Here is a 56,038-nt window from a genome sequence, read left to right as displayed (position 1 = left end):
TATTGTATTATCTATTTATGGTGGCAGAGGTGCTTCAGGGGACTATAATAAGAAGAAAAATATTAAATATCTTTATGGTGATTTTACCCTGTGTGCAGTGTGTCTGTCTGTTGGCAACAGCAACCTCTAGCATCTTACAAATTATATATATATATATATATATATTAGTGCTGGGCATCGATTAAAATTTGTAATCATGATTAATTGCACACAATCACATCCATCACACAACCCACTATATCCTAACTATAGGGTCATGGTGGTCTGCTGGAGCCAATCCCAGCCAATGCAGGGCACAAGGCAGGAAACAAACCCCTGGCAGGGTGCCAGCCTACCTCAGGGCGCACACACACACACATCACAATTTAGGATCGCCACTGCACCTAACCTGCATGTCTGTAGGAGGAAACCCACAAAGAGAACATGCAAACTCCACACAGGGAGGACCCGGGAAGTGAACCCAGGTCTCCTAACTGCGAGGCAGCAACACTACCCACTGCGCCATCGTGCCGCCCTACAACAATCACATTATGTGCAATATTCAATAATGAACTCAAAAGGAGTGTATTGCATGCATTTGCTTTGCAAACACTTTAAACAAATAAGGTGCTTTTAAACAGCAATATTCACTTTACATAGTAGCAGTTAAAATATTTCTTGTAAATCTCAACTTAAACATTAATGTCATCAAATCAAATATAAACCCAAAGCTATTTGCCACTGCCAGGGCATTAACATTTTATCTAGTTTGTTCCCCTCAGAGTCCAGAGCCACAATCACAACATTATAACAGACAACTTCCGAGCATTCATTTTAATGGTCCTGGTTTTTTTTTTAAGATTTGTTCCCCTGAATTTCTTCATCGTTCCTCTGAATTGTTTCATTTCTTTCCTTAAATGGCACCCAAACAGAAATGAAATGTGAAGTGAGTGAGCCAACAGAAGACCAACTAACTCAGGGCCTCAAACTCCAATCAATTTCACTCCAACCAGTTGCTTAATTAGGTGCCGAGTCTCATCGTTAATTAAACCCCTTTAATTCCTTGGCTTATTGCTGCTCTTCTTGTGCAACAGCAGACATTTCTGAAATTGTGGATTTTCTCTTTTCTAAGAGGACTCATTTTGTATTTCATTATTGTTTGGCTGCTAATTAAGAAAAAAGAAACAATTAAGAGGTCTCAGTCTCCAAGCACAAGTCAATGAAAATGAATTCAAAAGAAGTTCATTAGCGGCAAAAAACAGGTCTCTCTATTATATAAAAACATCCTGGGACGAGACAAGACTTTTTTCCAAGAGACTTTTTTCAAGTCCTGTGAGACGAGACTTTGGCCGTGAGATTTTTTCAAGTCCTGCCCTCCTCTCCACCATTACCGGTTCACGGCCCACGCCCGCGGCCCTCTCACCTCTCATTGGTATGAATGCTTTTGTCAGACACAGTTTCTGCTCTCTCGACTCTTATAAATTTTTACGTTTTCCTCACTTTAAGTTCCCAATAAAAGAAGAGTTATTATATCCAAATCTTATTGAAGAATTTAATCCTGAAGGGTTATCAGCAGAAGAAATTAGCACATGGGCAATCCTAGCAATGGAAATCGATTAAGTCAAACAAATTAACACCGAAAATGCTGATTGGTTACACAGCAAATTGATTACATGCGGATCAATTAGACTATACTGAAACAGTTCGTGGTCATCGTGCGGTAGATGAAAACATCAACTTACAATATCCCTACACCTACACCTACAACACCTTCCGGTCTTCCACCGGCCGAATTACTGTTTAGAGAAGGACGTATCGTAATGTTATTGTGTAATTATTGTGCAATAGGACGAGATTAATTGTATTGAAAATTGGTCGAATAATTGTGACATGTAAAATTTTAACAGGCGACAAGAAAGGTAATGTAGTACATCTTCAGGGGATAACATGAGACACCAAAGGAGGTCTCGATATGCCATTCATATTTAAATATTAACAGTCACCCATTAAGAAAAGGGTCAGAATGAAAACCTGCAGCCACTGTGGCCCTCCAGGACCGGAGTTGGAGACCCCTGGTCTAAAGGCTATTCTATTATCACACAAAGCTAACATTAAGAATATTCCATTACCATTAAGTTATGGTGTGTGTGGGGTTGTGTGAAACTATCAGCATATAGCCAGCAGCCATACCACATACACTTTAGAAGTACTTGGAAAAAGCTTGGGTTGTTGCTGGAAGTAGTGCTGATGAGGCAGCAGGGGGCGCTTACCTTGTGGTCTGAGTGTGGATCCCAATGCCCCAGTGCACTGTACTGTAAAAATGGTGCTGTCCTTTGGATGAGAGGTCCTGATTCTCAGTGGTAATAAAAGATCCCTGGGCATCCTTCGTATACAGTTGGTCGTACCCCGATGACCTGGATAAAGTGCCCACCACGGCCTAGTCATTCTTGCCCCCTAATCGTCCCCGTCACTAATTGGCTATCTCTATCACCACTTCATCACTCAATAGCTAATGTGTGGTGAGCATACTGGCGCAAAAATGGCCGTCGTTGCATCAACTAGGAGGATGGTGCACATTAGTGGTGGATGAAGTGGCTCCTGACTCTCTGAAGCATTTTGAGTAGTGAGTGAAGTGGGTTCACCAACAAAATGTGTGATAGACATACAGTGATGTGAAAAACTATTTGCCCCCTTTCTGATTTCTTATTCTTATTCACAAAATGTTTCTGAACATCAAACACATTTAACCATTAGTCAAATATAACACAAGTAAACACAAAATGCAGTTTTTAAATGATGGTTTTTATTATTATGGGAGAAAAAAAATCCAAACCTACATGGCCCTGTGTGAAAAGTAATTGCCCCCTGAACCTAATAACTGGTTGGGCCACCCTTAGCAGCAATAACTGCAATCAAGCGTTTGCGATAACTTGCAATGAGTCTTTTACAGCGCTCTGGAGGAATTTTGGCCCACTCATCTTTGCAGAATTGTTGTAATTCAGCTTTATTTGAGGGTTTTCTAGCATGAACCGCCTTTTTAAGGTCATGCCATAGCATCTCAATTGATTCAGGTCAGGACTTTGACTAGGCCACTCCAAAGTCTTCATTTTGTTTTTCTTCAGCCATTCAAAGGTGGATTTGCTGGTGTGTTTTGGGTCATTGTCCTGTTGCAGCACCCAAGATCGCTTCAGCTTGAGTTGACGAACAGATGGCGGACATTCTCCTTCAGGATTTTTGGTAGACAGTAGAATTCATGGTTCCATCTATCACAGCAAGCCTTCCAGGTCCTGAAGCAGCAAAACAACCCCAGACCATCACACTACCACCACCATATTTTACTGTTGGTATGATGTTCTTTTCTGAAATGCTGTGTTCCTTTTATGCCAGATGTAACAGGACATTTGCCTTCCAAAAAGTTCAACTTTTGTCTCATCAGTCCACAAGGTATTTTCCCAAAAGTCTTGGCAATCATTGAGATGTTTCTTAGCAAAATTGAGACGAGCCCTAATGTTCTTTTTGCTTAACAGTGGTTTGCGTCTTGGAAATCTGCCATGCAGGCTGTTTTGCCCAGTCTCTTTCTTATGGTGGAGTCGTGAACACTGACCTTAATTGAGGCAAGTGAGGCCTGCAGTTCTTTAGACGTTGTCCTGGGGTCTTTTGTGACCTCTCGGATGAGTCGTCTCTGCGCTTGGGGTAATTTTGGTTGGCCGGCCACTCCTGGGAAGGTTCACCACTGTTCCATGTTTTTGCCATTTGTGGATAATGGCTCTCACTGTGGTTCGCTGGAGTCCCAAAGCTTTAGAAATGGCTTTATAACCTTTACCAGACTGATAGATCTCAATGACTTCTGTTCTCATTTGTTCCTGAATTTCTTTGGATCTTGGCATGATGTCTAGCTTTTGAGGTGCTTTTGGTCTACTTCTCTGTGTCAGGCAGCTCCTATTTAAGTGATTTCTTGATTGAAACAGGTGTGGCAGTAATCAGGCCTGGGGGGGGGGCTACGGAAATTGAACTCAGGTGTGATACACCACAGTTAGGTTATTTTTAACAAGGGGCAATTACTTTTCACACAGGGCCATGTAGGTTTGGATTTTTTCTCCCTAAATAATAAAAACCATCATTTAAAAACTGCATTTTGTGTTTACTTGTGTTATATTTGACTAATGGTTAAATGTGTTTGATGATCAGAAACATTTTGTGTGACAAACATGCAAAAGAATATGAAATCAGGAAGGGGGCAAAGAGTTTTTCACACCACTGTATGCGCCCCGACAAAACCGCGACGGACAAATGAGCGCCGACAAAATCGCCACGAGAAAATCGCGAGAGATGCCAAGAGAGTGGGACGTGTATACGTGCGCATTATGTACACATTATGTGCTAGGTTATAACTGTTATAACTGCTGATGGCATGCCGCGAACAAATAACTCAGTCGAGGATTGGCATAACGCGTCGTATACAAAGCGGAATTACCAGCAGTCAGGCAGCCAGCAAGTCTAAATACGCTCAACTATCAAGACGTCTTGCTGCAATTCTTCCTACATATGCAGGGCGTGATCTTAAGGACAATCTGCGTGCCGTGCTGATGGCATGCCGCGTCTCATAATATTGACTTCTAAAATAAACATTGTTATATATGCTGTAAACTAGTAATTCATATTTAATGAAACTTTCGCGTTTTAATCGGCGCTATTTTGTCGGCGCGCATATGTCTATCGCGCAAATGTCGGGTCACAAGTAAAGTGCTATGTAAATGTAAAAAATTGTTATTAATGTTAAACCAACAATACTTTATATTCAATTTCAAATTAAGCAACAACTAAGATACATCAACCATTAACATTCGCTTACAGGAATTGTTTCTTTCATTAATATTTCACAATGAGAGGTAAAATGTTAAACTATGACGCTCAAACTCTGATCTTGGAGCTGTCAGGATTTTAATAGCCAGCAGAGGGCGCACCTGGACAGCTGCAGGACCTTCCAAAGTCCTAATAACAGTAGAACAGAGGCAGCCTTAGGGGTATGCATGGCCTATAGTGCTGACCAACCCCACGCTGGGCCGGTTACGTCAAACGCTGTTAGCGGTATGTGTGGACTGTATAAACCTGCATGTGAATTTAATAAAAAATAATGTTAACATGCACGGGATTTTCTCATTACAGTATTCTGCTACATTTTTGCAAGAAAACACGCTGACTTTATAAAAATACTAGCAGGAGTACCCGGCATTGCCCGGGAATGTATAACCGGCGAATATCAAAACAGTTTTTTGATTCACATTTTATTGTAAGTTCCTTCACTCTGGATTCTGTCTGCTGTGGCGTTTCAGACGCCCTTGAAATAGACTTTCTTCTGGCATGTGAAGTGGACTTTCCAATTCTACGTCTTTTTTTGGTGGCATGGGTATATTAGCGAAAAGCAGGACAATCGTAATGTGTTACATGGTAGTACGTACGGAATAAGCACCACAGTGAGATGAATTTACCTTATTTACAATACGTCGGAAAGCGAACAAATAACACCAGTCAGTCAGAAAGAGCAACACTGAAATCGTACTGTGAATCTGAAAGCAAGGAAATAGCACCACAAATATGGAAACCAGTGAGAAAGAGTAGCACTGAAACTGTACTGGGAAAAATGGCGGGGAGCGGTGCTCTGTTTCTCAGGAGCGTTTGTGTTGAACCGTGATGCCATCTAACGGACGTTGGCGATGGTAACTACAGAGTGAAGTGACATACAACCGGTGCTGCGTGTGGGGAAAATGGTGCAAGAAGGATGCTGTCTTTTTAAGGTGAGTGTCTGTTCAAACATGCTGTGATATAACGGAAGTTGGCGAATGACACACAGCACTATCAGTGCATGTGGGAGTGTGACGTGCGGAATAGCGGCTGTGTCAGCCAGTCATGCGCACTGGGTCGTTCACGTTTTACATCAATAGCACAGTTCCCCTTCACCGATCAAAGCGTTCGGCCTTCTCATACTTGGACGCTTGTGCCATCTTTTGGCAATTTAAAGAAACATGGGTAAAGAGCGACGCACAGAGACCAAACGTGCCGCTAGATGGCGCCGCCGTGAATGTATGTTGCAACGCGTGTGCCGAACGTTGTGTCGGTGAAAAGGCGCCCTGCGCTTCACCACGAACATTTTCCCCATCCAAACATACCCCATGACCTCCTCCTAGTCCAGGGGTCCTCAATCCCAGTCCTGGAGAGCCGCAGTGGCTGCAGGTTTTTGTTCTGACCTGGTTGCTTAATTAGAAAGCAATTCTTGCCAATAAAGCACTAACAAGCTATGAAATTAAATTAACTCTGCTATGTCAGGTCATTCTCATATCCTAGATTTTCTTTCCCTTTCTATCATGCAAATGATTTGAAGGCTAAAATGGACGAGTAATTCTCAGTCCTTCACTTTTTTTCTCTTCATTTTTCTTCCAAGTATTTAATTAAACCCAATAGTGCAGATAAATACACACAGGTGTAAATGTAAATAAGCTAAATGGAGAAATGCTGCTCTCTCTTGTCATTTGCATGTTATTGATAATAAGGAGCAATTAAAATAGCTGTTTAAGACAAAATTAAGCAATAAGGGCTCAAAATCACTAAAGTGAAGCAGAAGTGTTACTTTAGCAATAAGTGCTTTTTATTAAGCAACTGGGTTGGAGCAAAAACCTGCAGCCACTGCGGCTCTCCAGGACCGTGATTGAGGACCCCTGTCCTAGTCACAAAGGAGCCCCATCCCCAGTTTGGTGGCGATCGGACTATTAGATAACAATATAATCTATTAAAAAGTGCAATTCATAATTCATGACAATACCATGACAGTGCAAAATGTGATGATGTGGTGTCATCCAGAAATTAGCAGGGTCTCTTCTAGAAAAGTACCCAAATTGCAAGTATCCTCTGAGTGTTGACATACAGAACGTTGAACATGTTTATGGCCTACAAATAAAATGTGAGTTTCAGTGTTTCGACAGGAAGTGTGAAATAAACGTTGCTGTATCGTCATGAAATATCTTACCGGTTTCCAGGTTTAGAGACAAAAATCCACTTTTCTTGCCTTCCAAGTGGAAAAGTTGTTGATGACATCTTAATAGTCTAACCTGGATCTTCAGTGTCTTTTTCTATTGATAGGAGAAGCCAATCCATCAACTAATGGCCTATATCTATTTTAGGAAGGGATCATACTGGTGACCCTTTTCAGGCAATGAAGGCGGACTATGGAATGTTTCCAAAGACGTACATGTATGGAATTTGACCTTGAAGAAGGATTTTAAAAGGTTTTTCTTTTAGAAGATAACTTGGCAAATCCGCTCGAACAGGACATGTGGACCTCAAAAGCGGGCCCCACTTGTCACCCCCCAAATGCCTCTCTTGCAAAACAACATCAAGCCCTGCTAATAGAATGAGTTGATTGTCCAGAGCCAAAGTAAAAAATCATCAATAGATTAGACTATTGAGTAGCTGCTAAAATGAAAGACCCTGGCATTGTCTGAGCTCGCCACCATTGTCACAACCTTACCACCTGTGCTTCAGAACCAGTCAACCATGTGAAGCTAAGCATGTTCAGGCCCAGCCAGTATTTGGATGGAAGACCATCTAGAAAAAGCTTGGGTTGTTACTGTAAGAGATGCTGGTGAGGCCAACAGGGGGCCATTTCCCAATTACCACAGTACAGTGATGGGGACAAAATGGCACCCAATGAGACACAAAAACTGATAGTCCTGACTCTCTGAGGTGATAAGAGGTCCCTGGATATCCTTCATAAAGAGTAGGGTGTATCCCAATATCCTGGCTAAATTGCCTACCACGGTCTGGTCATTCTGACCCCCTAATCATCCCTGGTCTCTAATTGGCTATCTATCTCTCACCCCTTCACCACCTAATAGCTAATGTGTGGTGATTGTACTGGCACAAAAATGGCTGCCATCACATCATCCAGGTGGATGCCTCACATTAGTGGTGGTTAAAGTGGCTCCCCACCCACTATTGTAAACAGCTTTGAGTAGTGAGAAAAGTGTTCTCTACATGTTTTTTATTTATTATTGTAATTATGAGTTTCATTATTATTATGGTTTCATGCCAAGAAAGAGCACCGCAGATGCAAAGTTTGCTCTGAGAATGTCGATGGAGAAGTAGAGAAAAAGGCCAGAAGGAGTTGCATTGCGTCTTTGTGGACCTGAAGAAAGCAAATGACAGGGCGCCTCGAGAGGAGCTGTGGTATTGTATGAGGAAGTCGGGAGTGGCAGAGAAGTACCTAAGAGTGGTACAGGATATATACGAGGGAAGTGTGACCGTGTTGAGGTCTGTGGTAGGAGTGATGGAGGTGGGATTACATCAGGGATCGACTCTGAGCCATTTCTTATTTGCAATGGTGATGGACAGGTTGACAGATGAGATTAGACAGGAGTCCCTGTGGACTGTGATCTGTAGCAATAGTAGGGAGCAGGTTGAGGAGACCCTGGAGAGATGGAGATCTGGTCTAGAGAGGAGAGGAATGAAGGTCAGCAGGAACAAGACAGAATGCATGTGTGTAAATGACGGGGAGGTCGGTGGAATGGTGAGGAGGGGTGGAGTGGATGGAGAAGAGTGTCAGGAGTGATTTGTGACAGACGGGTATTAGCAAGAGTGAAAGAGAAGGTCTACAGGATGGCAGTGAGACCAGCTATGTTAAATGGGTTGGAGACGGTGGCACTGACCAGAAAGCAGGAGACAGAGCTGGAGGTGGCAGAGTTAAAGATGTTAAGATTTTCATTGGGTGTGACAAGGATGGATAGGATTAGATATGAGGACATTAGAGGGTGAGCTCAAGTTGGACGGTTGGGAGACAAAGTCAGAGAGGTGAAATTGCATTGGTTTGGACATGTGCAGAGGAGAGATGAGGAGTATAAAGAGAGAAGGATAGAGCTACCAGGCAAGAGGAGAAGAGGAAGGCCTAAGATAAGGTTTATGGATGTGGTGAGAGAGGACATGAAGATGATGGGTGTAGCAGAGCAAGATGGAGAGGACAGGAAGATATGGAACAAGATGATCCGCTGTGACAACCCCTAACAGGAGCAGTCGAAAGAAGAAGAATTATTATTATTATGAGTCTGGGACGTTTACATGCTGCCTAAAGAAGGGGCCTGAGTTGCCCTGAGATCTTGCGTATTGTAATCTTTCAAGTTAGCCAAAAAAAGGTGTAATTTTGCTTGACTTCTTGTGAGTCTGAGAAGGAATTTAGGACTAGGAGCACAGGTTAAAAGTCATAATGTGCTGAACAATAAAACACAGAATAAAATGAAATATCAAAACAACCTAAAATACAAGGACAATATAAAAGTCACCCACGGATGGCTTAGCTACAGGAATGCCTGTCTTAAGTGGACACTTGAACAATCTGACAGATTCTACTGGTCTCGACATCAGTGTCCCATAACTTTGGAGCAATGGACTGGATTCTCCACATGGTTTAAGTTCGGTACGAGGAACTGAAAGGAGATCTAACTGAGCAGATCTCAGAGCATGGACTTGTGGTGTAACACTGAAGGAGGTCCGTGGTATATCGGGGAGCTTGACCATGTACTGAATTTTGAACTGGATTCTAATTTTCACTGAAATTGAGAAACTCTGTGAAAGGCCTAGATCTTACAACCTTGCTGTTCACAGGTGCTCATGCAGCTAAACAGGTAGCCTGATGGTGGAAAAGCAGAATAAAAATAATAAATTTTATTTATAAAGCACCTTTCCCATGTTCACGGCATTTCACAGGCAAGTCTCATCCTTTTATATAATTTGATACTATCCATATGTATGGTGTTCGCGTCAACACCTCGACTCAATACAAGTTAGAACCATGCAATGGGACTCTGCCTCTGTAGTTAGAACATAACGTGACAAACGCGGACGCAGTATTGCATGATTGGCTAAGAATGTCTGAATGCTTCAGTGACGCCGCTGGACGGCCCAGTATAGTAAGCCGGTGTTGGTTCGAGCAGATAACAGTAAGTTTGGTTGGTTTGAACGTTGGTTTAGTTGGGCGTACTTTCCAGGACTAACATCATCGACTGACTTAAACCCTTCAACAGCTCCGGAACCGTAAGTAATTTAGAACGTATCGCCATTTGCTTGGTACGTCGAAATCAATCTTTGGGCAGTTCGCTTTTGGCATCCACCCTTCTGATATTTATTGGCAAACTGAGTAATGATGGCTGGGTATTAACAACAGCCATTGTTTAAATTTTAGCCGATTTCAGATCTTAAATGACCACGGCAATAAAATTATCACTCTCACTCTGATTAGAGTAGTATAATATGGTTTGTTTTGAAAATTTGTTTGAAAAATCAAATGAGGTGCGCCAAAGAGCTGTGTTCATGTCTCACTGCCCCGTTTAAACAGGCAGCTCTTCATTACAGGTTTATTTTAAGCACAAATCAGTGCCATGATAACAAAATCATTTCAAGGACTTAACAAAACAAATAATTCTTTGCAGAGAAAGTATGGATTTCACAAATGTAGAATTTGTAGCCTGATTCGATCGGGCTCCCAGTCGCTAGTAAAGAAATAGGATTATGTAACACTGGATACAGATGCTTCCTGAATAGAACATTAAAACAGATAGATACAGGATATACAAAGGCGTTAAACAGAATAAAAGACAATAAAATACTAAATTCAATTCTAAACGAAAAGCCTGAACAAATAATATCATTTGTAATATAACACAAACACACACTAATTACCCTGAGCATCTGCACAGAGAGGTAAACTGAAAGAGGAGGCAGAAGGTCAGGTTACGTTCAAAGCCTTCCTGAACAGATGAGATTTCAGTTGTTTTTTAAAAGAATGAATGGAGTCGGCTGATCTCATTCATTTTGGGAGGTCATTCCAAAGTCAGGGCGCTATATACAGCTGACGGCCCTGCTGTCAACCACAGAGTGCAGGTTAGTGTGGGGATGGCCACAATCAGAGGACCTTAGTGGGCAAACAGGAGTAGAGTGATGGAGAAGGTCACTTATGAGACTTTGTGCAGAGGGTGCAGACCTATAAATACCTGGGAGTGCAGCTGGATGATAAATTGGACTGGACTGCCAATACTGATGTTCTGTGCAAGAGAGGACAGAGCCGACTATACTTCCTAAGAAGACTGGCGTCCTTCAACATCTGCAATAAGATGCTCGCAGACATTTGTGGCGAGCGCCCTCTTCTACACGGTGGTGTGCTGGAGAGACAGCATAAAGAAGAGGGACGCCTCAGGCCTGGACAAACTTGTTAGGAAGTCAGGCTCTATTGTAGGAATGAAGCTGGACAGTCTGACATCTGTGGTGGAGCGACGGGCGCTGAGCAGACTCCTGTCAATCATGGAGAATCCACTGCATCCACTGAACAGGATCATCTCCAGACAGAGGAGCAGCTTCAGCGACAGACTGCTGTCACCGTCCTGCTGCACTGACAGACTGAGGAGACCCCACGCTATGCGACTCTTCAATTGTAAACCCTAATATTATTCAAACTTATTATCTGTTTTTACATGCATTTTTATTACTCTTTAATATTTTTTTTTGTATCAGTATACTGCTGCTGGATTGTATGAATTTCCCCTTGGGATTAATAAAGTATCTATCTATCTATCTATCTATGTAGTCTGGCGTGAGGCCATTTAAAGCTTTGTAGGTTAATAATAGAATAATAGAGGCGAATCGGGATGGGTGTGATGTGCTCGCTGTTGCTGGTTCATGTAGTTTTGAATCAACTGGAGAAGTGGTATAAGATTAGAGGGGGCACCTGCCAGTAGGGAGTTACAATAATCGATGCGGGATGTGATAAAAGCATCAGGGGGTTAAGTGTCTCTGCATTAGAAAAGGAGAGGAAGGAGCGAACACGGGTTATGTGATGAAGGTTGTAAGATGCCGTCACCCCTTTAACCCCAACAGACAGATACACTGGACACAGGGTTAAAGCACTCTGAAGTATTTTAATGCTTCTTCTTCTTAAACAGTGCGTCCAAAGCAGCCCAAGCCACAATAAACAGGCAATTTAAACCAGAAATTACAATTATTATAAATAATAAATACAATTTTCTACTCCACTCCTCCCAGCAAGCTCTGTGATACACCTCCCGACTCCGGCTCCCTTGCTCGATTCACAGCAGTCCTTTATATAGTCCTTGATGGGTCAGATGGAGAACTTGCTTTTTTCTTTAGCCCGGAAGTACTTCGGAGCTTCCATCCTCAGGACTCAGGAGTGCTTCCGAGCTATGGATTAGGCATGACACCTCCGGTCCTCTTGCAGTGTCCCCTGGCGGCACAGTGCATTGTCGAACTCCATGTCCCATAGTGCCCTGCAGGAATCCGGGCACTGCTGCAGTCCAGGAAAGTTGCCATCTAGCACTTTGGGGTAGGCAGTGTCCACAAGTAGCTGCCTTCCCCATCCTTTTATTCATTGGGCATCCCAGCCAGATTGAGCTGCCGTCCGTCCATCACAAGGTGAAAGTAAGAAAGTTTTTTAATGTGGTTTATGTGGGCAGAATAGGAAAGGGAGGAATCAAAAATGACACCAAGATTCCTTGCATCAGGAGAAGGTCTGATGAGATCACCGTCAAGAGTGACTGAGAAGGAGCTCACTGTCTTAAGTTGCGCTTTAGTGCCAGTTTGTAGGAGTTCTGTTTTGTTACAGTTTAATTTTAAAGAGTTCTGCTCCATCCAGGGTTTTAATTTCACTGAGGCAGAAGAGCTGTCGTCCTGGTTCAATTCAGGACTGTGGTAACCACTGCCTGGAATATGTCTATCTAACGTATGCTCGCTGGCAAACAAAGTGGACGAACTACAGCGGTTGATGAGTATAAAAACAGACTTTTCCTTTTTTGTCTGCTCTGTTCTTCACTGGACCCTGGCCGAATGACTCGATTCCCGACACTGCACTAGACTTACCTGACTTCACGCCGAACCCGAGCAGACCGCGTTACCGAAGTATGCAACCAAACAGACGATTGAGGAGTGTGCTTCTACATCAAAGTTGGTGCCAGCTCTTTTAAAATTATACTCTCCTGGCCTAGAACTGCTTACTTTAACGATAATATTTGCCACACAAGTTTCTGCTCTGCCTTGATGTTTTAATCCTACTATCTCTTCCTGTTTGAGTTTTACTCTTTTATAGACTTGAATCCGATTGAACATCTCTGGAGAGATCTTAAAATGGCTGTGCACCGACGCTTCCCATCCAACCTGATGGAGCTTGAGAGGTGCTGCAAAGACGAATGGGCGAAACTGGCCAAGGATAGGTGTGCCAAGCTTGTGGCATCATATTCAAAAAGACTTGAGGCTGCAATTGCTGCCAACGGTGCATTGTCAAAGTATTGAGCAAAGGCTGTGAATACTTAGGTACATGTGCTTTCTCAGTTTTGTTATTTTTAATACATTTGCAAAAACCTCAAGCAAACTTTTTTCACGTTATCATTATGGGGTGTTGTGTGTAGAATTCTAAGGAAAAAAATGAATTTAATCCATTTTGGAATAAGGCTGTAACATAACAAAATGTGGAAAAAGTGATGCGCTGTGAATACTTTCCGGGTGCACTGTATATATATATATATATATATATATATATATATATATATATATATATATATATATATATATATATATATATATATATATATATATATATATATATATATATTGTGGTCTATGGCTGGCTTGTCATCCCGGCCAACATCCCCTGGCCACCAGATGGAGCCCTCCCTGCAGTATGGACTATGGAGTTTTCATCCACAGCCCTGCTGGATACCCCAGGGGCCGCAAGAGGGAGCTGCAGGGAGGAGCAAAGAGTCATATGTGCCCTATAACATGGAAGTGCATCATAGGCAGAGTGACAGCAGAAATGACGTACTTCCGAGGTGAAGAAAAAGACTTTTGATCTGACCCGGAAGTGATAGAAGATCACATGGACTGGGGATTGGAACACTTCCGGGTCAGGGACTATAAAAGGATTGTGGGAGCATCCAGACGGCGAGCTGAGCTGGGTGGAAGGGTGGCAACGTGTCTGGGAGTGGTGGAGAGTATTATTGATTGTGATTGGTTTGTTTAATGAGTATTGTGGAGGAGAGGGTGCTTTGTGCACTGTGCTGTGTGAATAAAGTCAACGTTTGGACTTTTATCTGGTGTCTGGCGTATTGGACTGGGGTTCAAGGGAGCAATACAGCCCCCTATCAGTCACAGTGGCGTAGTCGGCAGGATACTCTCGCATCTATTGCGGAGGACCTGTACATAAATTTTCCGAGGGCAGAGAGCTCCAAGAAGACGACGTCCAGACACACAGCAACATCGCCAGAAAACCCGTTTTCCAGGTCTGCGATGGGGAAGAAAAACAGCAAGCAGAGCATCAGCGGAGGTTCCAGGCTTGTCACAGAGGATGCTCGGAATGAGCTGAAGAGCGGCTGCATGAGTCAGGAAAGGCCTTCGGAGAAGAACAATTACCAAGAGGTATGTGCCGAGGAGTCTATGAATAACATCTTCAAAATAACACACATTTTTCCTTGCACATAACTCAAGGAAGATCCTCCGGAGGTCCTGCGGGATGCAAGAGAAAAACCCCACGAAGAGGCTCCGTTCTCCATCCAGCTGACAAGCCAGAAGGACTTCCGCATGTCGGCGGCCGGCGAGGGACACATGACCGCACCCAGTGCATTGTGGGAAGGAGAAGATCCACGTCCCGCTGCTTGCAACGTCACCATCGAAGAGATGGTCCTGGACTTTCCGAAGGGGAAGGGGGAGCCGAGCAAAGCACTGCTCACCCTGTGAGAAGGTAAGGATGGCTGGGAAATGGCTGATCGGGTTGTTGGAAAATTAATAAAGACAGACCGTAGTTCACCGAAAAAGGCATACCGGTCCTCAGGCAAAGAGAACTACAATTCCCAGAAGCCTCCACGAGACCCGTCAGAGCACTTGCCGATAGCGGACATGTTCCTTGGCTCCCGGCCAGCAGGTAAGGAGAAAGAGGAAGTAAGTCTGCCACCAGCCGAATTAATTAACTGTTTTTAAATGCGAGAACTCGGGAGGTTGATCGAGCCTGTAAACGATATTTTACAGATGCTGACGGCGATTCAGAAGATAATCGGAGATCTGGGAGCGACGGATTAAAGCAGCGATAAAGAAGGTAAATGAGTACCTGCGGCGGATCAGTCGGGAGCCTCCAGTGTTAAACAATGCGGCGGTCCAGGCATGTGAGACCCATACCGTATATAATGAAATAGGGACGCAGAGTGAAAAGTGCCCACGTATTATCCATAGCAGGTGCCAGGTGGATGCGTGCCCTACAAGAGAGGCTGAAATGTTTACAGAGTGGTTGGGGGAAGGGCTGATCAAGCCGGAGCAGCTGGATGGTGCTGGCTCTCGGAGCGATTTGGTCCTAAATACCCCGACCCAGGTTATTAATAAATCCAAAGGGGTACAGACAGGAAAGGAGCTCTCTTTCTCTCATAGAGAGACCCAAACTGTCGAAAAACACCAGAGTAAGCAGGAGATCCCAAAAGTAAAGCAGGGGTCTCCTGACAAAGTGGAAAAGGGGCATAAAAGCACAAGGGCGGCCAATCAATCATCCTCAGCGGAGAAAAGGGTGGAGCTAGAAGTACCGAGGTGCTTCAAATCCCGCAGAGAGAGACTACCAAGGGGACTGCGACTGTGCTATGAATGCCGCAGGCTGGGCCACGAATGGAGAGGTTGTCCTAGGAGGGCAAGGGATCAAAGTAGTCATTCTTATATTGTTCCTCCTAGGTTTGCATGGGAATGTCAGCTACATCATCGAGGCCCGACCTTTGGATCACCTTGGGAGAAGATGTCCCTCACGGGTCAGGACGCTCAAAACCTGGGTTTTTCGCTGGAGGAGGAGTACTTTGGTCTATGGCCGACTTGTCATCCCGGCCAATACCCCAAGGCCAACAGATGGAGACGTCCCTGCAGTATGGAGGTGCCCCGAAGACCAGCAGGGAATTATGGACAATGAAGTTTTCCTCCACAGCCCTGCTGGATACCACAGGGGCCGCAAGAGGGAGCTGCAGGGAGGAGCAAAGAGTCATATGTACCCTATAACCCAGAAGTGCGTCATAAGCAGAGCGTCGGCAGAAATGATGTACTTCCAGGGTGAAGAAAAGGACTTTTGATCTGACCTAGAAGTGATAGAAGATCACATGGACTGGGGATTGGAACACTTCTGGGTCACGGACTATAAAAGGATTGTGGGAGCTTTCAGACAGTGAGCTGAGCTAGGTGGAAGGGTGGCAACTTGTCTGGGAGTGGTGGAGAGTATTATTGATTGTGATTGGTTTGTTTAATGAGTATTGTGGAGGAGAGGGTGCTTTGTGCACTGTGCTGTGTGAATAAAGTCAACGTTTGGACTTTTATCTTGTGTCTGGCGTATTGGACAGGGGTTCAAGTGAGCAATACAGCCCCCTATCATATATATATTCATTGCATTCGTAGTATGAGTCCCAACCTGATTGTAAGGGGTTACCTATTAGGTAACGCATGCAGTTGGTCTGCTATTCAGCAAACATCCGCCATGGGGCCCTCTTTCAGTTGCCAGAAGCAGATCATGGAATGTTGCATATTTTACTGTCAAATAATACAAAGAGTACGCGACACGTGTTTCGACCTTATTTGGGCTCATCAGGCATACACACTCCACTGCTCCCATTGCGAGGATCGAATCTCGGACGTCAGATAACGCATGTGGTTGGTCTGACCAACCTGGTAGGTAATCACCCATACAATCAGGTTGGGAGTCAGACTACGAATGCAATGAATGTAATTACTCCGATCTCCAGGCTGTCAAATAAACAAACCACACGCCGTTGCATAGCGTAAAGGGACTTTGTCTCCGACACTGACGTCCAAGGTTCAATCCCCACAAGAGGAGCAGTGGAGTGTGTACGCCTGATGAGTCCAAATAAGGGTTAAACACATGTCGCGTACTCTTTGCATTGTTTGACAGTAAACTATGCAACATATATCTGCTGCTCGCATTGTGAAGAGGGGGGCTGAATGCAGCCCAAGGAGACGCAGTCACTCCTCCAAAATGGTGAAACGTTGGGAAACAAAAACAGTTTTTTTTTACCTCTTCTTTGCTCGATCAGCTGCTTTATTGCTGCTGTTGCTGCTGTTGTGCCATGTGATCTGCATCTTGCGCGGCACTTCGAACATTTAAAAGCCTGTACAGCAGCTGTCCTACTCTTTGTCTTTTATTTGCGGCCCCCGGCGTGGTTAAATCTCTTGGCACAAAGTCTTGTCTCCCGGGACATGAGTTCTTGATATTTTTTTTTTTATAATTTAAAAACAGAATAAGAATCTGAAAATCTAACAACATCACATCAAAGTTCAATCAATTTTGAAAAGAATGATACCAACCAGGGCGGGCACGGTGATGCAGTGTTAGCACTGCTGCCTTGCAGTAAGGAGACCTGGGTTCACTCCCCGGATTCTCCCTGTGTGGAGTTTGCATGTTCTCCCCGTGTCTGCATGAGTTTCCTCCTGGTGCTCCGGTTTCATCCCACAGTCCAAAGACATGCAGGCTAGGTGCATTTGCGATTCTAAATTGTGCATGGTGTGTGTCTGCATGTCTCGGTAGATTCCCACAACTCTTTGCATAAACAAGAGCTTCCGGGCTTCAGTTTTAAATGCACTTCCCCTTAATCTCCACTAGGTGTCCTCAAGTAGGTGATTTACTCTTAAGCTGAAAGTGTGTTGCTGGTTTTGCTGTATCAACACCTTTGAAGATTTTAAAGACCTGGATGAGGTCTCTACATGGTCTCCTCTGCTCGAGCCTCATCCAGACATTTCCTCTGTTTCAGGTTTGTGCTTCAACTACATTTCATGGTAGTCTCTTTCACACTCCCAGACTTTAAGAGTTTATAAGACTTTGCCTTGAGCAGGAGAAAGGTGCTAAATAATAAAATTTATTGTTACTATTATTATTATCATCCTCAGGGATCCATTTTGGGTGCTATTTTATTTTCTACTAGCTGATTACCCAGTGGCTTCGCTCACTGAGTGCAAGGGAACAAAATAAAATGTAGTATATAAATTATTAATCAGTAAAACATTAACATGTAAGAAGTAAAGATACATTGAGCAGTACTGGAATGCTTTCGGGTAAAGTACATTTTAAAGGCACTATAACACAACAGGTAAGTAGCACTAACAGCAGCTTAAATGTATTTGGATCTTCAGGCCCACTGCTGGGGGGGGACAAACGGGACTCTGGTCCGGGGTCCTAATGGAAGGGGGCCCCTTCATGGTTGATTTTTTTTATGCTGATGTTGTGCGCATCGATATATATTCGGACAGTTATTCAAGTTACATGTAATAGAAAAGTTAAATCATTTAGCTTACAACAATACAAGTGAGTGTTTTAATAGCCGCACGCTCCACGCAAGTAGATATCGTGCTCGTGTCGTGTCAAGCACGCTTGTCAAAGGGGGCTGGCAGCGGCACGCTTCTCAAAGACAAAGGAGAGCCGATGCCGACGTCCTTGAGCTTGACGTTGAGTCGTATGTTTGTTGTACAGGGTTATACGTGGATAATGGATTGACTTCGCCGCTGTAATTGAATATTTCCGTTTCACACACACAGGCGCTGTTCTGTCTCAGACAACAGCGATATTGTTGTGCACTATCATGGACGTTGACGTGTATGGTGTAGCAGAAGTCCGTCTCTGTAGTTTGATCTTTCATTCGCTTGGGTGTTTATTGTTGCTTTTAAAGCAGTGACGAGTGTGCGTTGGTTTTGTGTGTATCATTAATATTCTGGATCACCCGGATTTTTTGAAAACTTTGAAGTTTGATACAGTAAGTTACCATACTGATTGTACACCATGTAGATAACCCTAACCGTTATATATATTAAAATGTTCAGATGTTACTCCTATTCATTGCATTGGTTACACGTTAGATAATACATAGGCCTATTTATTAATGTATTGTTTCAATTCCGCTACGAGCTTCCGTTAGCACTGGCTTTCCTTCTCGCAGTCAAACTTTGATGTGCGAGAAGGCTTAACTCATCAAGTATGGTATTCATAAATGCAGCATTGTCGCTGTCGGATAAACTACATTTCGATCATTTTGTATACGTATTTGAAGGTTTTCGCATGTGGGGACCCAGGGGAAGGCAGAGGGGCCCACATGTACCCAGTTGTCTGGGACCCAAATATTTCTGGCGGCAGGCCTGAGATCATCTCTCGGTAGCAGATCCCTTGTGAAAGGCGCTACACGGCCACTGTGGTATAGAAATAACATTTTCTATGTGATCCTCCAAATTTCTGCCTGACAACGTTGCACTACGTGCCTGTGATTTAAGAGAAAAATTATTCTGAGAAATGTGGACGCTGCCCTTTCACACTTAACGGGCAGAAGGTCCAAACAATTCCCAAGTTCAATACTTTACATGAAGGGGTCGGTACATCTTCTTAGATGTAAACCCTCCATGTTCTTAAAGGAATTTATCACAAAAGCAACCTTGAATGTTGTGGGGTTTTAGTGACCCGAACTCACCTTAAGGGACAATAAGTAGTCGTGCAGCGCAATTTACAAAGAGAGTCTTGCTTCGATGGCGCCGATCACACTCAATCACAAAGATTTCCACTCTCCCAGGAGCCGACGGGGCACTCGAAGTGTCACAAACAGTGCGAGAAGGGAGGACGCTGCCCGAAACTACAAAGCTCTTGACTCGGCGGAGCAGCCCGACATTCCCAGCGTCCACTTTCTTCTCACAACCCTTCACCGCTGAAGGAAGTCTCTTCTTCACATTGTTTACAGCTCAGCGCAGTTAAAAAGTAGAAAGACGCAAAGATGTTTTCTTCATCTCTTCTACTATCAAGTACTGGCAATTAAAAAAAAAAGTTACAATGTGGCAGTTTCCAAGACGCGGGGCGCACTTCTATGGGATAGATCGGCGTGTTTGTATTTTCTTATTTTCAAAATCAGTAAAATGACTCACACAAATAATTCGTAAAGTCGATATAAAAATGGCATCCACAAACGAAGAGATTAGTTCCTGTATTATAATATGTTCTGTAGTCATACGTAATTTCCATTTCGCGTGGTCATACGTAATTTCCGTTTCAAATCCGAAAAGAATTTTATATTTAATAGATTTATCTTCATCCTATAGGAGCTATTCTCAGGAAATTTCATATTTCTTTTCACTGTCAAGAGATCTACTTACCTCGGCAGTGACATTCATGTCTTTGGTGACTCTTCCTATGAAGTCAGTAGATGGATTGGTAGAGCATAGTGGGGTCATGAGGTCACTGGAAAGGGGTGTGTGACACTCCTTATATCTCTGCAAGAGGACGAAGGTCCAAGTCTTTAGAGTCCTGGGGCCTCATGCATAAACGGTGCGTACGCACAGAAATGCTACGTAAGAACTTTTCCACGTTCAAATCGCGATGTATAAAACCTACACTTGGAGTAAAGCCACGCACTTTTCCACGGTACCTCATACCTTGTCGTACGCAAGTTCTCCGCTCGGTTTTGCAGACTGGCACCACCCAGCGTTAAAGCAATGCTACTGTTCCTGTGTGGTTACACCTTTTTTCCTGAGGCGGCTTTATAAATACACTGAAACTAACCGCATATTGTTTATTAGTGTAACACATCTGATTGTAATTAACTTGTAACAATATAATGGTCAAGGGAATAGCCACAGTATACCAAATACCATAACTGCTTTAGCGTTGTTACTCTCACTGCACCTTCTTCTTCTTCTTCTTCTTTCAGCTCCTCCCGTTAGAAGTTGCCACAGCGGATCATCTTTTTCTATATTACTCTCACTGCACGACTCGGAGTATTTATATCACTGTATCTGAGTGTGAATCACAGCAGCAGCTGATCGGAAAGAGAATTATCGATATACAGCTTCAAGCACACGCTGCCTCAGCCACGGCAAAACGTTTCAAAGCCTTTTCTGTACGGACGCGTATTTACATATGATGACAATATCATTTTTAAGGTGAAATGCAGCAAAATATGTTTAGAATATTATACAGATAAAACTTTAACTTCATTTAAATAATCTATATTCTTCACTGGGAGTGTCATGAAGGATAGAATAATTAAACGTGTACTACGAAGATATTTCAATGTTCCTTAAACGTTTTGAAGAATCGGCGCTCTAAGCTTACAGGTGGCTTAACGTCTATTACAGAGCTGATTGTGTGGTGATCGGTTACTTGGGGAAAGGAAAGCAAGGACTGCAGTGGTGGCTACGCCAATATATATTGAATACAAAACAGAAAGAGAAAATAACAACACAGCTAAAAACGCAGCGACAAATTTCGGCAAAAGTTAAATGCTTGTGTCCTGAGCACGAGGCGGCTATGCAGTGTCTGCAACGGACGTGGCCATCCACCGTGCATAAGCTGCCTTACTGACATTGGCGGGCGAAGGAGCCACCGATTCTTCCTCTGCCCAGTGCCACCACAAGCCTAGAGCTGCCCCTGAGTACTGCTGCAATAAATTATTTCATCGAAGGTCGCTCACAATCACTGCGCCGTGAAAGCCATGTTTAATAACGTGCTTTAACTCTTACCATCATAATAATAATATCACGTATATGTCTCAGTATTTTAGTTATTCAGAGAGCTGTAATATCACGAATGTATTGGATTCTGTGTTCAGTTGGAGGAAGAGAGCCGGTTTAAGAAGCACGTAGTGATTCACACACATAGAGCACATAGAAGATCAAATACAAAACAAAACATTTAACGTGCTACTTTAATTACAATGTGATTTGAGAAACTGGTTAATTAAACGATTTTAAGATGAAGTTTATGATTTTCTACTTTAATGACAAAATAAACTACGTGCTTAAAGTGGAAATGTCGAGATTGAAGTTGACATTTCGTGCTTTTTCCCCACTGTGTGCCTTTTTTTTTTCTCTGTACCCTAATAAGCTTTCATACGACAGTCAGACAGTGGGCTACAACTCGGCTTTTCACGGCGACTTTGATATGTGACTTCTTTTTTATTTCCTGCACTGTGCGATTTTGTGAACGTGAGCATTCAAGTTTCTCCAACACGCTATGTCACTCGATCAACTTCCTTTTGTTGATTATAGCACGGTTTATTTGAACAAATTGTATGTTTTTCCTTTGCCTCCACTTGGTATTCGCTGAAATTCTTATATTTTCCCATTGTCTTTTCACAGAAGGCTGCACTTAAGGGCGATTTATATTCATTTGCATATTCAAAGGGACGTAATTCTGGGAGGAGTTGGGGCGTTACATAATGCGCGTGCACGAGCGTTAGTTTTCACGCTGATCGGGATTTATGTAGCGGAAGAACATGGAAGTTGGAGTACGCACAGATTCCTGCATCTGGATTTTTCTGTGCGTAAACACATTTCGGCTTTTGTGCTTATGCCATGTTATGGTGCAAGTTCTACACACGGCATTATACATGAGGCCCCTGGTTTTTCCCATCTTGCTATATGGTTATGAGTCATGGACGCCATCCAGTGACCTGAGAGAAGACTGGACTCCTTCATGTGTGTCTCTTCATAGAATCCTTGGGTACCACTGGTTTGACTTTGAGTTGCTCACGGAGTTTCAAATAAGTCACATTACCAACATTGTGATGGAGCATCAGTTACGGCACTACGGCCATGTGACATGATTCCCCGAGGGTGATTCTCATTGTTGAAGACCTGAGTGGCTGGACAAGGCCAAGGGGACACCCATGTAGCACCTGGCTGCAACAGATAGAGGGTCATTTCTGGAGGATGCGACTGGACCTCCTGTCTGCCTGCAAACCAGGATCCCAAGCAGTTTAGTCCTGTGGTGGGTGCGGCATTGTGCTTTACCAGTGCATGCTCCCTGACCAGATCTCACCTGACCTTTTCATTGTTATGCTGATGATCCACAGGTTTATATTCCTGTTTATAACTATGCAATGAATCAGCTGCACAGTTGTCTTTTTGCACTAGGATTCTGGATGGCTGACAATTTTCTTGATCTCCATCAAACAAAACAGAAGTGCTGACAGCTGGTTTCCTTTGCCAAAGCTCAAACTGGTTTCAAACTTCTCAGCTCTTTCGCTGACTTTTGCAAACCTCCTGTCCATAATCTTGGTGTCATTTTTAACAGTCACCTCCCTTTTGACAAACAGATTAACTCTGTACTCAAGAGTTGTTTTTTCTCCAGCATCGTCTTTTAGCTAAGGCCAAACCTTTTTATATCTCCTAAGGATCTTGAGAAAGCTACTCATGCTTTTGTCTTTTCTCAGCCTGATTACAGTAATTTGATGTATTCTGGGATCAGCAAATCCCCGATACGCAGGTTGCAGTTGGTTCAGAACGCTGCTGCCTGTTTGTTGGTTGGGCAAAAAAGTTGGATTCTGTTTCTCCAGTTTTAGCTTCTTTACGCTGGCTGCCTGTTAGTTTCTGAATTGACTTTTAAAATCATTATGTGGGTTTGCTTTGGCCTTTTTAATCTGAATTATGTGTTTTACAGCAGCCATACAGGTTTAATGGTCAGTTGTCAATTATGGTCCCTCGCACCAGGGCCATTTTAACCCATGGGCATGCTGGGCAGTTGCCCGAGAGCCCCACGAGCATTGGGGCCCCCATGCTAATCTATGTACAGTGGGTACGGAAAGTATTCAGACCCCCTTCAATTTTTCACTCTTTGTTATATTGTAGCCATTTGCTAAAATCATTTAAATTAATTTTTTTTCCTCATTAATGTACACACAGCACCCCATATTGACAGACAAAAAATAATAATTTTTGAAATTCTTGCAGATTTATTAAAAATGAAAAACTGAAATATCACATGGTCCTAAGTATTCAGACCCTTTGCTCAGTATTTAGTAGAAGCCCCCTTTTGAGCTCATACAGCCAGGAGTCTTCTTGGGAAAAATGCAAGAAGTTTTTCACACCTGGATTTGGGGATCCTCTGCCATTTCTCCTTGCAGATCCTCTCCAGTTCTGTCAGGTTGGATGGTAAACGTTGGTGGACAGCCATTTTTAGGTCTCTCCAGAGATGCTCAATTGGGTTTAAGTCAGGGCTCTGGCTGGGCCATTCAAGAACAGTCACAGAGTTGTTGTGAAGCCACTCCTTCATTATTTTAGCTGTGTGCTTAGGGTCATTGTCTTGTTGGAAGGTAAACCTTCGGCCCATTCTGAGGTCCTCAGCACTCTGGAGAAGGTTTTTGTCCAGGATATCCCTGTACTTGGCCGCATTCATCTTTCCCTCGATTGCAACCAGTCGTCCTGTCCCTGCAGCTGAAAAACACCCCCACAGCATGATGCTGCCACCGCCATGCTTCACTGTATTGGACAAGTGTTGTCTCCGCACATACCGCTTAGAATTAAGGCCAAAAAGTTCTATCTTGGTCTCATCAGACCAGAGAATCTTATTTCTCACCATCTCAGTGTCCTTCAGGTGTCTTTTAGCAAACTCCATGTGGGCTGTCATGTGTCTTGCCTCTCCTCAGTGTGTGGAGACAACCAGGCACTGCTCATCACTTGTCCAATACAGTCCCCACAGTGAAGCATGGCGGTGGCAGCATCATGCTGTGGGGTTTTTTTTCAGCTGCAGGGACAGGACAACTGGTTGCAATCGAGGGAAAGATGAATGCGGCCAAGTACAGGGATATCCTGGACAAAAACCTTCTCCAGAGTGCTGAGGACCTCAGACTGGGCCGAAGGTTTACCTTCCAACAAGACAATGACCCTAAGCACATAGCTAAAATAACGAAGGAGTGGCTTCACAACAACTCTGTGACTGTTCTTGAATGGCCCAGCCAGAGCCCTGACTTACACCCAATTGAGCATCTCTGGAGAGACCTAAAAATGGCTGTCCACCAACGTTTACCATCCAACCTGACAGAACTGGAGAGGATCTGCAAGGAGGAATGGCAGAGGATCCCCAAATCCAGGTGTGACAAACTTGTTGCATCTTTCCCAAGAAGACTCCTGGCTGTATTAGCTCAAAAGGGGGCTTCTACTAAATACGGAGCAAAGGATCTGAATACTTAGGACCAGGTGATATTTCAGTTTTTCTTTTTTAATAAATCTGCAACAATTTAAAAAATTCTTTTTTTTGTCTGTTAATATAGGGTGCTGTGTGTACATTAATGAGGGAAAAAATTAATTTAAATGATTTTAGCAAATGGCTGCAATATAACAAAAAGTGAAAAATTGAAGGGGGTCTGAATACTTTCCGTACCCACTGTATGTTGTGACTTGTATGTTACACAACTGAGTGGTTGTGTAGGTAGGGACCCCAGTGCACTGCTTTGCCCGGGGGCCTATAATGCTGTTAAGATGGCCCTGTCTCACACTAAGTGTAAAACTAAGGGGGGCAGCTGCTGCACCTCATCTGTGGAACTCATTACTTCATAACATTTAGGAGTCCCCTTCAAATGAAATGTTTAAAATGAGACTGAAGACCCATTTCTATTCTCTAGCTTTACGTGACCGTCCCTGATACTGATGGTTGCCCCAATCTTAGTCATCTTCTTCCTTTTCTATAACTCACTTCTGGCTGTATTTCATATTATCGTATTTTATTTCTATTTATTTTATTTATGTTCATTGTATGTTTTAAGGGCAGCACGGTGGGGCAGTGGGTAGCGCTGCTGCTTCGCAGTTAGGAGACCCAGGTTTGCTTCCTGGGTCCTCCCTGCGTGGAGTTTGCATTTTCTCCCTGTGTCTACGTGGGCTTCCTCTGGGTGCTCCGGTTTCCTCCCACAGTCCTAAGACATGCAGGTTAGGTGCACTGCCGATTCTAAATCATTCCTAGTGTGTGCTTGGTGTGTGGAAGTGTGTGTGAGTGCGCCCTGCGGTGGGCTGGCACCCTGCCTTGCGCCCTGTGTTGGCTGGGATTGGCTGCAGCAGACTCCCATGTAGTTAGGATATAGCGGGTTGGATAATGAATGGATGGATGTTTAAATGTAAAGCACTTTGCCTACAGCATTACCGATGTTGTTTTAAATGTGCTCTATAAATAAATGACCATTGACCAGAACCGCTCCCAAGCATCAGTCCTAAATGCACTTCCTGTTAATGTCCACTAGGTGTCCTCGAGTATGTGATTCATCCTTAAGACGAAACGGGGTTGCTGGACCTGCTTTATCAACGTCTTTGAGGATTTTAAATACCCGGATGAAGTCCCCAACGCAGTCTCTTCTGCTCGAGGCTCATCCAGATATTTCCTCTGTTTCAGGTTTCTGCTTCATCTACATTTCATGTTAGTTTGTTCCAGACTCCCAAACTCTAAGAGTTGGCCTTGAGTGTGCACTAAAAAAGGGAAATGGCAGGTTGTTACATTTACAAAAAATGTATTTACTTTATATTACATGTTTGAACATAACTCGATCATGCGTAATTTATTGAATACTGTGGGATGTACAATATACGAAATTCAGTCACTAAGGTAGAAGTCAAAATAGTTATACTTTAGTCCTCACCGGATATTAATACGCACTAAGAGGATTCATCGTCAGCGGAGGTTGGTTAACTTGGCGGCAAAGTCACGTGATTTTCATAGGAGGAACAGGTTATGGGTTTGAGTTATTGTTGCCGGTTAAGACCAAAAGATTAGTGAAATAACAGAGAAAAACACACACACGAGAAATATTCACATATTCATTTAAAACACTTCATCACACAGACTAATGTTACTCCGTTTTGCGTTTTTGCTTGTATTCTCTTTCATGCTCGCTAACTACCGTCACAAGTCAGTAAATGTACTATTCAGTTGTCTAGATTTACAGGTACGTTTACGTACTTAAAAGAATAAAATAAAAGTTCTGACTTTCATTAAAGGTTAACAACTTTTCATTTGTTATAACATCGCTCAACCAGATAAATACAATGCAGATGCCGAATTTGGTCGTTTATATATATATATATATATATATATATATATATATATATATATATATATATATATATATATATATATATATATATATATATATATATAGGCGGCACGGTGGCGCAGTGGAGTTTGCATGTTCTCCCCGTGTCTGCGTGGTTTCCTCCGGGCACTCCGGTTTCCTCCCACAATCCATAAACATGCAGGTTAGGTGGATTGGCGATTCTGAATTGGCCCTAGTGTGTGATTGGTGTTTGTGTGTGTCCTGCGGTAGGTTGGCACCCTGCCCAGGATTGGTTCCTGCCTTGTGCCCTGTGTTGGCTGGGATTGGCTCCGGCAGACCCCCGTGACCCTATTCGGATTCAGCGGGTTAGAAAATGGATATATATATATATATATATATATATATATATATATATATATATATATATATATATATATATATATATATATATATATATATATATATATATATATATATATATATATATATATAATGAAAAGGTGCCAAGCATCAATTTTTGCACTTCATATTTAACATTTATTCTGTAATATATACAGTTCTATAAATAAATGTATTTTATAATATAACACTCTACCCAAGGTGCATTATCTGTTCATATTTAGTTATAAATTAGTCATAGCATTTTGACACAGCCAAAGAAGCAGTGCTCTTCTACAACAGTTGTAAATTTCAGCTTTTGAATAATAATCGTTTGTATTTTTGTTGGTTTGTGTTGTTGTTATCAAATAAAACTAGTTCTGGTATAAGCAAACCGGTTTATTTCTTATTAATAACTTTGAACATGAACTATAAAATGATACTGGAACAAGTATAATCAAAGGTTATAACTAAGTAACTCGGTGAGGTGCATTTTTAAAAAGGTTATAAAAACACTTGTTAAAAAAACGTATGTTTTCTTGACATGTTCGTTTAACAACATATAACGAATTTAACAGAGAATGAAAAAGTGTCATTCATTATATATAAAAAAATTATGTTGTTATAGGACATATTAATTTAGTGCATAATTAAATTATTTTTGATAAAAACAATTTTCTTATGTGCAACCAATGTACATTTTTTTTTTATTGTAACCTGACATGCCATTTTTTTCAGGGGGGAAAGGTGCTATATAAATAAAATGTATTATTATGAAGTAAAGAACTGCTTGCTGGCATCAGTCCAGTGGCGATTGGGCATAGGGGGCGACGGTACCGGGCATCCATATCTGGGCGGAGGCATCCAATCCAAAGAGTGTTGCTCACTTCGAAGAACCCTGTTTCGAAAATAATTTTAATTGTATATGAACACATTTAAATTACTATAGCTCATTCTCAGTGAAGCGCTAAGACAGTTCCTCCTGATCCTAAGGATGCTCTCCAGTGATTAGTACCCTTTATAAGGGATGTCTTTCCCACGATTTGCATTGCGTACAGATCACTGCTTACCATCGCATGTTCAATCGCAAGTTGTTAAAGATCATTTTCAAAACTGAAATCAATAAAAACTCATCTGAGATCTTCCGTTTCACAAGAGCGTCTGACCAACCTGCTTTAACCAGCATTGAAAAAGAATTCCTCACGGATGAAGTAGTAATTGTTTGTAGAGTTGATCTAATTTGGGGAATCGAACTTAAATGGATGTTTAATTTGAATAAAGTGTTTATTTCTGATTTCATATGCCTTCCTTACCACACACTTTTGACAGCATCTCACCTTAGGGGGCATACAATCAAGGAGTTTGCCCCGGGCATCTTCTAGGCTCTGCACGCCACTGCCTCAGGCCTAAATGCACTTCCTCTGAATTCTGCTAAATTCATTTTATCATTCCCTTTAAGAAGTTTGAAAACCTGGGTGACTAAACAAGTTTAATTCTCCGAGTCTGTCACAGTAGGAAACATCATCAAGTCCCATGATGCACTTGGTTGCTCTCCTCTGCACAGTCTGAAGTGCCGCAATGTCTTTCTTGTATGGCGAGGTGACCAGAACTGCTTACGATACTCCACATGAGGTCTTATGAATGCATTATAAAATCTCTGGACATAAATTCAACAGTTTGCATTGTCAATTTAGTAATTGGCCCACATTCATCTGAAGATAGTGTTTAAATAAAGATTAAATTTTGGGCATTTCGTTACAAAAGTAAAAAAAATAATAATGGGGCGTACTTTTTCATATGACTGTATAATATACATTTATTTTTCTCCATGAGCAATATAGCGTCTTTCGGTGGTGACCACCATTACAACGCTGCATGAGAGTAATTTCAGGGAAGAGGCCAGGTAAACGGCGTGATTATTGTCAGCTTGTGGTAACACCCAGCTTATTAGACACAAGCAAAAAAAAAATGCATATAGTGCCTTTCAAGAGGCAATACATTCCCAAGGCACTTTAAAAGAAAACAAATCTATACCACCAAGCGCTTACTTTTCAAATTCTGCCAGGCATTTCTCAGTGCGGGAGCTTAGTAATTTTATTATCACCCTTTTTTTTTAAGAAGATTAAAACATTACTCATTGTCACTCCGTGCAGGTGAGGGCCGTAGAAAAACGAAGCCACCCCGACAGGAATTGACGCGATGTTCTGACTTTAACACTTGTTAATGAAAAGGCAGAAACTGAGCGATGGTTCCCTTTCAACTTTCCGCCTCGAGAAGTGTCTGAACGCGACCTGGCGTCGTCTCTCCTGCCACCCTGAAGCAGACGTCTAGCAAAAAGAGAGAAAAAAAAAAACTTTACAAATGAATCCTAATTTCCTTCGCTTTATCGCTTCTATTCCGCACTTATCTGCTAGGTTAGAATGCAGTCGCGAAAGACGCTTATTATTATTGACAAGACCGTAAAACGGCAAAATGCGTTTAACTCGAACTAAACGTTTTATAACCCCGCTGTGTGGACAAATGAGATGAATGAAACGCAAAACGAGCGCGCAGGAGCCCCGCGCTGATACCGAAAATGCGCATTTTCTTCCCCCTACCAGTATGTCGAAACCGTCGGTGTACAGGGCAATTCCAGCAAGACTATTGTTTAATTGTCATCAAGTGGTCTATTTAACAAGGTTAAACAGCCCTCATGGCTTGAAAGAGCGAATGCGCAAGCTACGGTATTTCCCTCAAAAACTTTTAATTTTCTAAACTCGGATTCTCCGCTCCAGCGCTCCTTATTGCGCTTATCTTTCTATATGCGCATTGTAGAGGCAGCTTCATCGAGTTTTAATGGAGCGTCATCGCATGAAGGTAAACGCTCCATACATTTCCTTCATTTAAGTAGAGAAAATTAAAAATGTATTATCGGCTGGGCTGAGACCCTCAATATATGTAAATGCGACCACGGGGGGTTCTGTCACAAAGTAAAGCAATACAATGCAAACCTTTCTAATGCTATTCTCGAATTAATTGAATTAGCTTAACCTGGCAGGACACGCGCATTCCCCTCCACCAAAAAAGAAAAATTGAGGTCATCGGGTCTGTCGTTTTTTGTACCTTTTATCTGTGTCGAATTTCGTATTTGAAGAAGGCCAGGCTAAACATTTTGGAATACTGTTAAGTGCAGAATACGTATTAGGATATTCAAAAGAGAAGTCATTTTAAACAAATTGTCTTATTCACTACCTTGTCACCTTAATTATTAAATTATCACAGTTCTGTTTGTTTTAATAACGAGGCGCATTGCAATATGACGACCATTCCCAGATTTAAAACGAGTCTTCGGCGGTGTGAATTTAAACGACATCAACACTGCGGAGGAAGCGTGTTATTTAGATCAATTGAATTGTCCTGCCTGTTTATAGGAAATTATTCGTTAAATCACTGCTGCAAATTGCTCGTTTCTGATCATCAATACCACGGCTTTTACATATACAGTATATAAATTAATTAAGAAAGAATGTTCTGCCAGGTAGTTTTCCGATTAAACAGACCGCCTGGTGTGCGGCTCTTAACTACAGCCGCGGCTTTTTCTCTCTCTCGCTCTCATTTTCACAGTCGCTTTTGAGCTGAGCCTCCAGTGAAAGTAGTGGATCTGCCAAAGCAGACTGTGATTAACGGGGATTATCCTCACCTGTAATCGCCGCTTACTTTTCACAGTTTGTGTTTCCAGGTTGGGCAAGAAGTGGGAAAGCAGGGAGTTGCATTGATGTTTGGAACTTATAGCACCTTGTAAAATACACAAGAAGTGCCATTCATTCAAGGTGTTAGTATTTGTCGCTCTATGGCTGACTCGATTTCAGTTGGTACTAATTAAAGGGTTTTACTCAGATTAACGTCGGAGCTCCGTGCAGATCTGAACGGTGCGCTCGGGACCTCACGTCTTAAACCTGTGCTCAAGTATCGATAGCTGACATGCCCACCTTCTTAAAATATAAGGGCTGATTAAAATTAACTATCTATTATATAGCGCTTGTGTCTATCTATTTACCAAGCATATAGTGCCTTTTAGATCTACCTATCTAATCGTGTCTTTCAATTGTAGTATACAGTGCCAGTCGTAACTATCATGAAGCACATTTTATATCTTTCTGTTAACCTATGTTATACAGTCTATCTTTTATTATATAAGGTGGTCCAGATCTAATTATGCAATTTTCATTACACTATAATTTAAGTTTATTACATAGAAAATCGCCCAAAAAATCCCGGACCACCGAGAAGTGTGCGAACTGACGACATGAAGAATCGTTTTCGCACGGAACTGGAATCGTCCCCGCATAAATCAAAATCATCCAGACGATCTGGATCTGGACCACCTTGTGTAGTACCCGTATCTATCTACAATATAGTTAGATATGAAAGGTGCTATCTGCCATTTATATAGTACCCTTATCTATCTATAATATAGCACCTTTCATTTCTACCATTTATATAATACCCTTATCTATCTATAATATAGCACCTTTTATTCTATCTATCTGTGGGACACCAAAACGCAACATTTCTTATTTGGTATTAAGCAGGGCAGAGTCAGGGACTTTTATTTACCTTTATAATTATTTATCTCCGATGCAGTTCATAAACTGAAAAGGGGGCCTCATTAAAAATTACAGGATCGCCTGAATGTCTCTGTCTGTAATTTCTAATGCCAAATAACAGCTCTTATGTTTGAACAAGTGGCGCATAACAGCAAGTTGATAGTGATGTCCATGTATTCAGGAGTTGGTGCCCAAACAGTTATTTCAAGAAGGTATTCAAAGAAAGGTCCACTCCATTAGCAAATTCATAGGACTTCCTTTTATCCATTCATATTCTTGTATCCATCCATCCGTTCTCTATGGAGTGTATCCAGTTTATAGTTGTTGAGATCAGTGCCTACGTGCACAACTCTTAATGCTTTTCCCTTTTTCTTTGACCAGTCTCCTTCATGCACGTTTGTTGTACCCTTTCTCACCTGGTGCCCCTTTCTCCTTTCACATAGTCCATCTATTTTCTCTTTGGTTGTCCTGTCCTCCTCCAGCCCCAACATCCCAATATGCATGATTCTTCTGCCCCCATTGTATGCTCTTTATCTCCTTTTCCTATGCTTTCTTGGAGATTTCCCAGACTTTAGCTGTGTCCGGAGCTTATTACGTTTTATTACTCCACACATCAATCCACCATTCTTTTGGCAGTGTATCCAGTTCATTGTTACAGGGTGCAGTACATATACACACTTCTTCTAAAGCTTTTCCCACTTTAATTGAGTAGCCCCCTCCATTCTCATCATTTTCCCCATATCCATCTTAACCTGGCATCCCTTTCTCCTTTCAAACAGTCTCTCCACTTTCTCTTAGGATGTCCTCTTGTTCTCAGTCCTGACGCCCCTATATGTTTGATTCCTAATCCCACATTGTTTTCCTGTCTTCTCATTACATGCCGTTAACCTTTATTCCTGTATGTTCTTAGAGATTTCCCCAACTTTAGCTGTATCTCTGATTCTGTCATTCCAGATCTTATCAAGCTTTGTTACTGTGCTCATCCGTCCATCCATTCTCCAAGCAGTTTCTCCAGTTCCTAGCTATGTGGAGCAGCACATACACACACTTCTACTAAAGCTTTCCCTACTTTTATGGACCATCTTCCTCCATTATCATCTGTCATACACATCCTTTTACCTTTAGATCCTCCCACACCCAGTCCATCCACTTTCTTTTTGGTTGTCCTCTTGTCCTTCATCCTGAAACCTCAATATCTGTGATTCTTCTCTCCACGTTATTTCATTTTCTTACCATTATATGCCCTTAACCTTATCTTCCTGTATTTTCTAAAAGGTTTCTCCAACTTTGGCTAATGTTATCGAGATTTGTTACTCCATCCATCCTCATCTTGTTTCTCCCTCACTGATACCCTTTTCCTCCTTCACACAGTCCATCCACTTTCTCTTTGATTGTCTTCTTCTCCATCCCAGCCCCTCCATATCCATCATTTTTCTCCCCATGTCGTTCACCTTTCTCATATGTCATATGGCTTTAACCTTCTTTTCTGTAAATTCTTTGAGATTTCACATTCCTGATCTCATCGAGTTTTGTTACTCCACACATCCATCTCCACACCCTCATGTCTGTAGCCTCCAGTTTCTTTCCATTCTCCTCATCAGCTGCCCAGGTTTCTGATCCATACAGCACTGCTCAACTGACCACCATTTTCTTCACTTTACCCTTCACTTTTGCACTAATTCTTCAGTCATATATCACTCTCGATTCTTTTTCCCAATTAATCCAGCCAGATGGCATTCAATGATTTATTTCTGAATGTAGCTCTCCTCGTCTTGTCATTGCTGATCCTAGATATCTGAACGTTTCCACTCTTTTGCAAGTTGTTCCCTGGAGGTTAACTTCTCCTCCATGTTCTTGACCTTTTAATCTTATATAATCTGATCTATAATCAAGGATCATCATGTAGCCCATTTTATGTTAGTCTAGTTATGGATGTTATTTCTAGGGAAACCACAGACCAGGCCCCATGGTGCATGCTATTGCTATTGGCACCTCTAAGCATACTGTGGAAAGGAAATCTTCAGGACTCTACCCTCCATAGCTCCTCTCCACTTTCCTTTCCAAGACCTCTACACTCAATAGATCCTCTCCACATTCCTTTCCCGAGGTGCCATATTGTCATCTACAAATAGCATGCATCATGGGGCCTGGTCTGTGGTTTCCCTAGAAATAGTGCCCGTAATTAGACTAACATAAAATGGGTTTAAACGATGGTCCTTAATGTAACCCAACCTTAACTGCAAACCTCTTATTCCTCTACTACGCCTTATTTTGTGTAGGCACCCTCATACATGTCACTCACTATCCTCACATACTTCTCTGGTACTCCATTCTCCTTCATAAATCTCCACATTTCATGCAGCACAGGGCGAAGTGTGACAACCAACACAAAACCAGGTGCCAGCCCACCATTTGCCACACTTGTGTATATATACTCATGCATACCAGGCCAAATCAGAGTTGTGAATTAACTTAACCTCCATGTTCTTGTTCTTTTAATCTTATATAATCTGATCAATAATCAAGGATCATCTTGTAAACCCATTTTATGTTAGTCTAATTGCAGACATTATTTCTAGGGAAACCACAGACCAGGCCCCATGGTGCATGTTATTTGCAGATGATGTCATAACATACAAAACATCCTGGAGGTTCTCAATTGAATTCAGGTCTGGGGAACGTGCGGGCCAGTCAATGGTATCGATGCCTTCATCATCCAGAAACTATCTACACACTCTGGCCACGTGAGTTGTCCTACACCAGGAGGAGCCCAGAGCCCACTGCACCAGTGTAAGTTCTGACAATGGCTCTAAGAATTTCATCCTGGTACCTAACAGTTGTCAGGGTACCTTGGTCTAGCACGTGGAGGTCTGTGAGACTCTCCAAGGATATGCCTGCCTAGACCATCACTGACCCACCGCCAAACCGGTCATACAGGATGATGCTGCTGGCTGCATAATGTTCACCACGACATTACCAGACTCTTTCATGTCTGTCACATGTGCTCAGTATGAACATGCTCTCATCTGTGAAGAGAATATGGCACTAATGGTGGAGCTACCAGTCAAGCCGCACGGTGATGGGCTGTGAGCATAGGTCCCACTAGAGGATGTCAGGCCCTCATGTCTCCGTCATGGAGTCTGTTTGTGACAGTTTGGCCAGAGACGTGCAAACCAGTAGCTATCTGGAGGTCATTTTGTAGGGCTCTAGCAGCGTTCCTCCTGATTCTCCTCACATAAGGAGGCAGATAGTGCTCTAGGCTGATGCCCTTCTACATCCCTGTCCAGCTCTCCTCCTGGTCTCTCCTCCATGCTCTTGAGACTGTGCTGGGAGACGCAGCAAACCTTCTTACAACATCACATATGGATGTGCCATCCTGGAGGAGCTGGACTACCTGTGCAATTGGAATGGGCTGCAGGTACCACCTCATGGTACCAGTTGTGACAAGGACACTAGCAAAACTCAAAACTGGAGAAGTATCATTCAGGAAGGATAAGGAAAGAGCAACTGTCTGTGGCCACCATTTCCTTTTGGGGGGTGTCTTCTTGTGTCTTCTCCAGATCACCTGTTGTCACTTTCATTTGCAACAAAGCAGGTGAAGTTGATTCACGATGGCTTGTGCTTCCTGACTGGACAGATTGACATCCCTGAAGCTTCATTGTCTTAGTGTTAAAATGGGATCATTATGTGTCTCCTTCTTTTTTTGAGCAGCGTATAAGAGGACTGGTGTTCGGTATAAGGTTGGTTCCTGCCCTGCTGGTTGGTCTTAATACAGTTTATTTATATAGCTCCTTTCTCATGTAGCCTGGATGACACTGAATTCCCTTTGGCCCTGCAGACTACTGAAATAAGACTGTATGTTTGAAAACGAATAGGTAGAAGGTCACAATGCCAGAACACAATAGTGAAATGTGATGAAATGAGCTGGACTAGCGCTCAGTCTAAGATTAGTTCTTGCCCTGGTGGCTGATGGTGATAATACTATTTATATTGCGTCTTTCTCGTGATACCTGGATGATATCAAATTCCCTTCAGCCATATAGACTGTTGAAGTATGAATGTCTGAAAATGGATATATGGAAGGGCACAGTGCTACAACTGTGTTATGAGTATTTACAACTAGCCAATGTGATCAGATTAACAGGACTGGTGCCCAGTCTAGAGTTGGTTCCAGCCCTGGAAGCTGATTATGAGATATTTTATTTATATAGAACCTTTCTCATGCTACCTGAATGACTTCAGGTTCCATTTTGGCTTATTCACTATTGAAATAAGAATTTGCTTTCCCATCTTTCCATTCTTAGACAATGTTACAACTGTTTTAGGTGCATTTACAAAAACCAAATGTGGTCAAATTAACTGGATTGGCACTCAGTCTAGCGGTGGTTCCTGCCATGGCAGCTGATGATGATACATCCATCCATTCATCCATCCAACCCGCTATATCCTAACTATAGGGTCACGGGGGTCTGCTGGAGCCAATCCCAGCCAACACAGGGCGCAAGGCAGGAAACAAACCCCGGGCAGGGCATCAGCCCACCGCAGGGCACACACACACACCCACCCACACACCAGGCACACACTAGGGACAATTTAGAATCGCCAATGCACCTAACCTGCATGTCTTTGGACTGTAGGAGGAAACCCACGCAGAAATGGGGAGAACATGCAAACTCCACACAGGGAAGACCCGGGAAGCGAACCCGGGTCTCCTAACTGCGAGGCAGCAGCGCTTGATGATAATTCATTTAAACATATATTTTATTTCTATAGTGACTTTGGGTGGAGTGGTGGCTCTGAGGCTAGGGATCTGCACTGGCAATTGAAAGGTTGCTGGTTCAAATCCTGTAAACGCCATAAGTGACTCTACCTTGTTGGGCCCTCAAGCAAGGCCCTTAACCTGCAATTGCTCCGTCCTCGGTATGACGTTAACCTGCATCCAGCCCTGCAAGTAGGCCATCCAACCTGCAGGAATAAACCTGAGGGTTGGTGGCAGAATTGGCACTCCAGCCACCGTAACAAACCTCCCTCTGTTTCATTCCATCTGAACTAGCATGGTGGTGAGGTGTCACCCATCGCATGGCTGCACTCGGGCCCTAATCTGGCATCCTGAGGTGGTTTGTCATGTGATGGGTGCAGCAATGCGCTTTATCAGTGTGTGCTCCTAACCTCTCTCCTCTCTCTCTCTCTCTCTCTCACACACACACACAATAATCAGATGACCTCAGATTTCCTTCAACCCTATAGAATATGTCTGAAAACAAACGGATGAAAGGGCACAGTGTTACGACTGTTTTAGGTGTATTAACAACGATCAATTGTGATCATTTTAACTGGACTAGTGCCCAGTCTAGAGTTGGTTCCTGCCGTGGCACCTGACGATGGTATGTTTTATTTGTATAGCACCTTTCTTGTGCTACCTGAATGACATCAGAGTCATTTTTGCATTATACACAATTGAAATAAGAATGTCTGAAAATGAATAGCTAGGTTTGTTCCTACCCTGGAGGCGAATGATAATGATGATGATACATTTAAAGATATGTTTTATTTGTATAGTGCCTTTCTCATGTTGTTTGGATGACAGTGAATTCTCCTCAACTCTATAGACTAACAAAATAAGAACGTCTGAACATGGATAGATGGAAGGGCACAATTAAATCATCAAATGTGGTCAAATTAAAGATGTACAAATACACAAAGTAGAGAATATATATACCCTAAACTGGGCTACTAGTCCAATCTAAAAAAATAAATACAATTCAGTGCCCATCCTTGAATATATTATTCAACTTTACAGCATCAGCCTTGAAGCAGGAGCCAACCTTGAATGGAGTGCCTGCCTATCGCAAAGTAGACCCTCTCACTTTTCAAGTCTCAGACCTAATTGACAGTTGCTAAAACCACACATTAAAGCAGTGACACTGTATGTGTGAAAGTTTTAGTTTAATATGATCATTTAGGTTTAGTTTTAGACACTTTTAAGCTTGAATATAGGTCATGTCTTTCTTTATACTGAGCACACTATTTTATGTCACATGATCGGATAATTGATATTACCCACTACACCAAGAGTTCCCAAACTTTTTTCAGCCGCAGACCCCTTTACCAAAAACTTTTAAAACCGTCGACCCCCAGTCATTTACTTTACTTACTCAAATTAATAAATTTGTACAGTACTCGATATTAAATATTTCACTAGATATCAAACTTTTCATTTTAATCACTTGTAATTAATAATTGAAAAGATAAAAGGACTACGGAATATGGTATTATCTTGTGCAACATTTAATATCGAAACAAAATTCAAGCAAAAAAATACAAGCAAAGTGCTTTTTTACATTTTTGACATTTGTGAAATAAATATGTAAATTCAAAAATAAGTACAAATAGTCCAAGCTGTACTGTCTGCATTTCTTTTCTGGTTCAGTCATATTGTTATCTGAAGAAATCAAAACTTTTATTAGCAAACAATTTCGAAAGACCCTGTGATTAAAAAAAAACAAACAATAAAGTATGTACTTACTTGAAACAGAAGATTTTTGTTCAAACTCGAATAAATAAACTGTGTTCTCTGATTTTCTTTTTCGTAGTACTGCTCCTCAATAAATAATTATATTCAAAGTTCAAATCACAAATAAGTAAATGTCACATCAAACGAACCAATTTATAGCGTTTTATGAACGCATGACCGTACAAGACTGATAGATTCTGCTAATATCGAATATCCGTCGTCTCGTCCCACCGCAAGCAAGTGCGGACATGCAACGGTTTTTCATGCAACTCGCTTTGATACACACGATAAGACAATGCACATGTTTGTGTTACATGTACTTTCATGCATTCTTACGTGTGACTCTTTTAATGACACATTTTACCTTTTCGTTCGTAAGTTTGGTATGTAATGTGTTTTTATCAAAAAAGTGTTTTTTTTTAATTATTTTACTTCTTAATTGGGTACCTATTTTAATCATAGATATTTTGAAGTAACAAACAAATAGCAGTAGTAAGGGGGTTTAGTTTTGCTGTTGTTGACCTCCAAATTTTTTTATTGAAACTATCGACACCTAGAAAGTTCAAACCGACCCCAGGGGGTCGATATCGACAACTTTGGGAACTCTTGCACTCGACCTTTCCAGATTATTTTTATGCCATATAATAAATGCTGGACACTCTTTCCAAATTTGTATAACAGACGTTTTAATGTTCTTTTTCATAAATACATTTTATGAACGCTAAATTCCTATTGCTCTGTCTACATTTTTAAAAATAGCCTTTCTTTAACGGCACTTTACTGGGTTGTGTGGTTCCTTATAGAACCCTCACTTGACAATGAACTGCTTCATTCTGAGACAAGTTCTTTGCATATGAAATTGTGTCTTTGTGGTAGGCTACATATCGCAGAAGGATACTAACAGATCAAGAAAATCTGAATTGAGCCTGCATGACTCTGCGCCGTAAGACTCCTTTAAAGTCAAGAACTCTTTGGTATTTCACAGGCCTGTTATCATCGATCCACTGAAGCTGTTACAGTTCTAAATAAAAGATCCCTTCAGAAAGCTTCATGTCGATGGTTCTCTTTTTGACAACAAAAAACAGTAACCCAAATGGCATTGCCCTGAAAAATCACTTTGGCGGCCTTATTTTCAAAGAATCACAAACACAAAGCTATAGATTTGGGGTAGCCACCCTGTATACTTGGAAACAAGCGAGCAAAAAATGAATATATAGTGTCTCGTCAGACATTGCTCAAAACAGAACTTCTCACAATGAGATAAGATGGAGGTTAAACGGAGTCGGTACAGGAAGTAAGGTCAAGAGAGCCGGGACCGGAAGTGATGTCATCAGGCGGGATTTACTTCTGTGGGTCTGCAGAGGCATAGACATATATAGGTAGACGCCGCATTCACTGTGTTGCCCAGTCGACACGATACGTCAGCACGTCAGCCATATTGTGAGTGGAAAAAGTGCCATTTAAACTAATACAGGTAGACGTGGAAAACGGGTTTTCTGATGAAAAAACAATAACGTTTAAAACAGTATCGTTTACATACAACAGATTTGGGCAAATCGTTTAAATGCAATTATTTATATCCATTTATACACTAATAATGGCAATTATTAAATAATAACAATAATAATCATTATTATTATTATTAAATAATTCCTCCCATATAAGTAACACATTTCTCAGACTGCCTTCTTCCATCTCCGAAACATTTCTAGACTTCATCCTGTACTGGTTAATGCCCGAGTCACCTCACGTATAGATTACTGTAATGCATCCCACAAAAACGATTCCATTGCTTACAACTTCTTCAAAATTCTGCTGCCAGTATAATAACCTGCTGTTCTAAATCCACTGAACACGTCACACCGATTCTCTCTCAGCTTCACTGGCTCCCTGTTCACTACAGAATACAATCCACAATCCCGCTCTGAACATTTAAAGCTCTCCATAACCTCACTGATCTCCTCCAGACTGGCACTCCTCTCGCTCACTCAGATCCTCATCTGCAGCTCGACTTTCTGTACCGCACATCAGACTCAGTGCTATGGAAACTCGAGCGTCTCTCCTTGTGCTCCTCAACTCGGGAATTCTCTTCCCTCTCATATCCGTCAGCTCGATTCAATAACACATTTTAAAACTGACCTCAAAACTTATCGTTTAAAACTGGCATACCAATTGTGAATTTTGCACTGTTACTGCCAGTTATCTTTGTTTGTTTGCTAATTATTTCTTATTGATTTATCATTCTCTTGTTTTAATTTTACTAATATTGTTTCATTTTATTGGGTAACCTTGAGTGCTAAGATTATAAAATGGGATTTTCTAATGGCCAAATATGACCAAAACAATCGTTCAGCCTTACCTATGAAATGTAATCCCCTGGGATCTGGTTTGGAGCGTACAGCGGTTTACACAATTCCAAGCAGCACATGCGTGAGGCCTCTTTATCCATTACTTCACTCCACAGCAGTGCCACTCGCAATATGGCGGCGACGTTGACGTACGATGCTGCTGGTCATGCGCCGTCTAGTAATTCTATGTCTATGTGCAGAGGAGTAGAGAGAGGAAGTGTTAGCAACAGCGCCAACCCCTGGTCTGGCAGACAATTAAGTTATTTAAGTCCACAATCTGTCGCCCATGCACACATGTGTGACAGAGTGTATGGTCTGTCTTATTCAAGTAACTACACAATTTCATTTTAGGTTTAGATATAGATTATACTTTATCTGCCCCCAAGGGGAAATAAAAAAATGTACAGAAGTTCAAAAAAACCAAACTATTACAATAAAAGCAATAACAAATCAAAAACACACATAAGAACTTCAGTTGGGTTTATTGAGGGTGGCAGTAAGATGTGATCAGATCTGCCCGGTTGTGCCACTGGTTTAAATTTAAAGACATTTGAATAGAGCAGGTCCAGCTGGCAGTGTCCACCATTGGATGATGCTGACAGGTGTTTGTTTCCTTGTTTGAAGTCGCCAGCATTCAGAATGATTCATCATTAACATATTAGTAAACAGTGCCCAATCTAAGCCATTTGGAGCTCTAAGCAGGGTGGTTAAATGTCGGCATTATTAGACTTTGATGACCTGTTGTGGGGAAGTGCCCCTCTGTGTCAGGAGTGTGCACCTCTTTAGTCGTCCCTTTACACCATAGACTTTAAGGAACACATGCCCCTTGGTGTGTGGAGCACGTGCAGTTTAACTTTCATAAATGGTTCCCAGTGCGTAACAGTGCCCACTCAGTACCATCAGAGTTTGACGACCGGTGGGGTGAGTCCCCATCGATGTTCAGTAGCGCGAACAGCACTCCTTTGCGCAAGAAATTTCACAAATGAGAGGAGACCATTCAGTCCATCAAGCTCGCTTGTGTAGCCAATAGCTAAGCTCTCTCAATATCTCATCGAGATTCTACTTAAAGCTTCTCAAGATTTCTGCCTCAACTCCATGTCTCGGGAGTTTGTTCCACATTCTCACAACTCTTTGCATAAAGAAGTGTTTCCTGGCTTCAGTTTTAAATACACTTCCCCTTAATTTCCACTGACGTCCTCGAGTACGTGATTCACTCTTAAGCTGAAATAATGTTGCTGGATCAACTTTATCAATGCCTTTAAAGATCTGGATGAGGTCCCCACACAGTCTCCTCTGCTCGAGACTAAATAAGTTTTATTCTCTGAGTCTGTCACAGTAGGATATGTCCTTAAGTCCTGGGACACACTTGGTTGCTCTCCTCTGCACAGCTTCATGTGCTGCTATGTCTTTCTTGTACCGTGGTAACCAGAACTACACACTGCAGTACTCCAAATGTCGTCTTACCAGTACATTATATAGCGTGTGCCCCTTGGGGCATGTGCAGCTTTACTTTCATAAACCGTATCATCAGTGTTCAACGACTCTGCGGGGAGTCCCCCTCTGTGCCAGGACTGAGTGCCCCTTCCAGAGCTCAAACGGTGCCCCTTTGTGTATATACTCTAGACTTCATGGAGTGTGCGCCACTTGGTGTGTGGTGCCCACGGTGTAACAGCGCCGTCTCAGTATCAACAGAGTTCATCGACCAGGTGGGGAAGGGGGTCCTCGGTGCGCGGCGATTGCTCCCTCCTTAACTTTCATAAATGGCGCCCAACTAAGTCTCCTGATGGATTGACCGGCTCTGCAGGTAAAAGTAATTCAGTTCTGTTGCTGAGTCAGATGAATCCTGGCTATGCAGAACTTCAGATATTTCTAGTGTGACATATTCAACATGTGATTTCACTTATCATTTATAAACTACCAATTGAAATAGTTTTTAAGAGGCAGTACGGTGTTGTAGTCACAAACCCTCCAAACTCCATTGACTTAAGTCCCAGACCAGTCATTCTGTTTTGTCACAGTGACGTTTGTTTGTTCTCCCTACGTCTTTGTGGACTTTACCTGTACTGTTTGTGTTCGGTTCTCTCATGCTGAAGATGTGCGTGTTTGGTTAATCTGCAGTATAACTGATTGTGGGTATCTGCCCTGTAATGGACTGCCACCCGACTGCCTTTCTGCCTGTGTCACTGGGGTATTGTACATTTGCCATACCAGTGATTCCCCAAAATGGTGGGTTTAGATGAACATGTCACATGAGGTCTGGCTTCTATGTGGGCTTATACTGTATTTAAAATCTTTCTGTCTAAGAGAGCTAAAGGACCTGAAATTGTAAAGATGTATAGGATAAGCAACAGGACATGGCTTCATGGTTGTGACCGTGCTCTGAGATGGTGGGTGCCCACTCTGCCATCCGTAGGTTATGCTCCTGCTCTAACCTTGGGGCTGCCAGGGTGGGCTCTGACACCCTTTAATCCTGTTGGGAAGCTGAAGTTAACTGAATAAATAAATACATTGATTGGCTGGCACGGTGGCAAGGTGGCGCAGTGGGTACCGCTGCTGCCTCGCAGTTAGGAGACACGGGTTCGCTTCCCGGGTCCTCCCTGCGTGGAGTTTGCATGTTCTCCCCGTGTCTTCGTGGGTTTCCTCCCACAGTCCAAAGACATGCAGGTGAGGTGCATTGGCGATCCTAAATTGTCCCATGTGTGTGTGTGCTTGGTGTGTGTGTGTGTGTGCACCCTGCAGTTGGCTGGCACCCTGTCTGGGGTTTGTTTCCTGCTTTGCACCCTGTGTTGGCTGGGATTGGCTCCAGCAGACCCCCATAACCCCGTAGGTAGGATATAGCAGGTTGGATAATGGGTGGATGGAATACATTAATTAAATAAATAAATATTAATTATTCAGAAACTCGTGTGATCTTATATGGTTGGGGCAGCTGCTCCTATTTGTCATGGTACTGGGGGAGTGCTGGCCACCATTAACGCAGAAAGATTAGTAGACATTTCGGAGCAGCATATGGTACAGGATTTTTCATAAGTGGTGCTAACTGTTAGCGTTTGTCCTTCACGCCACACCGGTGACATTAAAGCCCCTTATGTTTTATCAACGTTTCTGCCACCTCTGTCACCAGCACGTTGGGAATTGGGATTTCAAAAGAAGGAACCATGAGAAGCAAATCAAGGTGAAATTTCCATCCATTCATCCATTATTAAATCCACATATCCAGTTTAGGGTCTTGGAGGGGGTCTTTAAAATGTATTTGTGCTTAATGTGTCTAGTTTTGCTTTTGACCATTGAAACCAATTACTTATTATTGCCAATAGGTTTATTAACATTTAAAGATGATTTTTTTTTTACCTTTTTTTTCATCTTAAAAGTGTTTAATTCATAAAATCAGTTTCTAGCCTTTTTAAAGAGTGGTAGAAATGTATAAGTGAAGCCTTCAGTAAACGCCATTTTCTTAAGCCAAAGAAAGAAAGAATTCTGCATGTGTGGTTTGTATGAAAGAAATCTATTTGATATGAATGATAATAATTAGAATAATAATTCTTGACATTTATAGAGAACTTCTTTCGCTACTCAAATCACTTTTTCATAGTGAGTGGGGAGCCTCTTCAAACACCACTAACGAGCAGCACCCACCAGGATGTTGCAATGGCAGCCATTTCTGTGCCAGCATACTCACCACACAGTAGCTGTTAGGTGGTGAAGAAGGAATGAGAGAAAGAGAGAGAGAGAGATACTTAGCCAGGGGATGATTAGGGGGGCATAATGACAGTAGGTCATGGTGGGCAATTTAGCCAGGACATCTCTTTATGAAAGATGCCCAGGGATATTTTATGACCACAGAGAGTCAAGAGCTCAGTTTTATGTCTCATCGGAAGGACGGCATCATTTTTACAACACAGTGTACCCAACCCGTCACTGTACTGGGGCATTGGGATCCCCATTCAGACCGCAGGGCAAGCGCCCAACGCTGGCTTTGACAACACCTCTTCAAGCAGCTGCCCAAGCTTTTCCTAGTTGATCTCCCATTCAGAACATACCAGTGACCAGTCAAAATACAGAAATGTCCACCCGCCCATCCATCTATTATGAAACCTATTTAAATTAATAATCTGTGTCCGTCAGAGGGTGCTGTATAAAATAAGAAGTGATCTTTGCTATAATTTTAGAATATCATATTCAGAAGGTTGTGCATGTTTTCTTCGATGTGAATTACATTTTTATAAAACTACAAACAAAGTAAAAAGATCCATAGAATTTCCATAGATTAATATTTATATTATCAAGTAATATGCCATGGGAAGCATGGTGGCACAGTGGTAGTGCTGCTGCCTCGCAGTTAGGAGACCTACGGGTTCGCTTCCTGGGTCCTCCCTGCATGGAGTTTGCATGTTCTCCCCGTGTCTTTGCAGGTTTCCTCCCTCAGTCCAAAGACTTGCAGGTTAGGTGTGTTGGCGATCCTAAATTGTTCTTGGTGTGTGTGTGCCCTGCGGTGAGCTGGCGTCCTGCCCGGTGATTTGTTCCTGTTTGATCAATAACAGGTCTGAGAACTTCAAGTGTGTTTCTGGTTTTAAAAAGACTCCTTTTACAGGCAGTAACTCAGGCTACCTGTGGCTTTTCTTAATCTGTTATTTTCCTGCTAGGCTATACCAAAAAATAAAAAAAAAGAGTCTGTATTGTCCACGTATTTGGAAGTTCGTCAAAACCCAAAGGACTAAAGATGCCCAATCACAACAAAATGGTGCTTTACAGAGCAATGGAGCCACAAGGAACCACACAACCCACTAAACCCAGTAAAGTGCCTTCAAAGAACCAGAATATGTACGAGTGTGTGGACGTGCCTGAAGCTGCTGAGAGGTCTGTGTGTGTATTGGGGGGACGAGAGGGGGCTTTACAGCCAACACCTAATCCTCAGTGTTCATGCTGCAGATGGAATGATACATTTCTTAAAAAAAATTACCTGATTTAATTAAATGATATATTTAAATTTTGATATTGTAGATCGATTGTAATAAATACTGCACAGAGCCCAAAGTTATTATTATTTTTTACTTTTTTGTTTTCACTGCAACTGTGGATTTTAATTACAGAAAAAGTTGTGTATATTCAGAGAAAAAAGTGTGTATATTCATATAGGGCCTATAATTATGTGTGTGTGTGTGTGTGTATGTGTGTACAAATATAGTGTCTGTGTTTACACGCACGCACACACACACAGGCACACTGTACATCTCTATAAATGTATGTATGTGCAGTATATAGGCATATACAGCATATACAGTGTGTGTATATTTTAAATGAGATATGTATATATAGTTACAGAGATGCTCATACACAAATGTATTGTATATGCATATTCAGTGTATAGAAAGTATATGTGTGTATGTATATTATGTATATTTTATATGTTATATGTATATATAGGGTTAAATGTAAATACTGTATGTATATACAGTGTGTGTGTGTGTGTGTGTGTGTGTGTGTGTGTATATATATATATATATATATATATATACAGTGGTGTGAAAAACTATTTGCCCCCTTCCTGATTTCTTATTCTTTTGCATGTTTGTCACACAAAATGTTTCTGATCATCAAACACATTTAACTATCCATCCATCCATCCATTTGCCAACCCGCTGAATCCAAACACAGGGTCACGGGGGTCTGCTGGAGCCAAACCCAGCCAACACAGGGCACAAGGCAGGAACCAATCCTTGGCAGGGTGCCAACCCACCGCAGACATTTAACTATTAGTCAAATATAACACAAGTAAACACAAAATGCAGTTTTTAAATGATGGTTTTTTTTATTTAGGGAGAAAAAAATCCAAACCTACATGTGTGAAAAAGTAATTGCCTCCTTGTTAAAAAATAACCTAACTGTGGTGTATCACACCTGAGTTCAATTTCGTAGCCACCCCAGGCCTGATTACTGCCACACCTGTTTCAATCAAGGAATCACTTAAATAGGAGCTGCCTGACACAGAGAAGTAGACCAAAAGCACCTCAAAAGCTAGACATCATGCCAAGATCCAAAGAAATTCAGGAACAAATGAGAACAGAAGTCATTGAGATCTATCAGTCTGGTAAAGGTTACAAAGCCATTTCTAAAGCTTTGGGACTCCAGCGAACCACAGTGACAGCCATTATCCACAAATGGCAAAAACATGGAACAGTGGTGAACCTTCCCAGGAGTGGCCGGCCGACCAAAATTACCCCAAGAGCGCAGAGACGACTCATCCGAGAGGTCACAAAAGACCCCAGGACAACGTCTAAAGAACTGCAGGCCTCACTCAATTAAGGTCAGTGTTCACGACTCCACCATAAGAAAGAGACTGGGCAAAAACGGCCTGCATGGCAGATTTCCAAGACGCAAACCACTGTTAAGCAAAAAGAACATTAGGGCTCGTCTCAATTTTGCTAAGAAACATCTCAATGATTGCCAAGACTTTTGGGAAAATACCTTGTGGACTGATGAGACAAAAGTTGAACTTTTTGGAAGGCAAATGTCCCGTTACATCTGGCATAAAAGGAACACAGCATTTCAGAAAAGAACATCATACCAACAGTAAAATATGGTGGTGGTAGTGTGATGGTCTGGGGTTGTTTTGCTGCTTCAGGACCTGGAAGGCTTGCTGTGATAGATGGAACCATGAATTCTACTGTCTACCAAAAATCCTGAAGGAGAATGTCCGCCATCTGTTCGTCAACTCAAGCTGAAGCGATCTTGGGTGCTGCAACAGGACAATGACCCAAAACACACCAGCAAATCCACCTCTGAATGGCTGAAGAAAAACAAAATGAAGACTTTGGAGTGGCCTAGTCAAAGTCCTGACCTGAATCCAATTGAGATGCTATGGCATGACCTTAAAAGGCGCTTCATGCTAGAAAACCCTCAAATAAAGCTGAATTACAACAATTCTGCAAAGATGAGTGGGCCAAAATTCCTCCAGAGCGCTGTAAAAGACTCATTGCAAGTTATCGCAAACGCTTCATTGCAGTTATTGCTGCTAAGGGTGGCCAACCAGTTATTAGGTTCAGGGGGCAATTACTTTTTCACACAGGGCCATGTAGGTTTGGATTTTTTCTCCCTAAATAATAAAAACCATCATTTAAAAACTGCATTTTGTGTTTACTTGTGTTATATTTGACTAATGGTTAAATGTGTTTGATGATCAGAAACATTTTGTGTGACAAACATGCAAAAGAATAAGAAATCAGGAAGGGGGCAAATAGTTTTTCACACCACTGTATATATATACACACATACACACACATATATATATATATATACATAAAACACATATGCTGTACAGGCATACAGTATATGTATATACGCACATATACATTCCTTACTTTATTTGTTAACTTAATTTTGCCTAATCTTATTTTTATATTTTTATTTTTTTTTATAAACTTTTTTCTTCATCTTGTAAACTTTGTGCTACATCATTTGGATGCAAACGTGCTATGATAAATGATGTTGTTGTTCCCAGGAGATATATATCTCTGTGTGTGTCTGTATGTGTGTATTTATTTTTTTATGTGTATATGTATATATGTATGTATGTGTGTGTGTATATATGTATATACTCACATACTGTATATACTGTACATACACAATATATAGATATAGACAGTGTCTATGTTTGTGTGTGTGTTTACAACCAACACCTAATATTGAATGTCCATGCTACAGAGTGTTAAGCAGATTGAACAACATTTTTTGTTTTTTAAATATGCCAGATTTAATCAAATGCTATTTAAATTCTAATATTGTTGGTATTGCATTTTTGAAATTTTTTAGTTTTCACTGGGACTGCATGTAGACATTTGTTAAAAAAAGTATCCCTAAAACAGTAGTGTGTAAACATGACAACAAGTATAAATGTATGGGGTCTATATACTGTACATGTGTGTTTATTTGTGTGTGTGTGTGTGTGTGTGTATATATATATATATATATATATATATATATATATATATATATATATATATATATATATATATATATATATATATATATATATATATATATATAAAATGACAAACAGATAAATATCTTCTGGGAACAAATAAAGTTTTGTCAACGACATTTATTTCTTTAGCATGTTTGCATTCAAATGACGTAGCTCAAAATTTACAAGATGAAGAAAGTACTAGGGTGTTGTACCATGTTAGCTATTATTAAATGTAGTGAAGAGTCAAGCAAAATGACACCTTTTATTGGCTAACTAAAAAAGATTACAATATGCAAGGTTTCAAGGCAACTGAAGAAGGGGCCTGAGTTGCCTCAAAAGCTTGCATATTTTAATCTTTTTAGTTAGCCAATAAAAGGTGTCATTTTGCTTGACTTTTCACAGGATGATGAAAGAAAAGATTATAAAAAATGTAAAATATCAAAATAAGATTAGGCAATATTAAGTAACAAAGAATAAAGTACGGGATGCCTATGTGTGTATATACATATACAGTATGCATGTACAATAACGTATGTACTGTATATTCAGTGTGTGCATTTACAGTATTTGTGTGTATAACAAGACTCTAAGATGCTCTTGTCGAACCTAAATCGTTCATTCGTCCTTGTTTTCAGGATTAGCAAACACATTCTAGTGTTAGTGATACATAATCACTTCTTGCTTGTTTTATGGCATACAATTTGGTTTCAGGCTGCACCACAAAGCCCAAACGAACAGTTTCCTTCATTCATCGTTTCTCGCGCTGAAGTGCTGCTCGTTAATTATATTAACTGTCTGTAAACTCCGAGCTTTAATTAATGTCGAGTGTTGTATGTAAACTTCATTGCTCTTTGAATGTTCCTATTAGGCGGTGCCCTTTGTTTTGCTCTCAGCAAGTTGCCCAATGACGAAGCTCCAGTTCGTTTAAAAGGCAGACTCGAGCTTCCCCGTCATCGGGGTCATATAAATTTCACGGACTGCATCCTCACCTCCACACTGTCTTCTCTCCAGTATTTTAACAGCAGTCTACCCAAGGGAAAAGGATAACCACGGGAGTCGCGGCCATGATCCCCTACAAAATCATAACCTCAGTCATTCGGCTGTCTTACTTCATCTGCTTGACGTCGGCATGGTAGGAAATACCAAAGTGCTCAGAAATGTTTGCGGAAAGAAGAGCGTTTTGGTTTTTTTCCCATACTAAACTTTTCCACATTTTTTTTTTCAGGTCTGTGAATAACTTCCTTATGACAGGACCTAAGGTAAAATCAGACAAAATCAATTTGCAAGATAATGAGATATAAGGATGCGCAAAACATGCGCAGTATTTTCAATTATTTGTACTTTTAACGTGTTTAGAATATTTCTAAAATGAAATGTATGCAAATGAATGTATGCAAATTAACTGTTAAAATCTAGCAGTAGCACTTGCTTATCCCAAGTTTCTTTCTTTCTTTCTTTCTTTCTCTACACAGGCGTTCCTGACTTACTCCAGCAGCGTCCAAGCAGGTGCCGAAAGTGGAATCGACGAGTGCAAGCATCAGTTCGCTTGGGACCGCTGGAACTGTCCGGAGAGCGCCCTTCAGCTGTCAACCCACAACGGACTCCGAAGCGGTAAGTCTACCCAACTTTTTACGATTTTTTCCGCGCACTTCTGTTACTTTTTTCTTCCAGTCTTAAAAATGATAGTTCTTTATTGACACTTTATGGTTCTTTAGTGGGTTGTGTGATTCCTCATAGAACCATTGCTTCATCAAGCGCCATTTAATTCTGGGATGGGTTCTTTGCCTATGAAGTTGGCTGTTTGTGTTTTAAAAAAACTTCCTAAAATCTACATTTTAATGTATGGTAGGATGCCTATACAGGGTGGTCCAGATCTAATTATACAGACCCAGATAGTCTGGATGACTTTGATTTATGCGGGGACGATTCCAGAACACGATTCTTCATGTCGTCAGTTCTCACACTTGTCGATGGTCTGGGATTTTTCGGTCGATTTTCTATGTAATAAACTTAATAAATTATAGCGTAATGAAAATTGCATAATTAGATCTGGACCACCCTATAGGACATTAGCGGATTAAGAAAACCTTAACTTGTTAGCCTTTAAAACCATGACCCACTGTATATTTCAAAAATCTGTCCCCGTCCATTCATGGTCAATTACTATATGGAGCCTTTTAAGGATCTAAATAAATAAATACCAGTCTACAACCATCATGTGGATGGGTCTTAATGGAACCAAAAATGATTCCTCTATGGAGCCACTCTGGTACCTTTGACTTTTAAGAATCTACAATTTAGTACACGCATAACTAATACAATCACGAATAACTATTCCTTATATCATATATTTTATTTTAGCAACAAAAGAAACCTCATTTGTCCACGCCATCAGCTCGGCTGGTGTGATGTACACTTTAACAAGAAACTGTAGCATGGGAGACATTGACAACTGCGGCTGTGACGACTCAAAAAATGGACAACCTGGTAAGATCTCGAAATTATAAAACGTCTGTAAAAATATGGAATTGCTTTTGTGTTTTGGAAGTAAATATTCACTTTGTTACCTCACTGATAAAATGGAATTTGCCTTCGGCCCTGGTTATTGGAATTTGCGGGTTCAGAAAAAGTAATGGATGGAATTTTCAGTTTGGGAGACTTAAAATTGTTAGTTGTGTTGTATTGTACCGTATGGCATTAAGCAGGGCAGGATGCTCATTTAAAAAATGTCTTCCGATGTGCCGGTCTGTCCACCTGAGCGTCGAGCTTTGTTAGTCCGCTTTAAGGCGAGTTTGTGTCGGCGGCGTCTGTTGCGTTGCAATTCATGTGCACTGAACTTTCGGTCTTGTGTGGATTTACGGCTGCGTATTTATTACGCCATTCTGCAGTCGGATATTGTGACCTTTATTAGGAGAGAGAGCGACTAGTGTGTGTGTGTGTGTATGTCTATGTATATGTATGTATATGTTTATTTGTACATAAAGCACTTACAAATGTAAATTGTACATTTTATTTATATGTATATCTGTGTGTGTATGTATATGCATACATTATACGTACATCTGTGTGTGTGTACTCTCTCAATATAAAAATATTTTATTTATATATATATATCTGTATGTATATGTATATATTTATACACGTATATCTGTGTGGGTGTACTCTCTCAATATATAAACACACACACACACACAAATATGTTAGTATATAACAGAGTACTTATCTTTTAACGTACACTGTAAAAAAAATGCGTAAATTTAACGGTAAAAATACTGAGAGGTGAAAGTAAAATACTTTTTCTCAAAAAAAGGAAAATTACCTTATGTTCTGCTGAAAATTACATGTAAATCTTAAGCAATACATTTCATTATTTTTACAGCCAAGTTCTGTAAAATTGATATTTTTCTACCTTCAGAATATGCCAGGTACCGTTTACTTATACAGTTCGGTTACACTGAAACAAAATGGCTGTTAATTTTATATAGCGAAGGTAAACAACTCTAACGCTGTTTCGGTAACGCCCGAGGTTACGATATTTGCATGAGGAAACGCCCCCTTTATCCATATTGTTCTGGTGAGCCGCATGCCCTTTGCACAGTGGGGGAAAATTTTACAGAGTTAGCAGACTTATTTTTCCCGGCGTGCTGAAGGGTTTTTGAGGCTATGGAAGCTTTTATGGTGGGTTGTATTCGATAAGCTGGCACACCTGTAGGACACTATACACCACGAAAGCAAACTTTACTTCTCCACCAGACAACACGCCATAACATCCTTAAATATTGAATTCTTTTCAGTGTATGAAATTAAATAATACAACGTGTTTGTTATTAGTTGTGATTATTTCACTGATCCAGATTGTGTGCAAGTATTTGATCATTTTCTGATGGTTGAACGACTAGCATATTTATTACAGTGTGTGTATCGCTCATTTCTATTGTAATGTGTTGTAAAGGAAAAAGTTATTTACTGTAAAGTTATACCGCACACTTAAAAATACTGTCGCCTACTTTTTTACGGTAAACCTCTGGTAACCTCAGCTGCCAGTTTGTTTGGTTTTTTTTTTTTTGTTTGTTTGTTTGGTTTTTTTTTACCGTGAATTTAACATATTTTTTTAACAGTTATATATACCTTTACATTAACATCAATTAATCAGAAATTATATTTGACAAATTTAGCTAAAGTGTTTCTAGTATAAGAACAACGGCAACTTTGCATGACTTGGTGAGTTAAAACAGTTATTGGAACAACGCGCTTCAAGGTGATTAGAAAAGCGCTACATAAATGTAATTCATTATTGAATTAATAACTGACGTTTTATTGTCTCTGTCTCTCTGATTTGCTTTGGCGTCTTTGTGTGTTCCTCTTTTTCTGTTTATTGTTTATTAATCTTATTAAGAATTTTTATTTTGTATATTTATCTTGGTATTTAATTTTTTTATATTAATTTGTATCCTGTGTGTTCAGTAATTGTTTATATTCCTTCGAATAGTTCTGAAGCGTTCTGAAGATGATAAGGGCACTATATAAATTACTTGCATTATTATTACTGTTATTGTAAGTAAAATGTTTGTGTTTCCCTAGGTGGCAGAGGATGGATCTGGGGAGGATGCAGCGATAATGTGGTCTTCGGAGAGAAAATTTCAAAAGAATTCGTGGACGCCCTGGAGACGGGACAGGACTCGAGAGCAGCCGTGAACCTCCATAACAATGAAGCGGGACGATTGGTAAGATACACTTTTTAATAGAGACTGGGCTGCATCTCATCCATAGAAGGGAAACGAAGATCTGCGGAAACGACAGCGTTTGGCGCTGTGTACACAGCAAACTCTGGAAAATTAATAAATAAATAGAGATGGTTCTTCAGAGCGCTGCCATAGGGGAATCATCTTTGCTTCTGGAAAAGTACCATCCACATGAAGGATCCAGAAAGACCCTTTAATAGAAATCCGCAAAAGGGTTCATAAATAACAATAAACATAGGGTTACTAATTTGTGAAATAGAAATACTATATTTAAGTTCTGATTTGGTTGATATACAGTAATAGAATAGAGCCCGCGTTTCTTTCATGCGGCTGTGGACTTTTGCTATAAAAATGGATTTAAATTTACAGAACAACTGATATTTCTTTACATTTTAAGAAAATGCTGAATGCCTTTAGTACTCCGTATATACGCTAACACACACACACACGCACAATAAATATACACTCTATGCACTATATGAACTTAACATATTGTCTGCTGTACACCTTTTAAAAAATAAGGGCGTCAAAGTAGATCTTTAGAGCGATGCTCTGTCTAACTATTATATAGTGCCTTTCATCTATCTATCTATCTATCTATCTATCTATCTATCTGTTATATAGTGTCTTTCACCTCTATCTATTTATCTATATGTTATATAGTGTCTTTCACATCTATCTGTCCATCTATTTGTCTATCTGTTATATAGTGCCTTTCACATCTATATATCTGTTATATAGTGCCTTTCACGTCTATCTATCTATCATATAGTTCCTTTCATATCTATCTATCTATCTATCTATTAAAAATCAGTTTAATTATAACCTATTCATTAGTAACCCCATCTAATCAGTTAGTTGTTTCTTACTTTCTATTGATTTTTAGGCTGTGAGGGCGACAATGAAGAGGAGCTGTAAGTGTCACGGCGTCTCTGGCAGCTGCAGCATCCAAACGTGTTGGCACCAACTGCCCGAATTCAGAGACATCGGAAACTACCTGAAAGTGAAGTACGATCAGGCGCAGAAACTGGAGCTGGACAAGAGGAGAGTCCGAGCTGGGAACAACGCGGACAACAGAGGTGCCATCGCGGAAGCCCTGAGCAGCACCGCCCGAACTGAGCTCATCTACCTGGAGGACTCCCCGGACTACTGCGTCAAGAACACGAGTCTGGGTCTGCACGGCACGGAGGGCCGAGAGTGTCTGCAAAGCGGCAAAAACCTGTCGCAGTGGGAAAGAAGGAGCTGCAAGAGGCTCTGCCACGAGTGCGGCCTCAAAGTGGAGGAGAGGAGGACAGAAACGGTGAGCAGCTGCAACTGTAAGTTCCACTGGTGCTGCACGGTGAAGTGTGAGCAGTGCACGCAGGTCGTCACCAAGCACTACTGCTCGAGGAGAGACCGAAACGGGGGTCCGTTCCACAACGCAAAGCGCAAAAACCGGGGACAGAGGAGATAACGCGACTGCTGGTGCTGCTGCCGCCGCTGCCCACCGGTCCCCTTTGCGCGGATTGTTTCGAATGTTTTGCGGGATTTGTCACCTCTTTCTGTGAAAGCACTTAAAATCTTGTAAATAGGTAACTACACTTTCTGTATCGGATACTGTGAGGGTGAAACACCTTTTGCTTTATGTTTTGTCGCACTTTTTTACGCAGTGTAACTTTTGAATCACGTTGGATTTTATTTGATTGTATTTTGTTTTTCACCGTCACATTGAGTTTTTTGTTTTGCATTTAAAGACACGAAACCTCTGCGGAGTCCACGTATGAGGTGATGGCTCTGACTGTATACCAATGTCAGTTTGAAATCGTCCCCTTCTTTTTTTAAAGAACAATGTGATATTATTGACTGGGTGGGCTCCTCTGGTTGGAGGGTCGTAAGTGAGCTTAGAGTTTATGCATTCGATTTTGAATGACAAAAGTGTATTTTATTGTATGAATTAGCAAAACCATTTAACAAGCACTGGCGTTTAATACTAACAGCAAGGCCAGGTTTTATAATTATTAAAACTAATTTTATTACCTTTTGGTTTATTATTGGCATAACGTTGAAAGTAAGTGATGTTCCACAGGTGTCATTTTTTCATGGTGTACAAAGCTTCAGACCTAAAAGATAACATTCATAACAGTGATCCGACTCCATTATGTCAGAATGTTTAAAATTACTTTCTGACTCTGCAGTCTAATTAAGGAATTAGTTATAATTAAATGAAATAATCATTTCACCGATTCATACTGTATGTATGGGTCCATAAGTGTCAGCACTTTAAACAGGAGTCACGTTTACATTTTTAAAGTACCAAATGAGACAGAACTCTCTTCTTACTACCTTTAAAGGGAATGAATTGTTGTCATTAATTAAATGAATGCATTGTTTCCTATTTAGATATTTTTTTTCTGGGAATAAAACTAATGCCATTTTTAATTAAACTGGTATGATCTTTATTACCGTTCTCTTTAATTTTATGTGCCAGCTACACTTATTAGAATATTGGAACAATCTAGACAGGAACGGACCATTCAGCCCAATAAAGCTCACCCATCAGCTTAATTCTTCTTAAATAAGATCAAGTTGAGCTTTGAAGGTCCCTAAAGTCCAATGTTACTTGGTCACTCATTCCAAAAAATGGTTTCATTTTTGTATCACACAAAATCTGTGATTCGGACAGGGGTGTGT

At 41.3% G+C, this 56,038-nt stretch overlaps 1 protein-coding gene across 1 annotated transcript; it reads left to right on the top strand.

The window, feature by feature from the left end:
* The first annotated feature begins 29,907 nt into the window (after positions 1 to 29,907).
* On the top strand, positions 29,908 to 55,743 carry LOC120542717 (protein Wnt-8a-like). The gene is made up of 7 exons (XM_039775350.1): positions 29,908 to 30,071; positions 49,638 to 49,758; positions 49,852 to 49,885; positions 50,099 to 50,237; positions 50,988 to 51,113; positions 53,208 to 53,350; positions 54,255 to 55,743. The coding sequence occupies exons 2-7, from the start codon at positions 49,691 to 49,693 to the stop codon at positions 54,819 to 54,821; spliced, it is 1,077 nt and encodes a 358-aa protein (XP_039631284.1). The 5' UTR covers positions 29,908 to 30,071; positions 49,638 to 49,690; the 3' UTR covers positions 54,822 to 55,743.
* Positions 55,744 to 56,038: the final 295 nt, after the last annotated feature.

Source organism: Polypterus senegalus, chromosome 13, assembly GCF_016835505.1.
Source record: "Polypterus senegalus isolate Bchr_013 chromosome 13, ASM1683550v1, whole genome shotgun sequence".
NCBI classification, from domain to species: domain Eukaryota; kingdom Metazoa; phylum Chordata; class Cladistia; order Polypteriformes; family Polypteridae; genus Polypterus; species Polypterus senegalus.
This window is presented reverse-complemented; position numbering and strand designations above follow the sequence as displayed.

Coding starts and splice junctions, on each gene's coding strand:
- LOC120542717 (XM_039775350.1), top strand. CDS start 49,691: ATGATCCCCTACAAAATCATAACCTCAGTCATTCGGCTGTCTTACTTC. Junction 49,886..50,098: donor TCCTTATGACAGGACCTAAG/GTAAAATCAGAC, acceptor TTCTCTACACAG/GCGTTCCTGACTTACTCCAG. Junction 50,238..50,987: donor CCACAACGGACTCCGAAGCG/GTAAGTCTACCC, acceptor ATTTTATTTTAG/CAACAAAAGAAACCTCATTT.